The 72,089-nt window shown below is 37.4% G+C and overlaps 1 pseudogene; it reads left to right on the top strand.

Annotated features, from left to right (window-relative positions):
- The first annotated feature begins 17,958 nt into the window (after nt 1–17,958).
- Nucleotides 17,959–64,509, top strand: LOC136127883 (guanine nucleotide-binding protein G(t) subunit alpha-3-like; annotated as a pseudogene).
- The last annotated feature ends 7,580 nt before the right edge of the window (nt 64,510–72,089 follow it).

Genomic DNA, 72,089 nt, shown 5'->3' with positions numbered 1-72,089 from the left:
AAATACAGATCAATGGAACAGGATAGAAAGTCCAGAGATGAACCCACACACATATGGTCACCTTATCTTTGATAAAGAAGTCAAGAACATACAATGGAGAAAAGACAACCTCTTCATAAGTGGTGCTGGGAAAACTGGACAGCTACATGTAGAAGAATGAAATTAGAACACTCCCTAACACCATACACAAAACTAAACTCAAAATGGATTAAAAACATAAATGTAAGGCCAGACACTACACTATCATCTTAGAGGATAACATAGACAGAACACTCTATGACATAAATCACAGCAAGATCCTTTTTGACCCACCTCCTAGAGAAATGGAAATAAAAACAAGAATAAACAAATGGGACCTAATGAAACTTCAAAGCTTTTGCACAGCAAAGGAAACCATAAACAAGATGAAAAGACAACCCTCAGAATGGGAGAAAATATTTGCAGACAAAGCAAATTACAAAGGATTAATCTCCAAAATTTACAAGCAGCTCATGCAGCTCAATATTAGAAGAACAAACAACTCAATCCAAAAATGGGCAGAAGACCTCAATAGACATTTCTCCAAAGAAGATATACAGATTGCCAACAAACACATGAAAGGATGCTCAACATCACTAATCATTAGAGAAATGATTCTTATTATTTATTATATAATAATAATAATAATAATATTTTTGTGGTATGCGGGCCTCTCACTGTTGCAGCCTCTCCTGTTGCGGAGCACTGGCTCTCGACACGCAGGCTCAGCAGCCATGGCTCACAGGGCCAGACACTCTGCGGAAGGCAGGTTTTTGAGCCCAACTCTCTGACTCCAAGAAAACGTATTCCTTTCACTGCATCGAGTTTTCATTTTATGCTCCTCTTTTCATCAAGCATCTATTAGCTTTTTCTAGATAGTAGTTCTTATGTCTGCATATTATTTTAAAATTACTTTTCCACATTTAATACCCTAATTCTCATCCTTATTTTCTAATGTTTTAATTACTGTAATAGACTCCTGACTTGATAATCTATTTCTATTCTCTTTCTTCCAAGCCAGCTGACATGGTACTGGTGGGTTTACATTCTTAAGACATCACTTCTACTTGGCTACTCCCTTACTCAAAAATATTTATTGGCTCCTTCCAAGCTTTATAGTAAACTTTCTACCTTGGAATACAATTCCCTTCACCATCTTGTTTCAATCTATTTTTCTAAGTATATCTCCCATTTTCCCCAAATACACACAGTCCTTGAGCCAAACTGATCTGTTCATGGCAACTCAGCATGCTGTCTCTTAAACTTACATGTGTCTGTAGGGATTCCTGCCTCTGGTTCTCAGGACATGCAATTTGCTTCATCTGGAAAAGCCATAAATGCTACTCTGTACTGAATTCCTATGATCCTCCAGGAACCGTGCTTGGAGTTTTACAGACATTATTTCTAATCTTCAAAAGAACATTGTAAACAAAAAACAACCCAAATGAAAAATGGGCAGAAGATCTAAACAGACATTTCTCCAAAGAAGAAATACAGATGGCCAATAGGCACATGAAAAAGATGTTCAACATCACTAATTATTAGAGAAATGCAAATCAAAACTACAACGAGGTACCACCTCACACTGGTCAGAATGGCCATCATGAAAAATTCTACAAATAACAAATGCTGGAGAGGGTGTGGAGAAAAGGCAACTCTCCTACACTGTTGGTGGGAATGCAGCCACTGTGGAAAACAGTGTGGAGGTTCCTCAGAAAAGTAAAAATAGAATTATCACATTATCCAGCAATCCTACTCTTGGACATACATCCAGACAAAAGTATAATTTAAAAAGATGCACGCACTCCTACGTTCATAGCAGCACTATTCACAATAGCCCAAACATGGAAACAACCTAAATGTCCACTGACAGAAGATGTGGTATATATGTATACAATGGAATACTACTCAGCCATAAAAAGAATGAAAGAATGCCATTTGCAGCAACAAGGATGCAAACAGAGATGATCATACTAAGTGAAGTAAGTCAGAAGGAGAAAGACAAATACCATATGATATATCACTTACTTGTGGAATCTAAAATATGACACAAATGAACCTACCCATGAAACAGAAACAGACTCACAGACCTAGAGAACAGACTGGTGGTTGCCAAGGGGGAGGGGGCTGGGAGAGGAATGGAGTGGGAATTTGGGGTTAGCACATGTAAGCTTTTACATATAGAATGGATAAACAACAAGGTCCTACTGTATAGCACAGAGAACTATATTCAGTATCCTATGATAAACCATAATGGAAAAGAATATTTTTTAAAAGAATGTATATATATGTATAACTGAATCACTTCACCTCACAGCAGAAATTAACACGACATTGTAAATCAACTATACTTCAATAAAAAAATTAAAACTGAAAAAAAAACAACACTAAGCCTCTCAGTCCTTAAATACTAAGGAATTTATACAAGATGACACAATTACTAAGAAAATGGCATGTCTGCCTACAAATTACATGTCCTTTCAGTATTCTACACTGTGTTCTGAATGCCTTTTCTTTTATTTTAAATTTTATCTATAATTAAAAGTATAGCTAAAATCATAACTTCTTTATATCACATTTTTTATATATAAAAGCATGTAAAAACCATAGGTCTGTCCTCTGAACTCCTTACATCGTGTGTGTGTGTGTGTGTGTGTGTGTGTGTGTACAATTCTTTTGACATTAACTATAAACCTCATGTACCATAGTTCTCTTTTCATGTATAGCTGTAGTGTTGCCCTAGCTATATTTTATATTCTTAAAGAGTATCATTTTTCATTGTGACTACAGTTCAGAACTTCGGTAGAAATGTAAGTAGGGTTGAATAGGCAGAGAAATCACTTGACGATTTGCCAGGGAAAGGATAATTCAATGAAGACGTGAAATTATTCTTTAGCTTGCACAATGAAGGGCCAGATAAATGCACAGTCATTGGAACAGGTTCATTTCTCTTCCTGCTCGCATCAAGCAGCCAGTAATGTCTCTCTAACCCATATGTGGGTAGAATATAGAAATGACAACAAGAGTGAAAATACAGCAACGGGGTTAGCGTTTTTGTGACTGCTTTCAGGCTTTCACGTGCTTCACGTGGTACGGGAAAAGGAGGAAATAACCAGATTAGGATTCACGTAGCGTGAGTCATAGAAAGGGGGCCAAAGTTGGTACATACAGTGAAGTTCTGCAATGGCTGGGTGACGTCTGAATCTTAAAGCAGCGTTCACAGCAAGAGTTTGCATGGGGTGAGATGAATGGATTTTGCAGAGGGAGGTACCCCAGGAAATCTTAGAGTCCATATGCAGGCCAAACATGTAATATCGAAAACCACTTGCAGTTATTTAAATAAAAATGATTAAAATTAAATAAAATATAAAACTTAGAACAGACTTGAGGATATGGGGAGGGGGAAGGGTGAGCTTTGACAGGGCGAGAGTGAGAGTCATGGACATACACACACTAACAAACGTAGTAAGGTAGATAGCTAGTGGGAAGCAGCCGCACGGCACAGGGCTATTAGCTCGGTGCTTTGTGACAGCCTGGAGGGGTGGGATAGGGAGAGTGGGAGGGAGGGAGACGCAAGAGGGAGGACACATGGGAACATATGTATATATATAAAACTGATTCACTTTGTTATAGAGCAGAAACTAACACACCATTGTAAAGCAATTGTACCCCAATAAAGATGTTAAAAAAAAAAAAAAACTTAGTTCCTTAGTTGTACTAGCCACACTTCAAGTGTTCACTAGCCACACGCAGCTAGCGGACACTGAACTGGGCTGTGCAGATACGGAACATTTCCTTTCACTGCAGAGTTCTGACTAAAGTACCAATAACATATAGCATTTCAGATTTCTGTTTCCAAAGCCTACAGCGTGTCAATTAGTATGAGTAAGAAATTGGTTAATTTAAATAAATTGCAATAAGTTCAATTAGTACTATAAAAGTGGTGCCAGTAAAATTTTGTATTTTTCACAAAATATTACTTTCAAGTTAGGATGGAGTTGAAAGTACTCGACGCAGTTGTGTTTGAATTCGGCATTAACGTATTTTTTAAGTTGAGAAAGGGCTATGTGGCAACAAGAATAGCCCAAGGTTAATGATGAAAGGCATGAAGTTTCACAAAATGTGTGGGAAATAGTACACGATTCCTTTTGATTAGGATTTAGAATAAACATAGGAAAGAAATGTAAAATTTAGGAGAAAGGTGGATTGAGATCAACTAGTGTAGGCTTAAAAGTTTGTCTTAAATTTAAACAATGGATGTGTCATAAGAGACGTTGCCATTTGCTCCTTGGGAATATAAATCTTCCAGCCCCATGATGCCAGGTCGAATAAGCGTGTCATTAAAATAAAAGAGGAAGTAAAATTCTTTAAGGGACTGCTCCAATAATCAGGGAGAGAGAGGGAACTATGTGTCTAGATAAGGGAGTTGGCAAAGGAAGTGGATAGGGAGAAAAGGATTTGAAAGCGCTTTTGAGTGCTATCGAACTATATTAAACATAGGAAGAAAGGAAGAATCAGAAATGGCTCAGATTTCAAGAGTGAGGGATGAAGAGAATTATGCTGTTGCTCAAGGGAATGGGGAGGGCTCATCAGGAACTACGGTGAGTTCACTTTCAAACACTTTCACCTTGAAGTGCTGTAGGACTAGCCACAAGCTGAAGTGGGGGTGGTCTATGTGGAGGTAAATATTTGGGGTAAACAACTTCATCTCGTTATCGTGGAACCCTAAAGAGGAAATGAGATTGCCTGGAGAAGGAACAGGGGATTTAAAAGACAGAAACATGAAATAAAACTGGCTTTAGAAATGAGTACGAGAGGAAGAATTTAGCGAAGACAAGGTGAGAAGGCAGAAAAGGAGAATAGCCCTAGCATGAAAGCCCTAGTGAGAGAGGCTTCAGAGGAATGAGTGGTTAGCAATCTCCAAATCTGCAAAGAATTCAAGGACAACTCCTAAGAGAAAAAGGATTGGATGATTTGGCGAACGTGAATGGCTGTTGAGACATCGTTGGTAGAGGCGGATGGGTGGGTTGCATGACTGATACAAGGAGTTATTTAAATAAGAGCTGATAAGGAAGTAGGTCACTATTTTATTCTTTTTCTTTTTTTCTTGTATCTCCAACACATGTTCCCACTCTTGCTATTTCACTGAGAAAATAGAAGCAACCAGAGGAGACATTTAAACCCTTCCACCATCACACCTAACCTCTATCTGCTTCTGTATTTATTTACTTTTCCTTCTCTCTTGTTACTGTGAATGAACTGTCTGGTGTTCTAATAGAAAACAACCATCCACAGTGCACTACGTCCCATCCCTCATCACCTACTCAAGGATATCACTTTAACAATACCATCCCTTCTCTATTATGTACTATCAAATTTTAACATTTTTCCTCTCCACTGTGTCTTTCTCATCAGCATATACAAAACCATCCTTTTTCATTTTAACTGGGGTATAGTTGCTTTATAATGCTGTGTTATTTTCTACTGTACAACAAAGTGCATCAGCTATATGTATACCTATATCCCCTCCCTCTTGGACCTCCCTCCCACCCCGTCTGCCCCAATCCTCCCACCTAGGTCACCAAAGAGCACCGAGCTGAGCTCCCTGCACTGTACAGCAGGTTCCCACTAGCTAAGCTATCCGTTTTACACATGGTAGTGTATATACGTCAATCCCAACGTCCCAATTCATCCCTCCCTTCCCCCTGCCCTGTGTCCGCACATCATTTCTCTATATCTGCATCTCTATTCCTGCCCTGTGAATAGGTTCACCTGTACCATTTTTCTAAATTCAACATATACGCGTTAATATACCATATTTGTTTTTCTCTTTCTGACTTACTTCACTCTGTACGACACAGATGGACCAAAAGCAGCCTCTTTTTTTTTTTTTTGGCAGTACGCGGGCCTCTCACTTCTGTGGCCTCTCCCGTTGTGGAGCACAGGCTCCAGACGCGCAGGCTCAGCGGCCATGGCTCACGGGCCCAACCGCTCCACAGCACGTGGGATCTTCCCGGACCGGGGCACGAACCTGTGTCCCCTGCGTCAGCAGGGGTACTCTCAACCACTGCGCCACCAGGGAAGCCCCAGCCTCTTCTTTTAAAACATCTTTATTGGCGTATGATTGCTTTACAATGGTGTATTAGTTTCTGCTGTATGACAAAGTGAATCAGCTATACATATACATATATCCCCATATCCCCTTCCTCTTGTGTCTCCCTCCCACCTATCCTACCCCTCTAGGTGGTCACAAAGCACTGAGCCGATCTCCATGTGCTATGCGGCTGCTTCCCACTAGCTATCTAGTTTACATTTGGTAGTGTATATATGTCAATGCTACTCTCTCACTTCATCCCAGCTTATCCTTCCCCCTCCCCATGTCCTGAAGTCCATTCTCTACATCTACGTCTTTATCCCTGTCCTGCCCCTAGGTTCTTCAGAACCTTTTTTTTTTTTTTTTTAGATTCCATATATATGTATTAGCATACAGTATATTTTTCTCTTTCCGACTTACTTCACTCTGCATGACAGACTCTAGGTTCATCCACCTCATTACAAATAACTCAATTTCGTTTCTTTTTATGGCTAATATTCCAATTGTATATATGTGCCACATTTTCTTTAACCATTCATCTCTTGATGGACACTTAGGTTGCTTCCATGTTCTGGCTATTGTAAACAGAGCTGCAGTGAACATTGTGGTACATGACTCTTTTTGAATTATGGTTTTCTCAGGGTATATGTCCAGTAGTGGGATTGCTGGGTCATATGGTAATTCTATTTTTAGTTTTTAATGAACCTCCATACTGTTCTCCATAGTGGCTGTAACACTTTACATTCCCACCAACAGTACAGGAGGCTTCCCTTTTCTCCACACCCTCTCCAGCATTTATTGTTTGTAGATTTTTTGATGATGGCCATTCTGACTGGTGTGAGGTGATACCTCATTGTAGTTTCGATTTGCATTTCTCTAATGATTAGTGATTAGTGATGTTGAGCATCCTTTCAAGTGTTTGTTGGCAATCTGTATATGTTCTTTGGAGAAATGTCTATTTAGGTCTTCTGCCCATTTTTTGATTGGGTTTTTTTTTGTTTTTTTGATATTGAGCTGCATGAGTCCCTTGTATATCTGAGGAATTAATCCTTTGTCAGTTGCTTCATTGGCAAATATTTTCTCCCATTCTGAGAGTTGTCTTTTCATCGTGTTTATGGTTTCCTTTGCTGTGCAAAAGCTTTTAAGTTTCATCAGGTCCCACTGTAGCTTTGTTTTTATTCCCATTTCTCTAGGAGGTGGGTCAAAAAGGATCTTGCTGTGATTTATGTCAAAGAGTGTTCTTCCTATGTTTTCCTCTAAGAGTTTGATAGTGTCTGGCCTTACATTTAGGCCTTTAATCCATTTCGAGTTTATTTTTGTGTATGGTGTTAGGAAGTGTTCTAATTTCATTCTTTTACATGTGGCTGTCCCATTTTCCCAGTACCACTTATTGAAGAGGCTGTCTTTTCTCCATTGTATATTCTTGCCTCCTTTATCAAAGATAAGGTGACCATATGTGCGTGGGTTTATCTCTGGGCTTTCTATCCCGTTCCATTGATCTATATTTCTTTTTTTGTGTCAGTACCATACTGTCTTGATTACTGTAGCTTTGTAGTATAGTCTAAAAGTCAGGGTGCCTGATTCCACCAGCTCCATTTTTCTCTCTCAAGATTAAAGCAGCCTTTTTTGATCAACTTCCCCTACCAGTTACCATGCTAGTCCTCTCATTTCCTGTACAGGAAAGCACCTTGAAAGCAATGTCCATTGTAGTCTCTAGTCTTTCTCCCCTCCCCCCCCTTTTGTTCTTTTGGGTTATTTTTCCACTCTTGACAATGCCTTGAAACCACTATTATCCAGGACAATGTTTCTAAATTCTGTATCACCTCTAGAATCAGTCAACAGGGGACACTTCCCTGGGCCCTGCAACTTGGAAATTCCTGCTCTGGCCCTTCACAGGCTGAGCTTCTCCCCAGTGGAGCAAGGAGTTCAGGGGCCAAGGGGAAATGCCCACCTGGAGCCTACAATCCTCTTGTAGCCCACACTCCAGGCAACCAGAACCCCATAATTTCTTGCTAAGATCACTTAAACCCACTTCAGGTTCTGCATGGGCCTCTTCTGTGAGTCTGACCACTCGGGAGTAGATCACACCACTGACATACTTATCCCTAGACCAGAGGGCTTGCCAAAAGGGATTGCCAAAAGGCAGCCTGTCTGTCGGCTGTTAACAGAGCTTGGCCAGGGCTTGCCTGTGCAAGAATTCTCGTGGCAGAGCACTGAGTGGATAGTGAGTAGAGAAGGGGGGTAGGATCCTTACACTTTCATATTTCACTAATGAAAAGGAGGCAAACTGTGTTAAATTTGAACGTGCCTTTTCACAGCATTATCAAGTTACTTTTTTAAGTAAGAGGAAAGAATTCTTAAGTTTGTAAGCTGTATTTAGATGTCTAGTACACATGCTTTGAATGATACTCTGGCCCTGGAAATGTTAGATGTAGGCCTTATCAGACTCAATGATTAATTCTCAGTATAGTTTTTACTTGACCAGTCAGTAGCTTTTGACAGACTTAGTCACTCCATTTTCTTAAGACCCTTTCTTCCCTTGGCTTCTAGGAGGACAATCTATTCTCCAGACTATTCTCCTTCCACATTAGCAGCAACTTCTCAGACTTCTTTAAATGACCTTGGACACTGTCCCTGAACCTCTTTTCTCTCTTTACATGTTCCCTTGATTATTTCATCTACTTTTGTAGCTTTAAATGTCATTATCTGCTGATGACTTTCAAATTACATTCTAGCCCTCGTATGATATTACTTATATGTGGAATCTGAAAAAAATGATACAAACGAACTTATTTTCAAAACAGAAACAGATTCCCAGACAAAGAAAACAAACTTATGGTTATCAATGGGGAAAGCTATAGGGGGATAGGGGGAGGGATAAATTAGGAGTATGGGATTAACATATACACACTACTATATATAAAATAAGTAAACAGCAAAGACCGACTGTATAGCACAGGGAACTACACCCAATATCTTGTAATAACTTATCATGGAAAATTATCTGGAAAATAATACATACATATATGTATGTATGTATAACTGAATCACTGCTGGACACTTGAAACAAACATAACATTGTAAATTAACTATACCTCAATTTAAAAAGTTACATTCTAGCCAAAAGTCTGACATTGAAATGCATGTATGGGTGGCCTGCTTGAACACTTAATGTGGCTAATAATTTTTCAAATATGATATTCAAAATTGAGCTCCTGATCTTTCTCCTCCAAATCTGCTTGTTCCATAGTATTCCTCATCTCAATATGCAGAAACTCCATTCTTAAAATTACTCAAGCCCCTTTCTTTCTCTTAAACACTGCATCTCAAACCCTGACAGTTCTACCTGTAACATGTGTCTGAAATCTGTCCATTTGTTACCAGGGCAACAATCCAGCCTAAATCACATTGCCTTTTACCCAGACTACTGCGAAATTTTCCTAATTTTCAACATGTCATCCATAATTCTCCCGTGAACATGTTGGTTCTATCAATTTATTCCCCTGCTCAAATCCCTGCAGTGTTTTCCAAACTCTCACAGGGTTAAGTCCTGAGCTAATTTAGGAGTCCCTCAATAATCTGAAGAACCCACCCTATGCTCACTCACTCTTTTCTTCTTCTACTACTGTCCCTGCACTCACTCTACTCCAGCCACCCTGGTTCCCTGTGATTCTTCAGTCGCACTAGGCCAATGCCTGCCTCAAAGCCTTCACAATTACTATTCCCTTCGCTCAGATTTGTCTTTCTCTAGGTGTCTGTGTTTTTCATTCCTCATCTCTTTGATGTCTTTGCCCAAATGTTACTGAAGTGAACATTCTGCTGCATCACTAAGAGCTCCTTTCACGACTGAGACACTTGTTCTTCCAGCTACCGACAGTGTTGGCAGCTGAGTACCTCTCCAGGGAGGGGTCCTTGACCAAAAGGAGCTGCCTTGCCCAAGGTTATAACTCTCACCTGAAAGCAACCCTCATCCAATGACTGGCAACTTGGGAGTATAAACGTTAATCTCCCTTCTCAAGTACAACTTTGAAGAATCATTCCAGTTACAGACTCCCCAAAGGATCAGTTGAAGCCCTCGTTACAACTGCATATAGTTCACCCTTCCCTACTGCCAAGCTCTGCCTCCCTCCTTCCATACAGGTGTATCTGCCAAAGGTGTTCTCCACCCCTCTTCTTCATGCAAATCTGCCTCAGATTCTGTTTCCAGGAAACGTAATCTGAGAGAGTTGGTACCAGGAGTGGTCCCTTAGAAGCAGACTGTAAATGGATATTGGAACTAGATTACCCACCACCCACTCTCAACCTTCAGCCAGCTGGGCAATTAGGGCCCCATTACTAGTGGTAGGTTTATGACTGATAGCCCCAGGCTTGCAATAGCAGTTAAGTTTTTAAAATATTTCACTGGTAGTAATCTGAGATTGGAGATCAGTGAGAGACAAAATATAAGTAAGAAAAATCTCAGTGCTTGAAAGAGTTAGGGCAAGTAGAAATTATAAGGATGGTAGCATCATCATGGCTGTTGCTGGGAGCTATTAATCCACTGAAAAATGACAATGGAAGGCCAAGGGTGATTAATCAGAAACTTAATGCAAAGTCCAAAAGTCAGAGGATCTCCTGTAGAGATGAAGGTGGAAAAAGTAATGATCAGGCATAGGACTTAATTATAAAGATAGGAGAGTCCAACAGAAGATTGAATTTTCAACCTTGGCAAGACTGTAACACCAAAGTCAAGGTCTTCATGGAAAGGAATGGGACCTACATAATTAGAATAGCGATGCCTGAGTTGATGCATCAAAAAATCTTGAATCCTTAGATTCTACTTGGACCTTCTGAGCCGGCAAAAGTGTTACACAATTCCCTTTTAAAAATAACACCCCCTCTTGCATGAAGACAATGCAGAGTCCTTTGTCTTATGAGGTAATATTCAGTCTAATGAGGATCTATCCCCACTGCTTCAGGAGACCAGGTTAATAACTGTAATCTACTTATGACATAATCTGACCAGGGAAGTTCTGGACCTGCTACCAGAAGAAAGAGCCCACAAGCCAAAAGAGCTCCAGAAACTATCCAACATGTACTTGCAGGAGCTAGATGAGTATATATGTATATTTATATACATACCTATATATATTTGGATGTTAAGGGTGCTAGATCAAAGGAAGGTGGAACATAAAGTTGGATAAAGGAGAAGTATCATACAGAAGCACTTTCCTATGATACAGGATGCCGACCCCCTAGGAAACAGTACCAACATATTTTCTAAGATGGCTCTTAGAAGCCTAGATACAGTGTTGTCCCAGGGAAAATGGTAGAGGAAGGCAACAAAAGGCTCAGAGAAGTTGGCTTCCTAGATTGGAAAAATAATCAGACTTTAGGAAATGATCAAACAGATTTCCATGTATTAAAATAGTAAGGAATGCACTAGTAGGGGGAGGAATTTCAGCATTATTGAGATGGTTCTCTATAGGCAGGGGTTGATGAAAGAAAATGCAATTACAGACCTAGGTTTCCTCAAAGCAATGGGCATTATAAGACCCCAAAATAATAGAAGCCAGGTACCAGCATTTAATTATGAGCACCAAAGCAGGTGTAATATTATAAAGAGAGTAAAGGTCAGAGTGGCAGCCAGCAGAGCCTGATATGCAGAGACCTATGGAAATAGTTAATAGAACAAAGTGTTCTTAAGACCAAAATAAGTGAACAGGCCATATGAGTACTGCTGAATTTAAACAACCCCAAGAGTCATGGATAATTATTAGAGGGATAATGTCAAAAAATGTCTTGATCCCTTATTCTGTTTCCAGAACTGAGCTATTTCTCAGAGCTAGATCCCAGATACTGAAAGATCCTCATGAAGGAGAAATCTTCAACACCATGACAAATGTATAGAATGAAGATTCACTAAACAAATCCTAGGAGGTCTGATTGGACTTTGATACGTGGGGACCAGCAGTAGCATTGCGGCCCTCATGTTAGAGTGGAGACATATGGGAACCAGGTAATAAGTGTATCCTGGACCACATAAATGTCATAGTGGGCCCAGTGGATTCACAGATCCAGCCAGTAATTATTTCTCAATTCCCTGAATGTATAATTGGAATGAGTATATATCACAGTTGGAATGAATATACATGGCAGACTCCCCATTTTGCTTTTTCTGGCTTGTACAGTAAGAGTTAGCACAGTGAGGAACGTCAGATGGGAGCCTCTTTTACTGCCCCACCCAGTCCCCAGCTGTCATGGTCCTTAAATGGAGTGGAGTGCCCCAGTCTTTGTGCTCCATTTCAGTATAAATCTGAAGGACCATCTCAGCTTTGAAGTTCCCCAGACGGTTGGCTAAGTTCCATGTTGCAACTCCACTGCACTCCAATTTCTCCTTTTGCCAACATTGCTTCCTTCACTCACTTACATGGAGTATTCCAAGGAACACTTTCCAGTCAACTTTCTGCATGCCTTTTTCATATAAAAGTCAGTTTTTATGGAACTTGACCTAAAACAATTACCTTTTCAGTTTGGTCTTTCTTGGATGTATTACATAGAATTCGAATCGCTCATCCTTACCACCACCCCCATACTCCTTATGTCCATTCTCTGTTTTCTTTTTTAAACAGTTGTCACCATCTATAATTCTATATCCTTGAAATATTTAGTGTGTTTATTGTCTGTGTGAACCCCCCTATGCACTCACACACTAGAATTTGAGCTCTGTGAGAGGAGGCAACTAATTTGTTTACTGCTGAATCTCCCATGCCTGGTACTTAACAATGTTAAATATATCAATTGTTGAATAAATGAATCCCTGCCATTCTAGAGGTAATATTTCACATTTGCAATCATTTGGGAAGGAGAATCGTGCATTTCCAAGATGGAGCAAAGAGCTGTCAAACAGCATATATCTACTGATCACTCCCTATTTACTATTTATTTCAATAAACAAGATTTTCTCCTATGTACTCTCAGTTTGGAGCTTACAAACAGAAGAGAGGTACCAGAGGGCATGGTCACTGCAAAATACTCTGCCTAGTTAACGAGGATGGACAAACTGATCGGCAACAGATTCCTCTTAGGGATTTGAAAAGTAAAGAATCACCTAATGGGGGACAGTAGATGTGAAGCATATTGGAGAATATACAGATTAGGTTCTCTCTTAAAGGATGATTATATGAGAAAAAGTCAGCCATGGAAGATCAAGATATTCCTAGTGAGAAAAAAAAAGCATGAGTGAAAGCTAAGTTGGGACACCTAATTAGGAAGCAGGTAAAAGCCCAGCTCTAATAGAGAATGTGTTATGAGAAGTCATGGGAAGTACATTTGGAGAGTTGGGTGGTGCTGACTATATCATTGAGTGCATGGTGGTAGGATTAATATAGGAGACAGGGATAAACAAGAAGTTCTTTTTCAACACGAAAAGTAGTATGATGAAACTTGAGTTTGAGGTAATTTAACATGGCACAAGCAGACAGGTTAGACTGGGATAGGGTAGAGACTGGAATCAGGAAAGCTAAATAAGGTGGCTGCAAATCATCAGGACTGAAGTTCCTGAGGAGTAAGATTAAGCGAGTATGTAGTGGAAATGTTGCATTAAAGAAATATAAAAGGTTTTTTTTTTAAGAGACAGAATTTGGGACAGGAAGAGGTCCCACAGGGAATAATTATCTACTTTGTCAGCTAGGCTTGTAACATTTTTTATTTCCAATAATCACTGCATATAATTACATCCTAATCCATAAAGAGGAGTATGTAGCAAAATAAAGGTAGAAATCAACTGCAATGAATAAAAATATGTATTTGCACCACTTCTTGAGATATAAGAGCTGCTTAAGGCTGGCACTGTAAACTTACTGCACCTTCTAATGTGCTAACTTGAAACACCAAGTTTTGCCCTATTCCCTCAAGATGGAAAGACTGCTCTCAGGAAGTCCCCAAAGACATGAGCTCTCTGGAGGAAATACCACGCACAGAGCTCCCGGAAGTGCACATCTGAGTACAATTAGCAAAGAATGGATAGTTTGCCTCAAATGTCATGGGAATACACAAGGATAAAGGTCACTGCTAAGGGAGCCAGGACTCAAACCACCCAGGGACCCAATGCCTGAAGTCAACACCTCCTATTAGATATGGGAAAAAAATAAACAATACAGATGGCAACCTGATTTGACAATTTTCAGAAGGAGCTGAGCCACTGAAGCCACTTAGTGGTGTCTGCCACATGTCACAATCTCAGGGGAAATCCAGCTTGATGACTATTTTAGATCCGGTAATACCGGCAAGAGAGACATCTCTAAAAACGTAGGTTGACATCTCAATACTAAAAGCAAATGGTAAATAATCACACGTTATCTCAAGCTAGATGTTGAAATATAAATGTAAAATGGTGATTATTCAAACTGTTTAAAGGCTAATGTCCCAGTCTGAAGATTCAGAGAACCTGATCCAAAACAGACAGAGGAAAAATTATGACACCATATAAGCTTGCAGTATTTCAGTGACCTTTAGCATTGAGGACTCACTCTTTGTATTTTACCTCCTCAATTTTCTTTCTTGCACAGCCTGTTGCCCAAAGAAGATGTTGACAATCAGGTTTGTGATTTCTTTTTTAAAGGCAACAATGTTCTTAGAAGCCATTTTTGAATGACTATTTTAAAAGACCATGATGCTCCAACAGTGTGTTTTGCTTTGTGTGTGTGTTTGGGTTGGGCATGCACATACGTGTGTATCTGTGTGTGTGTGTGTGTGTGTGTGTACACAAAGTAATCTGCCTTTTTAGCTGGTCAATATATAAAACTCTAACATGATATGGTCTTGAATAGCTTTATGTTTCTGTTTTAAAGAACAAAATTTATGGCCACATTTTTCCTTGAACAAAAACATCGAATTTAGTTACCTTTTCCTATTGACATTGTCTATCAATTTTCCCTCACTATGGAGCAAGGTTGAACAATAGAAAGGGAGTGTGCTGGTGTTATTTTTAAGGCTGAGGGAAAAAAAGGGGGTAAATATTGGGCTAACAGTTGTCATTGTATCAATAGATATTGACATAACTTCTGACTAAAATTGGGCTTTTTTGTTGATTTTTTGAGTCACTCTAAAATTTCTAGGGTGTTGAGATAGACCCACTATGACGTTGAACCTCGGAAAGAAATGCTAACCATACTGTCACCTCAGCAGAGCACACACCAAAAAGGCCCCAGGTCTCTGTCAATTTTTTAAAAAGAAATAACTTTTGAACATTTCCTCTGGTTAGCACTGTGCCAAATACTGTGGAGGACATCCAAGCTAATAAGATGTTGTGCTCACTCTAGCAGAATTTACTGTTTTATTGTCTTCATTTTCTTGGGTCCAGAAAGCCATAATCCCAAGTGAAGCATCATGGATTAATAGCTGTATTAACCTCAGGTCATTATTGAAGTTGTGTCCCAGGCACCCAGGGGAGAGGGATGGGAAAGAACCCTTTCTCTTTTCTCTGGCTTTCTCCAGCCTCCCTCCCTTAAATGTAGACACATCTTCAATTTTATGTCAAGATTATTTTAGTCACAGATGAAAAAAATCACATAATAATCTCATAAAGTTGATGACTAAACATTCTGGGTTACACAGAAAAGTGGAAATTCATAATTTTATACAGTGCAGAAAATGCACAATTCTACTCCTGAAAGAGCTGGTCCGTCTTCGTCAGTAACCCACTTCGGAAGTCCTACTAAAACACATACCCTTTCAAAGCCAGGGTATGTCCCCACCAAAAAGCTCTGGGGTATATTTACCTGAATGCAATTATACGAAGTACCTTATCCGTTCATAACTGCTATGGAACATACAAGAGTCTTTTATATTCGAGGTACCTTACATTCAATTTTTAAGTAAAAACAAAAGGCAAAAAGATTTTAACGGGGGCTTCCCTGGTGGCGCAGTGGTTGAGAACCCGCCTGCCAATGCAGGGGACACGGGTTCAAGCCCTGGTCCGAGAAGACCCCACATGCCGCAGAGCAACTAAGCCTGTGCGCCACAACTACTGAGCCTGCGCTCTAGAGCCCGCGAGCCACAACTACTGAGCCCGTGTGCTCCAACTACTGAAGCCCGTGTAGCTAGAACCCGTGCTCCGCAACAAGAGAAGACACTGCGGTGAGAAGCCTGCGCACTGCAACTAGGAGTAGCCCCCGCCTGCCGCAACTAGAGAAAGCCTGCGCGCAGCAAGGAAGACCCAATGCAGCCAAAAATAAATAAATAAAATAAATTTATAAGAAAAATAAATAAAAGATTTTAACGTTTGTGATCTTGTGTTGCAGTTAGCATAGACTCTGTGTTAGTGGATGAGTATAAATAAAGCAGTCATTGCAAATCTTGTTCCCTTGGGGCAGGCCCTTTGCATTCTAAAAGCAACACCACACAATTTGCATGGATCCTCACATACCTACCTTTCCACATCCTTACGCTATCATAAAATGGCTCTGGATGGATGAAATCCAGAAAGTTTTGACTACACTTATGTATTGACAGCCTAACATTTTATGTGAAAAAGTAAACAAAGCAGGACTATGTATTGAATTTGACAGCCTATTTCCTTGTTCTATGAATATGCAAAAATCCACCTGTTCAGACTTGGCCCATGGTACCACAAGAACAGCACCAACATGCTGATGAACTGGCTATATTCTAACATTTCCCAGTTAGGCATGTTCACAAGTCCCAAAATGTGCACTGAGAAATTTGCCTGCTGCCACAGGTAGCCAACTCTGTTTATAAGGAAAACATCACTTGACTACCTAAGCACTTTATGCTTCATATGAACAAAAAATTATACAATAGAATCTCTGTCCCCAAGCTTGCAGCTCGTCAAGAAGGACATGGCATCTACTGGGGTAGTCAAAAGGCATGGAACATGTTTAGGTGTATTTACTGTTCTTACTTTTCAGGAGAAACCAAATGACCTACTGTTACAAAGAATATTGCTTTTTATTCCCTCAGTACCAAATCAATCAAAGTCCTTCCAGCACAGCAGCTGTTGCTTAATGGCCCCAAAGAGTTAACGTATTGCTTGAATCAAACACATTTCAGTGTCTACACCAAGCGGATCCTCAATTAATGTTGGTGGATTGACTTTCTCACAAGCAGTAAAAGCTCAATTTATAGAAATCGATCCTAAGAAACGAAAATAAGTAATTTAAGGGCACTGTGTGTTGAATTCTATGTTTGGCTACACGGCAATGTGTGTAGATGTAAGAACTGCATGTATTTATTTCCGTTTTTTAAATAAAAAGCTGTTTTCTAGTTGGCTGACAGACACTAAGTCTCAGTCATTTTGAGTCATAATCTAAGCATAGCAAGGCTATAAATTTGGGTGATTCAATATAAATATTCTGATAGTGATATTAGAGTGATTATGAAGAATTTCAAGACTCATATATCTAAAAACAAGACACAAGCTTGTTCATTAGTAATTATAACTTTAAATCATGTAATAAAGACTGCTTATTAGTGAGAAACATTCTATTTGAACTGTTCATTTCAGATTATCTTTAGTGTACAGATTTTGACAACTTTCTACATTATTGTATGCTATTCTGTAAGGAAGAAGAGTAGGTTTGAAGATGTGTCAGAAGTAACCATTTAATCTGAAAGCATAAAGAATTTTCTCTTTAGCTGCCAGAGCGCTGTATGGTTTTTACCCTTTGATCAGGTGACAGCTCGAAAGCATCTCCTTAGTCAAAGCAGAGTCTTAGAAAATGAGGGAATGGGCTACTGGGTATTTCAGCAGAGCATTGCTTCTACATCCTATGTCCAAACCAGAGCTGTGCTCTACATTTCAGAAAGTTTGAGCAAATAAACTGACAAGTATCAAACACTACAAGATGGGAAGCGGAATTAGTTCAGAGAGCAAGGAGTCAGGCAAAAGATCAAAAGAACTGGAGAAAAAGCTTCAGGAAGATGCTGAGCGAGATGCAAGAACTGTAAAGTTGCTCTTATTAGGTAATAGCTTTTTTTTTCTTTTGCCTTTAAAACCCTGATTTTTTTCAATTGTGATTTATTTACTTTTCTCAAACTTTAATTTCAAGGGTATTACCATACGGGAGATTTATTATCAAAATGTGTTTGGAACTTGACTTTGTGTGCTCTATAAATATTTACTTGTTTGTTTAGCATTTTATTACATGTCTTTTGTTAAGCACAGAGACAAATATTTACTAGATGGTTCAATTTCTCTATGTCAATAATCTTTTATTATGTTTTTAAAAATATCATGCACATTTATTATTTTATTGTACCCTAGTCATTTCGTGAATACCAACTTTTTATATGGAAAACAACCCTTTAATTACAAGTTATAAAGATTTATGTCATTTTGTTTGAAAATATGTTGAGCTGTTTGATATCAACACTAATATGTTATTTAATTACTTGTACTGTTAAAACCAATTAGTCTCAAGTTATTTGGAGAGTAATGATAAAGTACTTTAAATTATACTAATAATATTATTTAGGCTTCTGAATACTGCCTGTAATATTGTCTGTACGATTGAAAAATACTCCATTTAAATCCTTTTAGGATATTTAAATACTCATTCAGGTCAGGAGTTACATCTCTTCTATCTTTTATTCCCTCAAAATTCAGCACAATATTTTACCACAACTATAAACTTAATAAATGTTTAATGAATTGAAAGAATGAAAATAATCTAGATGCCACACATTTTTCTAAAAATTTTTAACATGTTATAGTCACTAGAAGATAAATGTATTTTTGAAATAACATAAAGACCTATGAAAAGAATACAAAACAGCTTTAATTTAATCATAGCTGTATGTTTCTCCTACTCTTAGTTATACACAAAAGGACTTCATTTTATTTCAGAATTGTGAATCTTTCACACAACAAAATGCTCTCATTTGTGTGTATGTGTGTGTGTCCCTTTACTGTATCTAATTTGCTCCCAGTAGCAAGAGTATCTCAGAAACGAACTATAGCATTCCCAGCACTTGCTCCTCCAAGGAAAGGAAACGTTTTCTCCCTTTATGCCCAAGTCCTGAGGCCTCACACTTGCCCACAGCACTTGCAAGTAACCACCAAGAGAGGGTGATAATTTGGAAAGATGTAGGGGTCAGCCCTTACGAAACCAGAAAACAGACCTTCCCTAACACTCCAGAGTATTCTCCGAGGCTTTGGTCAAGAGTCAAAGTAATAAGTGGACATAGAGAAAACAAAAGATGAGAGGGAAAACCAAGCATTCCTGCAAATGCATTCTGTGTCCTTCTTGTACTAAGAACAATGGCACAGGAATAATGATACAATACATTAAGAATCCCTATGTTTGAAGAAAATTTCAAAAGAATAGACATTTTCAATATACCAATTATTTTTAGATTAAAGTGGTGGGCTAGATAAAGAGGAAAGGGTAACATTTTATAAGAAATGTAAGAGTAGCCCCCGGCTCGCCGCAGCTAGAGAGAGCCCGCAAGCAGCAATGAAGACCCGACACAGCCAAAAATAAATTAAATAAATAAAATTAAAAAAAAGAGATATCAAAGAATCTTAGTGGTATTATTACATCTTTAACTTTCCTAAAACAATGACAATTGCACAAATTCGTTTCCAATGTTACCATACAATAAGCTTGGATTCGTCTGGTTCCAACAATATGTCACCGAACTTTTCTGTCACATCTTATTTTCAGAAAATGAATCAAATTCTCTTTAGCTTTTCACATTTCAATGTCCAAACACTTGACTAAATTTTTCCTTCTGGGCTCTATATGAGTTCGATATCTAATGATTAAGTTGTCAAAGTTCAAAACAATAAAGGTTTGTAACAACTCTGCTTCAATTCTCATGTTTTGAATTGAAAGCAAATTCTCTAACCTATAATCTTTATATTCAATTTGGTGTCATTAAGATATCATAAAAGCATTCAGTGGAACTAAACAAAACCTTCCCACCCTCAAATCCCCTCACTAATGAAATCTATCTAATTTCTCCCATCATTGAGACAATGATTCTCACTCATCAGTCTGGTCTGAACAACTGTTTTTAAGTTTATCAGTGAGCGGACGTCATGTGGGACTAACCAGGTAAGCGTTGGTAGTAATCAGTCCCTGAGTCTAGCTCTATTTTTATAAAAATTAAAAATCGGAAAAACATTTTCAACAGAATTCATTCTTTACGTTGATCCTCTTGTTATCCAACAAATTTCTAGGTGCTTTAACACAACTTTCCAAATTTAACATGTGCTGTAAAGTAGATGTACCATTTGGTATTACTGAATACAAGGTTTCACTTAATCTGAAGAGCTATTTATATCAAAGTGCACTTTACAACTAAAGGATCACTTTGCAGACAGATTCCCTTTTATTGTACCTTTCAGACATTCAGTAAAATTATAGAAGAGTTGCAAAATCTGTTCCTAGAAGCAGGCTTCTAGGAAACACTGGAGATGACATACATTCCTGGCTCATTTGATAACTGCTATCAAGACAATAATGTCACATACTTTAAAAAAAAAAAAATTAGCCTGTAAAGGTGCCCCAGGAAGAGTGCATTTTAATAAGAAAAACAAATGTTAATGAATAAGCTGTTCTCTTTTGTAAACTTCCTACGTTACTTTTTTTTAAATCTTAATTTACAAATGTTTGATTAAACTTGTATTCTATTCAAAAGAAATATATGTCATTTGATTGTGAAATCAACGTGGATCATGTTTGTGTTTTTCCTGTCCCCGTTCCTTATATTTATTATTTCAAATTTCAGTTCAAATTTATTTACATTACTTTTTTTTTTTTTACTTTTACAAATTTCTATCACATGAGCTAGTTAGATTCAAAGCTGTGAAGTATAGAGAAAAAAATAGTTTCGTTCTTTCTTCATATCTGAAACCTTGCCTCATTCACTCTACAATTTTTAGTTATGATATTGTAATGAGCTTTTAGTCAGTGATTCCCAACATTGTCATGGACTGTTCATCACTGCTGTTCTATTCCTTTAGTTCTAAAACCATTTATTTTTTATTTTTTTATGTGCTATCTTGTAAGCATCACACTATCATTTTTTTAATGGTGCCAGCTGAGTTTTATCATTTTAAAATATTATTCTACTCATCTGGCTCTTAGAAACATGAATCTGGATGGAGCCTAAAATTTCTCAATCTACTTTAAATATGTTTCTATTTACTTACTAATCAACATCAAAATTTCCAAATTGGCCCACTTATTCAACAAGTGGATGTTTTAGAAGATGTTCCATTGTTTTAGTATGACAGTAGGAGAATTATAATTCTGACACTATGTAAAAGCCTGTTAGAAAATAATTGATAAAATAAAACTTGCAAAGCAGAATTAGCTAAATAGGTTTATCCACCTAGCAGAGTGGAGAGAATACAATTTACAATTCTCGTAGAGTAGAATGTGTTTTTAAGCCATTTGAGGTAAAATTGATTTGTTAATATTTTCACCAAGTGTTACGCTTTTTTCACTTCTCTGAATGACCTCAGCTAGACACATAACCTCAGAGAAATGATGGTGTCAAAGCATTTGGTGAATTGTAAAAATCCAGACAAACGTGGTTTACTCTTACTGTATAACAGATTCCTAGATCTGAAATAAATTGAATGTCTGTAAATGTATACAGGTTTTCTTCCTCTTGTGTACATCAGGAGGAAAGAGGACATAAGATTCATATCAAAGTTGTTATTTATGTTGTATTTGTTTAAATAGGTCTTTATTTTTAAGAAGTATTTCTATATATGAGTGGGAGTGGATGCAGAAAACTGGAGGTGTTCCTGAGTCACTGGCTAGAGTATAAATTCAACAAGTGTAAGAAGTTCTGTTTTGAATTTCTATTACACCAATAGAGTCAATGCCTGTCTGTGGATGTGATCACATACACAGATCCCCTGGAATAATTGTGTTACACTTGCAAAGAAGAATTAGCAGAATTAGAAAGAAAAAAAATCCTTTCTCATCACTAGTGATAAGAACCTTGTGAACAACATGTAGAACTTATTTCTGAATAAGGTTTCCATTTTTTAAAATTAAAGTCATTCTTTCCTTTCTGTAATATCAATACATTTTTGTTTCAAAATATTTTACAATATTTTATTTTGTTTCTAAAGATATCAATCTTGTGGGTGCACAAATATTTTTAATACAAATGTTTAAAATTGCTTTAGAGTAAATGGAGAGAAAACAGGAAGAAAAGGTCTACTTGGAGAATTTCAAATCATCTCAAAGCAATGAACTATTTGCACCATAACAATTTGAAAGTTCCAGAGGAAAAGCCAAATATTTGCAGTTGTATTTATTTACAAAGAATGGCAGCTGGCAGCATCAAATAGCTTTCTACAGGGTCTCTTTTTTCTAATAGGAAAAAAGCACTTAGACAAATGTTTTGCATATATTTGGTTGTTTGTTTTAGATTAATTTATCTCAAATAATCAGGACACATTAACCATAGGCTCATAAGTCTCTCACATAAAAGATGCAAACCATTCATTAAGGCACTTCATATTTAGCCAAATGATGGTATTTGTTAATGAGATTAAACATCCTGTCTTGCTAAGAATAGCTCTCGTTAACTATAATTTAACAGAACCTCTCTAGTTATATCACAGAGCATTTTCATATTCATTTGTTTTATTCAAACCTGAATTATTGACTCAAGAGCAATATTGTACCTTTAAAAACATTCATATAAGCAACATGAGCAGTTAACAAAAATCGTTTACCCCTCCATTGTGTTAGAAAGGAAAGAGGGTAGTGAAACATTTGATGGTGTAAAGGCTCCATGATATATTTTACATAAAATAAAATATACTTCCAGTTAAGATTTAGATTCAACTTCAGAATCCATCTCCTTATTTACGTTTCCTCCAAATAAATCAATGTAGAATTTGCACCTAAGGAAGCAGAATTCAAGGAGAAACTGAGGGTGAAATTAATCAAGATATGAAAATCTCCATTCTCTTTACTAGATTCTGATGCTAATAAAGTAGAACTCGAGGGTTTAATTCCTGCCTCAATATTTTATATTCAAATAGAACAAATTTGCTATTTAGAATTGTTCCTCTTTTAAGGTATCTGGAAATTCCACTCTCTGACCAGGATGTGATTCTTTACTATCTCATACTTGTTCACAGTTACTGAATTTGTTCTTTAATTTCATATATTTTCCTTCAAAGTCAGCCATTATACCTGTGCGCCTCCTAAAACTCTGAAATATTCTGTCCCCTTAATCTTCTACCTTAACTGGCATTCACAATCCCAAACCTGGATAATTCCTCAATGTTCTCCATTTATTATTGTTTTAATACACTGTCCCCAACCGATTTCCTCCAAAGTGATGTTATTTAACATCTTTTCAGCCCTCAGTGCTCATCCTGGTTCCAATGTAAACTCCTAATTTCCTTCATTCGCAGATATTTTAGAATAAAACGATTTATCATTGTCAGTTTCCTGGCTGACAACCTCCAGTTTTTAACTTTAGCTGGCCTAATAATTGTTTTACTTATTCCTACTTTTCTACTAAAATATTCCAAAAGGCAGCTCTTTCTACATTTCCAACATCATTTTCTTCTAGAACTTCCTCTCTTCCCACCTCACCCTAGATGACCACCCCTGTGTAAGACAGTCATCACTCATCATCTCCAAACTCATTAACTTTCATTTATTCTCTTCTGCTTCAACTAGTTTTAAGGAATTGGTGGTATTCCATTTTTAATTTAAGGCTAACTTCAGCCTTTGTGCTATAAATTCTATCCCCTTCTGTATTAAGAATTTTGCTTTATGAATTATTTTATCTCTTTGCCATTTTCAAAATTCTTCTCTGCTAGCTCCTTCCCCTTGGCATATAATATTTCTCTCCATTTGCCTAAAAAGCTTTTACTCTTTTCTTTGACTCCCTTTGAATTCACCTTACAGAGTTATCTTTTAAAATGTTATTATATTGAAATGCTTATAGAAATAGTCTACGGTCACTGCTTCTATTTCTATACCCTCTACATTCCCTTCAGTTAACTGCAAAGTAACTTGTACATCCTTTTCTCTACTAAAAAATGATCTCTCACAGATTCCTGATAACCTGCAAATTCACAAAACTGAGACCTCAATAACTGAATCTCTCTTCTTTTTTAACTCCTGTAACACTGAAATACCTTCTCATTTTTTATATCCCTTTACTCCCCACTTCACTGAAGCTTGCTTCTTTTCTCTCCATTTGTGAGTGGTTTCACTCACCAAAATTTGTCCTTGGGCCTTTGTGTTTTTCAATCTGTACTCTCTCAGGGACCTCATATCAGGACTTAACTATCACTTCTACAAGAATGATTACAATTTTTCTAATTTCTTGATCCATATTTGCAAACTTCTGTTATTTATCAATAACCTGATTGTACTTTGGGAGACCTCAAAATTATTTTCCAAGTTTATCTTGTTTCCAATCATCTTCAAACTTAATTTTTTTAATGAGATCCCTCATTATATTCTTTCCCATTAGATCAACATGATATTTCAATCTTCTTTAGCTCCTTTCTTTGTAATCATTCTCTATCCATTGTCCAAAGCCTGTTACAAAGTTTAGTTTTAGCTCTTCTCTGATAGAATGGGTCTCACATTTCTCTTTTCTCCACTACTTCTGTTATTGTTTTCAATCTACGAGGAACCCCTATGAAATAGTATTTTCATTATATAGAGAAGAAAATGAGAACTAATTAAGGTAATACAATTTATAAGATGACAAATGAGTTTACAGGAGAACAGAGCCTTTCCTTTCTTTTTGTAAACATCTTTATTGGAGTATAATTGCTTTACAATGGTGTGTTAGTTTCTGCTTTATAACAAAGTGAATCAGCTATACATATACGTTTATCCCCATTTCTCCTCCCTCTTGCATCTTCCTCCCACCCTCCCTACCAGTCTCTAGGTGCATCCACGTCTCCACAAATGACTCAAGTTAGTTACTTTTTATGGCTGAGTAATATTCCATTGTATATATATACCACATCTTCTTTATCCATTCATCTGTCAATGGGCATTTAGGTTGCTTCCATGACCTGCTACTGTAAATAGTGCTGCAATGAACATGAGGGTGCATGTGTCTTTTTGAATTATGGTTTTCTCAGGGTATATGCCCAGTAGTGGGATTGCTGGATCATATGGTAATTCTATTTTTAGTTTTTTAAGGAACCTCCATACTGTTCTCCATAGTGGCTGTATCAGTTTACATTCCCACAAACAGGGCAAGAGGGTTCCCTTTTCTCCACACCCTCTTCAGCATTTGTTGTTTGTAGATTTTCTGATGATGCCCATTCTAACTGGTGTGAGGTGATACCTCACTGTAGTTTTGATTTGCATTTCTCTAATAATTAGTGATGTTGAGCAGCTTTTCGTGTGCTTCTTGGCCATTTGTATGTCTTCTTTGGAGAAATATCTATTTAGGTCCTCTGCCCATTATTGGATTGGGTGGTTTGTTTTTTTAATATTGAGCTGCCTGAGCTGTTTATATATTTTGGAGATTAATCCTTTGTCCGATGATTGATTTGCAAATATTTTCCCCCATTCTGAAGGTTGCCTTTTCATCTTGTTTATGGTTTCCTTTGCTGTGCAAAAGCTTTTAAGTTTCATTAGCTCCCATTTATTTTTATTTTTATTTCCATTACTCTAGGAGGTGGATCAAAAAATACCTTGCTATCAAAGAGTATTCTTCCCATGTTTTCCTCTAAGAGTTTTACAGTTCCTGGTCTTATATTTAGGTCTCTAATCCATTTTGAATTTATTTCTGTGTATGGTGTTAGGGGGTGTTTTAATTTAATTATTTTACATGTAGCTCTCCAGTTTTCCCAGCAACACTTATTGAACAGACTGTCTTTCTCCACTGTATATCCTTGCCTCCTTTGTCATAGGTTAGTTGACCATAGGTGTGTGGGTTTATCTCTGGGATTTCTATCCTGTTCCATTGCTCTGTATTTCTGTTTTTGTGCCAGTACCATATTATCTTGATTACTGTAGCTTTATAGTATAATCTGTAGTCAGGGAGTCTGATTCCAACAGCTCCATTTTTTCCCTGCAAGACTGCTTTGGTTATTCGGGGTTTTTTGTGTCTTCATACAAATTTTAAGATTTTTTTGTTCTAGTTCTGTAAAAAATGTCATTGGTAATTTGATAGGGATTGCATTGAATCTGTAGATTGCTTTGGGTAGTATAGTCATTTTCACAATATTGATTCTTCCAATCCAAGAACATGGTATATCTCTCCATCTGTTGGTATCTTCTTTGATTTCTTTCATCAGTATCTTATAGTTTTCTGCATACAGGTCTTTTGTCTCCCTAGGTAGGTTTATTCCTAGGCATTTTATTCTTTTTGTTGCAGTGGTAAATGGGAGTGTTTCCTTAATTTCTCTTTCGGATTTTTCATCATTAGTGTATAGGAATGCAAGAGATTTCTGTGCATTAATTTTGTATCCTGCAACTTTACCAAATTCATTGATTAGTTCTAGTAGTTTTCTGGTGGCCACTTTAGGATTCCGTATGTATAGTATCATGTCATCTGCAAACAGTGACAGTTTTACTTCTTCTTTTCCAATTTGGATTCCTTTTATTTCTTTTTCTTCTCTGATTGCCATAGCTAGGACTTCCAAAACTATGTTGAATAATAGTGGTGAGAGTTGTCATTCTTGTCTTGTTCCTCATCTTAGAGCAAATGCTTTCAGTTTTCACCATGGAGAATGATGTTTGCTGTGGGTTTGTCATATATGGCCTTTATTATGTTGAGGTAGGTTCCCTCTATGCCCACTTTCTAGAGAGTTTTTATCATAAATGGGTGTTGAATTTTGTCAAAAGCTTTTCCTGCATCTATTGAGATGATCATATGGTTTTTATTCTTCAATTTGTTAATATGGTGTACCACATTGATTGATTTGTGTATATTGAAGAATCCTTGCATCCCTGGGATAAATCCCACTTGATCATGGTGTATGATCCTTTTAATGTGTTGTTGCATTCTGTTTGCTAGTATCTTGTTGAGGATTTTTGCATCTATATTCATCAGTGATACTAGTCCGTAATTTTCTTTTTTTGTAGTATCTTTGTCTGGTTTTGGCATCAGGGTAATGATGGCCTCATACAATGAGTTTGGGAGTGTTCCTTTCCCTGCAATTTATTGGAAGAGTTTGAGAAGGATGGGTGTTAGCTCTTCTCTAAATGTTTGATAGCATTCACCTGTGAAGCCATCTGGTCCTGGGCTTTTGTTTGTTGGAAGATTTTTAATCACAGTATCAATTTCATTACTTGTGATTGGTCTGTTCATATTTTCTATTTCTTCCTGGTTCAGTCTTAGAAGGTTATACCTTTCTAAGAATTTGTCCATTTCTTCCAGGTTATCCATTTTATTGGCATAGATTTGCTTTTAGTAGTCTCTTAGGATACTTTGTATTTCTATGGTGTCTGTTATAACTTCTCCTTTTTCATTCTAATTTTATTTATTTGAGTCCTCTCCCTCTTTTTCTTGATGAGTCTGGCTAATGCTTAATCAATTTTGTTTATCTTCTCAAAGAACTAGCTTTTAGCTTTATTGATCTTTGCTACTGTTTGCTTTGTTTCTATTTCATTTATTTCTGCTCTGATCTTTATGATTTCTTGCCTTCTGCTAACTTTGGGTTTTGTTTGTTCTTCTTTCTCTAGTTCCTTTATGTGTAATGTTACATTGTTTATTTGAAATTTTTCTTGCTCCTGAGGTAGGCTTTTATAGCTATAAACTTCCCTCTTAGAACTGCTTTTGCTGCATCCCATAGCTTTTGGATCATCCTGTTTTCATTGTCATTTGTCTCTAGCTATATTTTGATTTCCTCTTTGATTTCTTCAGTGATCTCTTGGTTATTTAGTAATGTATTGTTTAGCCTCCATGTGTTTGTGTTTTTTACGTTTTTTCCCCTGTAATTCATTTCTAATCTCATAGTGTTGTGGTCAGAAAAGATGCTTGATATGATTTCAATTTTCTTAAATTTACTAAGGCTTGATTTGTGACACAAGATGTGATCTTCCTGGAGAATGTTCTGTGCGCACTGGAGAAGAAAGTGTAATCTGCTGGTTTTGATATAATGTCCTATAAATATCAGTTAAATTATCTGATCTACTGTATCTTTTAAAGCTTGTGTTTCCTTGTTTGGATGATCTGTCTATTGGTGTTAGTGAGGTGTTAAAGTCTCCCACTATCATTGTGTTACTGTTGATTTCCTCTTTTATAGCTGTTAGCAGTTGCCTTATGTATTGAGGTGCTCCTATGTTGAGTGCATATATATCTATAATTGTTATATCATCTTCTTGGATTGATCCCTTGATCATTATGTGGTGTCCTTCCTTGTCTCTTGTAACATTTTTTATTTTAAAGTCTCTTTTATCTGAGTATTGCTACTCCAGCTTTCTTTTGAATTCCATTTGCATGGAATATCTTTTTCTATCCCCTCACTTTCAGTCTGTATGTGTCCCTAGGTCTGAAGTGGGTCTCTTGTGGACAGCATATATATGGATCTTGTTTTTGTATACATTTAGCAAGTCTCTGTCTTTTCATTGGAGCATTTAATCCATTCACATTTAAGGTAATTATTGATATGTATGTTCCTATTACCATTTTCTTAATTGTTTTCAGTTTGTTTTTGTAGGTCCTTTTCTTCTCTTGTGTTTCCCACTTAGAGAAGTTCCTTTAGTTTTTGTTGTAAAGCTGGTTTGGTGGTAGTGCTGAACTCTCTTAGCTTTTGCTTGTCTGTAAAGCTTTTGATTTCTCCATCAAATCTGAATTAGATCCTTGCTGGGTAGAGTAATCTTGGCTGTAGGTTCTTCCCTTTCATCATTTTAAGTATATCATGCCACTCCTGGTTTGTAGAGTTACTGCTGAGAAATCTGCTGTTAACCTTATGGGAGTTCCCTTGTGTGTTATTTGTCGTTTTTCCCTTGCTGCTTTCAATAATTTTTCTTTGTCTTTAATTTTTGCCAATTTGATTACTATGTGTCTTGGCGTGTTTCTCCTTGGGTTTATCCTGTATGGGACTCTCTGTGCTTCCTGGACTTGGGTGGCTATTTCCTTTCCCATGTTAGGGAAGTTTTCGACTACAGTCTCTTCAAATATTTTCTCAGGTCCTTTCTCTCTCTCTTCTCATTCTGGGACCCCTGTATTGTGAATGTTGTTGCATTTAATGTTGTCCCAGAGGTCTCTTAGGCTGTTTTCATTTCTTTTCATTCTTTTTTCTTTATTCTGTTCCACAGCAGTGAATTCCATTGTTTCTTCCAGGTCACTTATCTGTTCTTCTGCTTCAGTTATACCACTATTGATTCCTTCTAGTGTATTTTTCATTTCAGTTATTGTATTGTTCATCTATTTTTGTTCTTTAATTCTTCTAGATCTTTTTTAAACATTTCTTGCATCTTCTCAATCTTTGCCTCCATTCTTTTTCCAAGGTCCTGGATCATCTTCACTATCATTATTCTGAATTCTTTTTCTGGAACATTGCCTATCTCCATTTAGTTGTTTTTCTGGCCAACCTTTACACACTGTATAATTAACCAAGGCCTTTTTTTGAAGCATTAATTTTTTTGAAGCAATAATTAATTTATACAAAATGTGTGTGCATAACCGCTACCACAATTAAGGAACACTTAGATAAATTCTATCAATCCATCTTTCTATCTATCTATCATCTATGTTTCTATTTAAAGCAGGCCTGTGTGGGAAAAAAAATCACAGAATTCTATATTTCAGGGTTTTCTCCCCCTTTTTTAGCCTCAGAAGTATATTAAAAAGATAAGAAAGATCACATATCTGTTACAATACTTCAAAATCTAAGGCTTATGTAAATAATGTTTTAAATACAATATTATCAGATATTTTTAGAACAAGTATAAAATTGAAAGTATTTAAATAAAATTTCATTAGAAAGAAAAGATTACATAGCCACAACATTCTTTCTCACAAATGAAATATGCTTGTTTGGGTGATGACATATTTTATAGTTTCATAATGCTTACCATTACTGTATCAGAGAAATAGGTACTTGGACATACTAATAGAAATATATCTGACACCATATGACTACTGATGTGATTCACTGAAAAAATACAATATTGCTTACATCATATTTATGCTAAAATATTTACACTAGATCTAACCATCAAATATAGAATATTGGACATTTTATAATAAATTGACCTAGGTTTTAGAAAAATGCCAATGTCATGAAAACAAAAACTAACAATATAACAAAGGAAATATTCTAAATTAAGAGTTTAAATATTATAGCATAATATCCAAAGGAAATGTGTAAGCCTTGATTGGATCTTGGGCCCAAGACATATGAAATGCATGAAAAACATATTTTGGAACAATCAGATAAATTTGAATATGGAGTATATATTAGGTAACATTTTGGATTTATACATCTCAATCGTGAAAATAGTATTCTGGTTTTCTGGGAAAATGGCCTATTCTTACGGATGCATTCTGAAGTATTATGGGTGAAGTGCCCGATTGCTTTCAAGAGGTTCAGCAAATCAAAGCATAAATATGTGTATATAAATATCTATATACAAACACACACACGTGTTGTGTAAATTTATATATATATATATAAATTTATATATATATATATGAAACAAGACAAATGACAAAGTGCTTGGTAAGGTGAAGGGTATAAAAGGTATAAAATATAGGTTTCTAATGTATTATTTTCTCAAACTTCCATAGGTTCGTAAGATTATTAAAATTAAAATTTGGGGAAAATAAGTGCATTTTTTGGCAAAAGAAAATATACAAATGTATCTGTAAATTCATGTACATTTCCTTACAAATGAATTCTATGAGATATCTCATGAGCATATCACTTTAAAATCACATAAATTTTCTTAGGAAATTCTTCTCAATGCATTATTTGATAACCTTGACAACAAAATTTGGCCAATCTCCTTGACAAACAGGGATCCAAAAACCAAACCAAAATATTAGCAAACTGATTCCAACAATGTATAAAAGGTACTTAAAAAAAAAAAAAAAATAGAGCCAGAGGTGGGAAGGGTGTTATCTCAAGAATGCCTTGTTGAACTACTATTAGAAGATTAATATATTCACATTATCAAAGCAGAAAGATCATGATTATGACAGGAGATACACACATGTGCGCACGTACACACGCATGCACACACACACACACACACACTAAATAAACTTTTTATCCATTCCAGATAAAAAATTTTATCACACTAGGAATAGAAGGCAATTCCTTAAACAGGATAAATAGTATGTACAGAAACCTGCAGTAATTGTCATATTTAATGGGGAACATTTAGCATCATTAACTACGGACAGTGAACAAGGACTTATGATGACAAATGGGCCTGACAGTTTCCTGCCCTTGACCTTCTCCTCTTCAATGTTCTTATCACAGATTTGGGTAAAGATAGATAAGGCAACGTTTCACACTTGAGTAAGATTCAGAATTTGGAAGGATATAGTGACAGGAAAGTCAATATTCCAAGTGATCTCAACTAGCAGAAATGCTTGGCCCAAATGAGCAAAATGGAATTTAACAGATATCTTCAACTGAGGCTCAAAATCAACTATACTCATGCAGTATACACATGTAGTATGTGGGAGAATCTGTTTGCTAAGATGTGATGTGAAAAACGTAGCAACAAATTAACTGCTACAAGCTCAATATAGGTAAAAAAAAAAAAAAAGTAATAAAGCTACAAAAAACCCCCAACAAACAAAAAAGAAAAGAAGAAAAGAGGCAAACACATCATGGTCTCTATTAAGAAAAATGTTCTATTTAGAAATAAGTACAAGGATTGAGGCAGTCCTATGTTGCACCCCTATCTTACTACATCAGAATATCAGTGCTCTCAATAAAATCACCTGATATCTATGGCACCATTTTCAGTAGGACAGTGTTTCAAAAGGACATTGGCTCTTGCATGGAGTGTGGTTCAGAGGGTAAGGAATCTAATACTCATGTTCCACCAGGAAGGGTTAAAGGAGTGGAAGATATACTTGAAAAGTCTCTTGGAAAAAAGGTGGGGCATGCTTCAAATAATAGAGAATGTTGAGAGCTCACAGTAAGTTAGAGTATGCACCAGGTACTTTATATGTTAATCTACCCAAACCCTAAGAGGTAGATATTAATAAGCCAATTTTATGAAAGAGGATACTCTCAGAAATTAATTTTAATCAAGATACCCAAAGTCAGCAATGAGTACACGCTCACTTTTATTTAATTCTGAAGCATGAGTTTGCTTATTACATTGTTCTACTCTCTGTCTAGCCTATTTGAAGGGTTGTAATGTGGAAGAGACAGGTAAGTTTGTTGTTGCTCAATGAGAAAGAGGAATAGTGAGTGTAATAAAATCAAGTTGCTTCAAAAAGGGTAACCCTAAAAATCATTTATGCCAACAGTCCACCAACAGATGACAAGCAGACACTACAAACCCGTATGTCTATGAAACTTCAGTTCTTCCATATTAATTTAAAATAAGTGATTTTAAAATAATTTATGTCTTGACATCATTTTGATATTGACATTACCAGTGCATACCTAAAAAGAAAGCGACAGGGCTTTCCGGGTGGCGCAGTGGTTAAGAATCCACCTGCCAGTGCAGGGGGCATGGATTCGAGCCCTGGTCCAGGAAGATCCCACATGCCGCGGAGCAACTAAGCCCGTGTGCCACAACTACTGAGCCTGCGTTCTAGAGCCCGCGAGCCACAACTCCTGAGCTCGCGTGTCACAACTACTGAAGCCCACATGCCTAGAGCCTGTGGTCCGCAACAAGAAAAGCCACTGCAATGAGAAGCCCGCACACCGCAACGAAGAGTAGCCCCTGCTCGCCGCAACTAGAGAAAGCCCGCGTGCAGCAGTGAAGACCCAACACAGCCAAAAATAAATAAATAAAATAATTTTTTAAAAAAAGAAAGCAACATTATAGCATTAATATGCAAGTCAGGAGACTTAATCTCTTTGTTTTAAAGTAGGTCTGGGGATCATCAGGGAAGATGGCGGAAGAGTAAGACGCGGAGATCACCTTCCTCCCCACAGATACACCAGAAATACATCTACACGTAGAACAACTCCTACAGAACACCTACTGAACGCTGGCAGAAGACCTCAGACCTCCCAAAAGGCAAGAAAGTCCCCACGTACCTGGGTAGGGCAAAAGAAAAGAAGAAAAAACGGAGACAAAAGAATAGGGATGGGACCTGCACCAGTGGGAAGGAACTGTGAAGTAGTAAATGTTTCCACACACTAGGAAGCCCCTTTGCGGGCGGAGACTGTGGGTGGCGGAGGGGGAAAGCTTCAGAGCCACGGTGGAGAGCACAGCAACATGGGTGCGGGTGGCAAAGCAGAGAGATTCCCGCACAGAGGATCGGTGCCGACCTGCACTCACCAGCCCGAGAGGCTTGTCTGCTCACCCGCCTGGGCGGGCGGGGCTGGGAGCTGAGGCTCGGGCTTCGGTTGGAGCGCAGGGAGAGGACTGGGGTGCGGCGTGAACACAGCCTGCAGGGGGTTAGTGCACCACGGCTAGCCCAGAGGGAGTACAGGGAAAAGTCTGCACCTGCCAAAGAGGCAAGAGACTTTTTCTTCCCTCTTTGTTTCCTGGTGCGCGAGTAGAGGAGATTAAGAGCACTGCTCAAAGGAGCTCCAGAGACGGGCGTGAGCCGTGGCTAAAAGGGTGGACCCCAGAGACAGACGGGAGACGCTATGGCTGCTGCTGCCGCCACCAAGAAGGCTGTGTGCGAGCACAGGTCACTATCCACACCGCCTTCCGGGGAGCCTGTGCAGCCCGCCACCGCCAGGTTCCCGGGATCCAGGGACAACTTCCCCGGGAAAATGCACGGCGCACCTCAGGCTGGTGCAATGTCACGTTGGCCTCTGCTGCCGCAGGCTCGCCCCGCACTCTGTACCCCGCCCTCCCCCCCGGCCTGAGTGAGCCAGAGTCCCTGAAGCAGCTGCTCCTTTAACCCCATTCTGTCTGAGCGAACAGACGCCCTCCGGCGACCTACACGCAAAGGCAGGGCCAAATCGAAAGCTGAGCCCCTGGAGCTGTAACAAAGAAGAGAAAGGGAAATTTCTCCCAGCAGCCTCAGGAGCAGCGGATTAAATCTCCGCAATCAACTTGATGTACCCTGCATCTGTGGAATACATGAATAGACAACGAATCACCCCAAATTCAGGAGGTGTACTTTGAGAGCAAGATTTATGATTTTTTTCCCCTTTTCCTCTTTTTGTGTGTATGCTCCTGTGTGGGATTTTGTCTGTATAGCTTTGCTTCCACCATTTGTCCTAGGGTTCTATCCATCCACTTCTTTTTTTCTGTAAAAATTTTTTTTTTTCTTAATAATTATTTTAATAACTTTATTTTATTTTATCGTCTTCCTTCCTTTCTTTCTTCCTTCCTTCCTTCTTTTCTTTTTCTTTCTTTCTAATTTTTCTCCCCTTTATTCTGAGCCGTGTGGATGAAAGGCTCTTGGTGCTGCAGCAAGGAGTCAGTGCTGTGCCTCTGAGATGGGAGAGCCAACCTCAGGACACTGGGCCACAAGAGACCTCCCAGCTCCACATAATATCAAACGGCGAAAATCTCCCAGAGATCTCCATCTCAACACCAGCAACCAACTTCACTCAATGACCAGCAAGCTACAGTGCTGGACACCCTATGCCAAACAACTAGCAAGACAGGAACACAACCCCACCCATTAGCAGAGAGGCTGCCTAAAATCGCAATAAGTCCACAGACACCCCAAAACACACCACCAGATGTGGACCTGCCCACCAGAAAGACAAGATCCAACCTCATCCACCAGAACACAGGCACTACTCTCCTCCACCAGGAAGCCTACACAACCCACTGAACCAACTTTAGACACTGGGGACAGACACCAAAAACAATGGGAACTACGAACCTGCAGCCTGCAAAAAGGAGACCCCAAACACAGTAAGATAAGCAAAATGAGAAGACAGAAAAACACACAGCAGATGAAGGAGCAAGGTAAAAAGCCACCAGACCTAACAAATGAACAGGAAATAGGCAGTCTACCTGAAAAAGAATTCAGAATAATGATAGTAAAGATGATCCAAAATCTTGGAAACAGAATAAAGAAAATGCAAGAAACATTAACAAGGATCTAGAAGAATGAAAGATGAAACAAGCAACGATGAACAACACAAAAAATGAAACTAAAAATACTCTAGATGGGATCAATAGCAGAATAACTGAGGCAGAAGAACGGATAAGTGACCTGGAAGATAAAATAGTGGAAATAACTACTGCAGAGCAGAAAAAAGAATGAAAAGAACTGAGGACAGTCTCAGAGACCTCTGGGACAACATGAAAACACCAACATTCGAATCATAGGGGTTCCAGAAGAAGAAGAGAAAAAGAAAGGGACTGAGAAAATACTTGAAGAGATTATAGTTGAAAACTTCCCTAATATGGGAAAGGAAATAGTTAATCAAGTCCAGGAAGCACAGACAGTCCCATACAGGATAAATCCAAGGAGAAATATGCCAAGACACATATTAATCAAACTGTCAAAAATTAAATACAAAGAAACATATTAAAAGCAGCAAGGGAAAAACAACAAATAACACACAAGGGAATCCCCATAAGGTTAACAGCTGATCTTTCAGCAGAAACTCTGCAAGCCAGAAGGGACTGGCAGGACATATTTAAAGTGATGAAAGAGAAAAACCTGCAACCAAGATTACTCTACCCAGCAAGGATCTCATTCAGATTTGATGGAGAAATTAAAACCTTTAGAGACAAGCAAAAGATAAGAGAATTCAGCACCACCAAACCAGCTTTACAACAAATGCTAAAGGGAATTCTCTAAGCAAGAAACACAAGAGAAGGAAAACACCTAGAATAACAAAACCAAAACAATTAAGAAAATGGGAATAGGAACATACGTATCGATAATTACCTTAAATGTAAACAGACTAAATGCTTCCACCAAAAGACACAGATTGACTGAATGGATACAAAAACAAGACCCATATATATGCTGTCTACGAGAGACCCACTTCAGACCTAGAGAGACATACAGACTGAAAGTAAGGGGATGGAAAAAGATATTCCATGCAAGTGGAAACCAAAAGAAAGCTGGAGTAGCAATTATCATATCATACAAAACGGACTTTAAAATAAAGACTATTAAAAGAGAAAGAAGGACACTACATAATGATCAAGGGATAGATCCCAGAAGAAGATATAACAATTGTAAATATTTATGCAACCAACATAGGAGCACCTCAATACATAAGGCAAATACTAACAGCCATAAAAGGGGAAATTGACAGTAACGCATTCATAGTAGGGGACTTTAACACCCCACTTTCATCAATGGACAGATCATCCAAAATGGAAATAAATAAGGAAACACAAGCTTTAAATGATACATTAAACAAGATGGACTTAATTGGTATTTATAGGACATTCCATCCAAAAACAACAGAATACACATTTTTCTCAAGTGCTCGTGGAACAGTCTCCAGGATAGATCATATCTTGGGTCACAAATCAAGCCTTGGTAAATTTAAGAAAATTGAAATTTTATCAAGAATCTTTTCCGACCACAATGCTATGAGACTAGATATCAATTACAGGAAAAGATCTGTAAAAAATACAAATACATGGAGGCTAAACAATACACTACTTAATAAGGAAGTGATCACCGACGAAATCTAAGAGGAAATCAAAACATACCTAGAAACAAATGACAATGGAGACACGACGACCCAAAACCTATGGGATGCAGAAAAAGCAGTTCTAAGAGGGAAGTTTATAGCAATACAATCCTACCTTAAGAAACAGAAAACATCTCAAATAAACAACCTAACCTTGCACCTAAAGCAATTAGAGAAAGAAGAACAAAAAAACCCCAAAGTTAGCAGAAGGAAAGAAATCATAAAAATCAGATCAGAAAGAAATGAAAAAGAAATGAAGGAAACAACAACAAAGATCAATAAAACTAAAAGCTGGTTCTTTGAGGAGATAAACAAAATTGATAAACCATTAGCCAGACTCATCAAGAAAAAAAGGGAGGACTCAAATCAATAGAATTAGAAATAAAAAAGGAGAAGCCAGAACTGACACTGCAGAAATACAAAAGATTATGAGAGATTAATACAAGCAAATCTATGGCAATAAAATGGACAACCTGGAAGAAATGGACAAATTCTTAGAAATGCACAACCTGCCAAGACTAAATCAGGAAGAAATAGAAAATATGAACAGACCAATCAGAAGCACTGAAATTGAAACTCTGATTAAAAATCTTCCAACAAACAAAAGGCCAGGACCAGATGGCTTCACAGGCGATTTCTATCAAACATTTAGAGAAGAGCTAAGATCTATCCTTCTCAAATCTTCGAAAATATAGTAGAGGGAGGAATACTCCCAAACTCATTCTATGAGGCCACCATCACCCTGATACCAAAACCAGACAAAGATGTCACAAGAAAGTGAACTACAGGCCAATATCACTGATGAACATAGATGCAAAAATCCTCAACAAAATACTAGCAAACAGAATCCAACAGCACGTTAAAAAGATCATGCACCATGATCAAGTGGGGTTTAACTCGGCAATGCAAGGATTCTTCAATATACGCAAATCAATCAACGTGATACACCATATTAACAAACTGAAGGAGAAAAACAATATGATCATCTCAACTGATGCAGAGAAAGCTTTCGACAAAATTTAACACCCATTTATGATAAAAACACTGCAGAAAGTAGGCATAGAGGGAACTTTCCTCAACATAATAAAGGCCATATATGACAAACCCACAGCCAACATCGTCCTCAGTGGTGAAAAACTGAAAGCATTTCCACTAAGATCAGGAACAAGACAAGGTTGCCCACTCTCACCACTCTTATTCAGCATAGTTTTGGAAGTTTTAGCCACAGCGATCAGAGAAGAAAAGGAAATTAAAGGAATCCAAATCAGAAAAGAAGAAGTAAAGCTGTCACTGTATGCAGATGACATGATACTATACATAGAGAACCCTAAAGATGCTACCAGGAGACTACTAGAGCTAATCAATGAATTTGGTAAAGTAGCAGGATACAAAATTAATGCACAGGAATCTCTGGCATTCCTATACACTAATGATGAAAAATCTGAAAGTGAAATCAAGAAAACACTCCCGTTTACCACTGCAACAAAAAGAATAAAATATCTAGGAATAAACCTACCTAAGGAGACGAAATACCTGTATGCCGAAAATTATAAGACACTGATGAAAGAAATTAAAGATGATACAAATAGATGGAGAGATATACCATGTTCTTAGATGGGAAGAATCAACATTATGAAAATGACTCTACTACCCAAAGCAATCTACAGATTCTATGCAATCCCTATCAAACTACCACTGGCATTTTTCACAGAACTAGAACAAAAAATTTCACAATTTGTATGGAAACACAAAAGACCCCGAATAGCCAAAGCAATCTTGAGAACGAAAAACGGAGCTGGAGCAATCAGCCTCCCTGACTGTATTACAAAGTTACAGTAATCAAGACAGTATGGTACTGGCACAAAAACAGAAAGATAGATCAAGGGAACAGGACAGAAAGCCCAGAGATAAACCCACGCACATATGCACACCTTATCTTTGACAAAGGAGGCAGGAATGTGCAGTGGAGAAAGGAGAGCCTCTTCAATAAGTGGTTCTGGGAAAACTGCACAGGTACATGTAAAAGTATGAGATTAGATCCCTCCCTAACACCATACACAAAAATAAGCTCAAAATGGATTAAAGGCCTAAATGTAAGGCCAGAAACTATCAAACTCTTAGAGGAAAACATAGGCAGAACACTCTGTGACATAAATCACAGCCAGATCCTTTTTGACCCCCCTCCTAGAGAAATGGAAATAAAAACAAAAATAAACAAATGGGACCTAATGAAACTCTGAAGCTTTTGCGCAACAAAGGAAACCATAAACAAGACCAAAAGACAACCCTTAGAATGGGAGAAAATATTTGCAAATGAAGCAACTGACAAAGGAGTAATCTCCAAAATTTACAAGCAGCTCATGCGGCTCAATAACAAAAAAACAAACAACCCAATCCAAAAATGGGCAGAAGACCTAAATAGACATTTCTCCAAAGAAGATATATAGACTGCCAACAAACACATGAAAAAATGCTCAACATCATTAATCATTAGAGAAATGCAAATCAAAACTACAATGAGATATCATCTCACACCAGTCAGAATGGCCATCATCAAAAAATCTACAAACAATAAATGCTGGAGAGGGTGTGGAGAAAAGGGAACACTCTTGCACTGCTGGGGGGAATGTGAATTGGTTCAGCCACTATGGAGAACAGTATGGAGGTTCCTTAAAAAACTATAAATACAACTACCGTATGACCCAGCAATCCCACTACTGGGCATATACCCTGAGAAAACCATAATTCAAAAAGAATCATGTACCAAAATGTTCATTGCAGCTCTGTTTACAATAGCCCGGAGATGGAAACAACCTAAGTGTCCATCATCGGATGAATGGATAAAGAAGATGTGGCACATATATACAATGGAATATTACTCAGCCATAAAAAGAAACGAAATTGAACTATTTGTAATGAGGTGGATGGACGTAGAGTCTGTCATACAGAGTGAAGTGAGTCAGAAAGAGAAAGACAAATACCGTATGCTAACACATATATATGGAATTTAAGAAAAAAAAATGTCATGAAGAACCTAGGGGTAAGACAGGAATAAAGACACAGACCTACTAGAGAATGGACTTGAGGATATGGGGAGGGGGAAGGGTAAACTGTGACAAAGCGAGAGAGTGGCATGGACATATATACACTACCCAACGTAAAATAGATAACTAGTGGGAAGCAGCCGCATAGCACAGGGAGATCAGCTCGGTGCTTTGTGACCACCTAGAGGGGTGGGATAGGGAGGGTCGGAAGGAGGGAGATGCAAGAGGGAAGAGATATGGGAACATATGTGTATGTATAACTGATTCACTTTGTTATAAAGCAGAAACTAACACACCATTGTAAAGCAATTATACTCCAATAAAGATGTTTAAAAAAAAAACAACAGTGAATACTAGCTCTCTTCTTCCACTTTCCATCTGTCCTTCAACCATTTCCATTGCTCTTGCCTCTGGCACGTCACAGAAATTGCCCTTATAAATGTCAGTTATGATTTCCTAATTGCCATTTTTTAGAAAGTGATGAGTCCTTATTTTAATTCCACTTGACTTCATTGAGTTTTTCCCTCCTAAAACTTTACCCTGGCTTCTAGGATCACTCCCTTTCCCAGTTCACCTCCAAACTCTACTATCCTCCCCGATTCTTTGACTACATCATTGTTGGTGTCTCTACTGTATCAGGTCCTCTTCTCTGCTTACTCTACGCTTTCATCACATGAAAATCGCTGAAGTCCACTGATTTTCACAATCATCTTCAAGGGGACTGTGCCAGAATATTTCTTCCAAACTCAGACACTTTGTCTGAACTAGGGAAGCGGATAATATCTACCTCTGTATTCTGTGGATAGGTCTAAATCAGAATAAACGACATTAAACTTATCTGCCCATCTGGCCTGTAGCCCCCTACAATGAATCACAGCAACAGCAGCCTCTCAAGAAATAAATCTAGGTGTAGTTATACTGACCCCTCACTCTCTTACCAAGTTATGCTACACCTACATAAGGTATGTTTCCCAACATGTCATTTAACTCTACTGTCACTGCCTTAGTTCGAAACCTCAGCATTTCTGACCTGGATTAATAACGGCATCTTGCTGTGTTGTTTCTACTTCCCCCTCTCCTCCTTCCACTGCATTATCCACAGTGCCACCAACTGATCCCTGAAAAAATGATTGTGTCTCCTTCATAAATTGAATGCTTCACCTATACTATCAAGATGAAGCTCCTAGACGTGGTAAATCAACAGTTCAGAATCCAGCTCTTGCCCATCTCTTCGTCCTAACATCCCACAATTTCCCCCTTCCTACTTCCTGCTTCAGAAATGCTGGACCACAACAGTTCTGTGCACTAGCATGCTATGGGTGGCAATACAGCTTAGTGGCTAAGATCACAGGCTCCAAAAGTAGACTGTGTTTGTTGAACAGCTGTACTAGACACTAACATTTTAAGTCAGGGATAGTGACTTAAGTCATAGGATATCTATGCCTATGTTTCTTACCTGTAAAATGTAGGTGACAATTTTACCTACTTTAAATGAAGGCTTACTGTAAGAAACAAGACATAGAAAGCACTTAAAACAATGTTTGGCACATACTGAAAGCTTGATGATTGTCAGCATCTATTTGGTCACACAGATCCTTCTGCCTAAAATGTTCGTTTTTCCTTTTGACTCTCTGGAAATAACTATTTATCCTTGAAAAATCAGCTGATCATCACTGCTGCCAGGCAGTCTCCCTGATCGCTTACAACCACTCCCAATAGAGTTGAGCACTTTTTCTAGTTCATCATACCACCTGCCAGTATTTTTGCTACACATTATCACACTGTACAAAAATAGAATTTCATGCCCTACCTTCCTGTAATCTACTACTCTCCAATAGAACTTTCTGTGGTGACAGGAATGTTACACCTGTGCTCTCCCTATGTGGCTAGTGTGATTGAGGAACTAAACTTTTAATTTTACTTAATTTTAATTAACGTGTCTGGTGGCTACTGTATGGGGCAATGGTGCACTACTCTGTTTTTAGGGAGGAGGAACTTTTATAATTCATTCATTCTCTTCAGTGCATGAAATATGTTACTGAAAATGCCCAGTAAATGCTTATTAATTTGAACAGATCTAGGAATGAACTTCCAGGTAGAGAGCTCTGTCTCACGTCAATTGCAGCCCTTAAAAAGCAATATTGCTTAAGTCCCACTACAACTGGATTTTGTTAACTGTGCTTTTGTCAGTTTGCTTGGTGAAAGGTATTTCCTCATCCTATGAGAAAAGTATAACGATCAGAATCTGTTCCAGGAAGAAAACCTAAATGCCCCCAAGTTTATTTATAATTGCCACTTAAATTTACTAATTAAAGTAATATTCTAATTTCAATTTCTGACAGAGAACTGGGATTTCTTTAATGAACTTATTCCTGATCTATCCATAAAGACATTTTACTGTTTTTTTTCTACAGCCTTTAATTGACTATTTTATTCACTTATTTAAGTTATTTAATTGCTTGCTACAGCAGGACAAACATGGCCATTTTTGAAGTAGAAATACAGCCATTATTGGCAATCAAATATTAAAAACAATAGATAATAGGTATAGGTACTGCCTTTACTCCTTTCACTAAGAGTCTTTGTATTTGAAGGTTCTAATATCTTGGGAGGCATTTGTGTTGTTTTTTCCCCCTATGCTAAAGCCTCTATGTGTATGGATGCAACGCAAATCCTTAGTAATATGTCATTCAAATGATGCCTACTGAACACACAAGCACTTTTAAAAGCAATAAGAAAAAAAAACAGAAAGCAACAAGAACATATTATGCAAAAAAGTGATTAGCATACACAAAGACCTTAACTTTCAATAGTTGTGTATTCCAAAACTAGTGGTAAAACTTTGAGCTCTGTTTGAATGAGTGGAAGGGAAAGAAGAGTTCAGCCAAATTAAATGTCTAGGCATTTCAACTTTGAGAACTCAGCAGCAGGTACACACCATGGAACAGTGACAATGGATTTAACAGAGGGTAATTACCGCCACTAAAGAGGATGCCTTGGTTACTGTTATAAATAGAAAGTAGGCACTCCTATTTTCCAGTGTGTCTTAAGTGATAGGACAAGATGTGAATGTTATGTTAAATTACTTCATTTCCTCTAGACGTCATGTTATAAACACCACAAAAAGTTTCAGAACTCTGTGTATATCTTTGTCCTCGGAATATTGAAATCTTTCTCTTGAAAAGAAATAACTTTGCTAAGTAAAAAGCTAATGACTGACCCTTAAGAGACAACGAAGTAGAATCCCCTTATTTCCAGATGTAAACAAAAAAGAAGGACCAGAGAGGATTAGCAAGTTGACCTGCATTAAACAGCCAGAGTTTAGGGCAAAACCCGCTTCTCCTGGCTTCCACTATAGTGCTTTTCCCTATACAAGGATTTTTAACAATTAGGATTATTTCGTTTATTTTCTCCCTTTTAAGCAGTAAAGTTCCTCAAACAGGTTTTCCTTCTGCAATCCTTCTGCAATCCTTTTGCAATCCTTTGAGGATGATTTAGCAATGTTTGAATTTGCATGTGTAATATTGCATTTATTTGCATCACTACCTTGCCCACTGCTACTTAAATATATTTTTTGTTTCATGCAGCCCAATGTTTGCAAATCAGTGATGCCAGTCATCACTAAATGCCTGAAATGTGTTGGTTAAGAGTCTTAATGATCTGGCATGCAGGTGGAGTGAAAACAGACTCTGTACATGGCTGCCATTATGCTAACTACAAAATAGAAATAAATGTCATTTATTCAAACCCTACATTAAATGGTGCAAACAGAGTAACTTAAGCAGCACTAAGCAACTGACATAACTCCTTAGGAGTACTTATGTCCTCAAGCATCAAGCATCACAGTTGTCAGGTACTATATAGCTCATATTTTGATTTCGATTAATGTAGATGATAGCAGTTTCAATCACATTCTTCAGTATTTGATTTTAAGATTAATACACTCTCTACCTGGCTTAAACTGCTTATTCAACAGACAATTTCTAAGCACTTTGCTTATGTGTGGCTTTCAGAGATCTGGTGTCCTATGGCTTTCAATTTACTTATACAGTTTATGTATTTGAATTTATTTTATACAGTTTGTACATCATCACACAGATTGCCATTCAAAGACGGAAAGTATCCTAACCGAAAATATACATGAGCTTTATTAGTCACTGGTTCTGTAAGTCTGGACAAGTTACTTAGGTTTCAGATTTCTCATACACACAGTGTTAGTGCTTTCATCATTCAATTACAATGAGCATTACAGGAGGAAGCAAAACCATAAGAAACCCACATAAACACAAAGTATTGAAGAACGTTAAGCTCCCAGTAAATATTAGGTATTTTTACTTTCCGATAATCACATTGAATGGAGGCTCGTTAACACTTATGTATTGAAGTCTACACATTCAATACCATTTGAAAAAGTTTTTTTTCATTAAACTATTATTGATATGGCAGACATCTGACTGGACACTAGGAATATACTGAGGAATCAGCAGTAAATGAGATGGAAATAGTATTTGCCCTCTAGAGAAGAAAATTTGGTGTTGAACAAGTAATTACAAAGCATGAGCTATTTCAAAAGAGCAGCATAGCTGGATATGGAGCTAAATCCTCGTCATGTGCAGAGAGAATTACTGAGAAAGGGAAGACTGTACTAATGAGGATGGGGCGGAACTAATAAATTTCCCTTTGGAAATGTTGAGTTTGTAATTCTGCGAGCTATCCACATGTATGAACAGTTGAAAATGTGCATTTGAAGTTTAAAGGGGATATTTGGTTAGAGACTTAAGTCTCAGTGTTACTGCCATACCCTTACACTAAGGCATATAATTTACATTAAGGAAGGGGATGGGATGGAAGAGATCAAGTGCTTAGATTGAGAAGAGAAAGGCACTAAGGAGAATGGAGACTTAGGTAACAATGTTGAAAAACTCCAACAGTTTCCGGTCATTTGAGAGGAATAGGAAACTTTGGAGAAAATGATGGAACAGTAAGAAGAAAACCAGGAGAATATGGAATCACGGAATTTGAGTGAAATGCTCCAAAGGAAGGTGATCTAAATGGAAAGGTCTGAAGAGGTCAAGAAGGTAGTATATTTAAAAGAATCTAATGGATTTGATAATGTAGAGATTATGGGAGAGGTTTCAGAAAAGTTGTGAATGCAGAATCCAATGAAGTGTGTTCAGAAATGAGTAGATATGAGAACAGAGTTTAAAGAACTATCGCTGAAGAGTATGAGAGAGAGAGAATCTGTAGTTGAAGGGGAATACAGCTAAACGGGGGTCATTCTTGTTTCTTTTGGTTTAATGTTTGATAAACTAATTTCATGAGTATATAACTTTTAAAGAGGGCAAAGTTGAAGAAACAAGAGGGGGAAATAATAAAGGCATTTACTCTCTCTGAATAGTCCTATATTCTATTTTAGAGCATCTAAAGCAATCACTAGACCAACATAAAAGGATGCTGAAAATTAACAACACTTTAATTACACATTTTGGGTGTTGTGACCATCTTTGACATAGCACCCTATGAAGTGAATCCTATAATTTCAACTAAAGAACACTGATTCCTCAAGATGTTCTATGATAAAAGTTCTGTAATCAAATAATTTTGGGATACATATGTACTATAACAACTTACTGGAAATTTACCAACAGTATTTGTAAGCAAAGGCTCTGAAGATCCTATAGTTAAAACTTGGTATTCGGAACCTGACAGTTCTGCAAATTATTAGGCTATGATATCCTTTCCTTCCATTGATATATCAATATTTTTTTCCGCAACACTTTGAAATATGATTCTAGGGTTCAGAATGAGTTCCACAAGGTTCTAGGATCATCTGAGGTCCCTAATGTTGATGAAGAAAGTCTGAGTAACTTGTTGAGGAAACATATATTTCACTTTCTATGCAACATAATTCTAGAACGATCCAACATTAAGAGAATGAGCTATTCTAGAACCACCATAATTCCCAAGCTTTTCCAAATACATGATAGGGGAAAAAAATTTCTTTAGGACGCCACTCATACCCACTGTGAATTATTTGAAACTTTTGGAAAATTATTAGACATCCCTTAAAATTTCTCTAGAACATGAGGTCTGAGCTAATTAGTATATTCATTTTACTGATTCATCCATTCAACAATATTTCAGGGACATGTACTATGTGTTAGGTTCTGTTCTTGGTTTTAAGGATATAGAAATGAACAAAACAATAAAATCTCTGCCTTCATTTGCTTATAGCCTAATATAAAAGATATAAAGAACTGTGTACTATATAGGTAGCAATAAGTGTTATGAAGAAAAATCAAGGAGGTTAAGGGGTTAGAAAGTGATGAAAGAATGAAAGAAAGGGTGGTAGGGAAGGCATTCTTGAGGAGGTGGTATTTGGGAAGAGATGAAGATTTGGGAAGATTTCAGTGAAGTAGGAAGTGAGCCACAGGAAACACACGAAGAGATCAGCCATTCTCAAAAGCTCTGAAATGGGGGCTTGGAGAGTTCAAGGAATAGTAAGGAGTCCAGTGTGTCTTGAGGAAAGAGGGACAAAAGTGCAGGGGTGGGGGGAGTCAGGAAATAAAATTAGAAAGGAAGACGTGGCTAAAAATGTAGAGCCTTGTGAGCCACAGTAAAGAATCTGGAATTTTATTCTGAGTTTGACGGGAAATTACTGGAGTTTTGGGTTTTTTTTGTTTTTCATCTGGAAGATAATTGGTAGGAGTTTGATGTTTAATCAACTTGGTTGTTATATAGAAGACTCTTCATAATAGCTGTTAATTTTGGTGTGATGCATTTCAAAAATTCAAATTTCATTGGTGGGCCCATTCCCTTAAAACAATATCAATTTGGACTCTTTAGTTATCATCAACCCTTTGATAACTGTAGAAGAACTTCAAGAATCGAATTGCAGTATGTCTAATACGATATTATTTATGGTTAAAAAAATACGTTGCCAGGTATTCTCAACTCAGGCTGCACATTTGAGACACCTGCGAGATTTTTAAAGCTACCTTTGCAGACCGTGACACCTGGAGATTCAGACTCATTTTGTTTGGGTTGGGGTCCTGGTATTGACATTTTTTTAAAAGTACCCCACATGTTTACAATGTGCAGCCTGGTTTGAAAATCACTACCATCAACTTTACCTGTGCATGCAGTACACTAAAATATAAAAGGTCTTGAAAGACAAAACCAAACTGACAGGATGGCTTGCCCTTGGGGAAGCTAATAATAAATGATGATCAAAGAGGACTTCAGGACATTTAAATGCTCATGGTGAGACTATATTCTTGATACCTCTACAAATAAAGTATATGTAAATTTAAAATGGTGACTATTTAAAAGAATGAAAGAGTATATAATAGCTTGTTTTGTAAAGCTTACAAGGCATGTGATTTTTTTTCCCCTTTAGGGACAGTACTGTTTGAGCAGCTGTCGCGCTGCCTCATTTGTCCTAAATGGCACTTTCGTGTGGAAGGAAGCAAATAGGATGATGCCAGCAAAGTGATCGGATCATATCTCACTAATTTGCACTTTCCTATCACATCAAACTAATCGGGAAGAAGGATTTTAAAGTTCACCTTTTGTTGATGCAATAAAATAGGATCAAAGCCCTTGATTTGGGCCAGTTAAAGTTTGTGGCCTAGTGGTCATCTGATCAGTTTGGTTTGGCAATAAAATCCAATTGAAGAAAGATGAAGTAAGGTTTTTAGTCTCAACAGAGCCTCTCTTTAACAATGAGAGCTATACCCTTAGTTCTTCATGCAAAGAGCAGATTTTTGGTAAAATGGTGACAGAAGCCTGTCATAGATTTCAAATAATAATAAATTGAATTATATCAGAAAGTCATCAGGTACTTATTGGACATACTTCACTGGTATCCACCTGATTTTGCAGAAAATACGTTTGGGTTTGACTCTTCAAAGCTTATTGTCTTCATTGATTTGGCCAATTTACCTCCAAGTTTTAGATTCGTCATTTGTAAGACGGAGAAAATATTGTGTCTATGTGACTACTGTTGTCAGGATTATGTAAAATATTACAAGTGCTAAATGTCATGTGAGTCGGTATAATAATATGCACTCAAAAGAGTTTGAGCAAGAAAGAGCATGAGATTTGGAGTCTGACAACCAAGATTTGAGCCCAGATTTCTTCATTTGCTTGGTCTAGCATCACGGTCAATAACTGAATTAGTCTGAAATCCAGATTCTTAATCAAAACTTTTTGTCATAAACCAGTGTTTGATTAGTTTAAGTAAACTGTGGAGTACATTATTTACTCAAACTTTTATTTCCTTCTGCCCTTGTCACTTCCAAATATCCCATCAGGAGTAACACAATGCTTGCTTTTTCTTTTCTCCTTTTCCTCTTTTTACTTTACTTCCATCCCATCTCTTTTCCTAATGAAGTCTCAACTCTGCCCTATCGATTTGCCCCAAAGGCACACAAGTGACAACACCTACAAGGATGTTCAAAAACTGGGTGGATCAAAATGTTTACCATTGCTGGGCTTCCCTGGTGGCACAGTGGTTGAGAATCCGCCTGCTAATGCAGGTGCAGGGGACACAGCTTTGAGCCCTGGTCCGGGAAGATCCCACATGTCACAGAGCAACTAAGCCCATGCACCACAACTTCTGAGCCCGTGCGCTGCAACTACTGAAGCCTGCTCGCCTAGAGGCTGCGCTCTGCAACAGAAGAAGCCACCTCAATGAGAAGCCCACGCATCGCAACGAAGAGTAGCCCCCACTCGCTGAAACTAGAGAAAGCCCGCTTGTAGCAACGAACACTCAACGCAGCCAAAAATAAAATTAATTAATTTTTTTAAAAAGTTTACCATTGCTAATTTTTATGATTACAAAGAGGTACATGATCGCAAATAATACCATATATCAATACATTTTTTAAACTATAATTTTAGAGTACTGAGTTTTAATTTCCTTTTTTATTCTAATTGTTACTTGGTATTTTTGTTTCCTGGAAAATATATGGCCATAATCAAAGGAAGACAATGTGTCTGACGAGATCAGGTTCATTACCCTTTGACACTAGCATTTTGGTTGTCTAGAAGCTCAGTGGACTCACACTAAAATATTGTTATCCCTTTTTTCATCACATTTAGAAGTCAGTGATATATACCAAAATATCCTAATTTCTCCATGTAATAGTTCAGTTTTTGCAATGAAAAACTCTTCTGGACATGAGCCAATCCTTATACGGAACTTGAGTTCTAATGTATTAACCTGAAAATATAGTGACTAGATGCTCAACAAAATTATTACTGAATGAAATAAGAATCAACAAACTGAAATGCTCTATTGGAAAAAAATGAATACGTGATCCCAAATAACAACGTATTTTTATCCTTCTCACAAAAACAATGCTATAGAAAGACCAAAGACAACTTTATGCGACAACAAATACCCTGGAAGACGGCAGCACGATGCCTGAATTGGCTGAGGTAATAAAACGACTGTGGAGAGATCCAGGAATTCAGGCCTGCTTTGAAAGGGCATCTGAATATCAGGTCAACGACTCAGCAGCTTAGCGAGTGAATGCGTTTCGACAGGAACTGGAGCTGAAACATCTACATTTAAGAATTGTAACTCTGTATGCTCTACATTTGTAATCACAAATGATGAAAGTAAATGGCTTTACATTTTATCATACTAAAAAGCAAGTGAAGAGAAAGAAAAAAAGATCAAGATGGTGCAATAAGATGTAAGAAACATAACCACAGGAGGATTTTAAATAACTAATTCTGAACCTATATGTCTGAGAAGATATATATGTTGTAAATATTTTCTCCCAATTAAAAAGATTTAATCCTTACACACTAAGTTCAACGTGAACACAGACTGGTAACATGCACACTGAGGTCTTGGGCTATTCACTTCATCTCTATTCAAGTTACTCAAATCATCTTCTAAAATAACCTTATTAATGATACATGCTTTGGCTCCATTGGTTTGATGGGCATGATATAGCATTTTAGAAGAAAGTTATGTATTGATTTGAAAAACATTTGTATGTTGTGGGATTCTTTTTGAGTCTCAAGCAAGATTATATAATTTTCACAACTTTTAGCCATAAGGAAATTAGGATGTTGTAACAATGTTTATAATTTCATTATCAAAATGATTTTAAATTTCCATTTTAGTAAGTGGTCCTTGACCTGTCCCATGGTTACATGCTTATAAGCATGTGTGCACATGCATGTAAATATAATGTCAATACTTATTCTATATTTCTGTCCATGCATATGAATGTGTAAAAGGGTAAAAATAGCAGTTCTTCTGAGGCTCCCAACAGAACATGCTAGCAGTACTTTAAAAAGCAGTTAAGTAAAAGTTAAACAAATGAAAGATTATTTGAGGACAGAACAGTAAGACGTGCATGATGCTTCAGCTTTTTAAGCATAACGAGTAGGAGGATTATGGAGAGAAAACAAACCATATAAATTCTAGGAAAACATAACAACAGTCTTCTGTGATTGCTCATCCGTTTTCACTTTCAATTCCAAAATCCAATGGACATATTGCCCTTGGAGGAAAGTCCTGCTCTTATCTCTCTGATGACCTCGAGAATGGATATCATCCTGTGATTACATCAACAACGTTTTAATACTAAGCTATAGTATAAAGCATCGCTTTTTGATATGAATCATTGATAAAGGCAGTCACAATCAGAAACTGAGTTATGGAATATTCTCATAAAATGTTGCTTAGCAATGTTCCGGGGAGAGAAGAAGAGAAGGATACTTCAACACTTGTAATTCATACATTTAGTTTCAGATACATATTACTGGTTAAACATTTTCCCTTAAAATAATGTAACTTGTATTTGCAATTATATTATCATCATGTTTACCAAATTCTTTGCTCTTTGATAACAAAAAATTTTACATATTGTATACCCAAAATGGGCAAATAGAACGACATTTTATTGCTTTTCCTAGACTTTCTAATCTTTAATTTTAGCTTTTTTCTTTGTTTCGACACATGAAATATATTTTACACTGGCACTATCACATTTCAGATTCATATCAAAAGCATCTGTCTGTTCTTCAAGTTTAGCAAATCTACACAATATCTATTTGCATCCATTTTTGTGAACCTCGCCAGTAATGATTTTTAACCACCCACATCGATTTGCAAAGAGCCGTAGAATAACGACAGGAAAAAGAAAGTTTTCATTTAAAATTTAAAAATTTAAATGTTAACTTTCTTTTCCCTTAGGGATTCTTAAAGGGAAGATTAAGTAAAAGCCTGCTAAGAAAAATAGTTAAATGGCCACTGCTTTCTTCCAAAAATTAACAGCCGATTTTTTTCTTTCAAATACTTAATTACATTCACGTTTTAAGACTAAATACACTATCAGATTGATAACACATCCATTTTATTTCATATGCATTATACAGGGCAGGGGTCTTTCTTTTCCTTCTCCTCTCTTCCTTTCTACCTCCCCTCCTTCTTTTCCTTTCTTTCCTTCTTTCTGTCTATTTATTCATCCACCCGTCCAACCATCCATCCATTTTTTTGTGTGAAAGTGAGATATTTGTTATTCTCTCAAACCTAGCAACCCTTTAAGTTGAGGCCAGCAAAGAGGTGAGTCCTAATCAGAGAATGTTGTTTGTTGGCTATATAACATCTCTCCCCTAACCAGTACTAGCAAACTGAAAGAAAAGGGTCATGAGAGTGGGAAAAATTTTAATTAATACTTCATGGTTTGCTGATTGGGCTGTCCAGTGTGTGACGTAAACTCCACGTTTTAAGATTCAACATGGACTTTACTAGGAGAATACTATTTTTATATGATTAGAAAAAGAATCAGATATTTTTTAAGTGATTTGAGCTGGATGTATTCAGGGTCTCTGGTTTAAGTTTTAGACCACAGGCTTGAGCACCCAAATTCTATATTTGTTTATTAAAATGAACATCTTAAATGCAAATTTGTCACTCTGCTACTGCTTCGCTTGAGATCATTTATGCATGCAAATAAAAGTACATTAAAATGTGTCTTTACCAAAGCATTCATTCAGCTATCATTAAAATGAATTTAATCTCTATCATGGCAGGTATGTTTTTGTTTGGTTCGGTTTGGTTTGGTTTTTGCTCCTGCATGAGCTGACCAGTAGTATACTACCACATATGCAGCCCTGAGTTAACAGGAAATTCACCAAGGATCTGGCTTCAAAAATTGAAAAGAGATAAACTAGAACATTTTTCCAATACTTTCTTCTGATATTTCTATCTTGATTTGTCTTTAATAAAATTAAACTTTATTAGAATAAAACATGGTGATAAATTTTCACATAATACATATATGTGTTTCTGAAGTGTGATTGTCTATTGGTCCTTGGCCAAAATCCCTTTGAGGCACTTGGCAATTCTTAGTTTATTTCAGCTTAAAATCAGAAAGTTCCTCCAAGAATAAATTATCTATATTGCTGTTGAATTTATTAAAAAAATAAAATAAAATAGCATTGGCTTTCAAGGCATTGTGCTAGGTGCTAACGCGTAACAGCCCTTCAGCTTATTCCCTGAAAACGTCAACTGTTGAGTAATAACTAATATTCAGTTAGATTATACCTCTCATTCTGTCTGGATGGATACATGCCCATTATGATCTTCCTAGTTAGGTTATATGTATAAACTTGGTTCAATATAATGGGCAATTTTGTCATAAAAACCTTACCAGGCTATTGCTATCTCTATTTAACAATTTTATAGAAATAGCCATATTGCTAAGCTCCTAAAGCCTTAGTATCAAAAGTGTATAATAAGTGATTTTCAACTGTTTTTAAAGCAGTGATACAGTTTGTTTTAGTCCAAAGACATGATCTGGTTTGAAGGATGAAGCTAAGAACAGTTTGTTTCCTCTAATCTAACAGACTCTTCTAGACCACACAGCTTAATCAGATTCACTCCTGCCTCTCACCACCTGTGAGAGATCCTGTGGGCAGGAGGAGGACAGTATTTCTCCTGGTAACGGTAGGGTTTTTAAATATGGCCTCCGGTGAAGAGTGAAGGACACACTGAGGCACTGATGGAAGCGAAGAGGAGGTTGGAAAGGATACAGTGTGGAATTTCAGCTTTCTATCCCCAGGAGTGTGATTTGGGAGTGGGTCAGCAATTTCATGAACTAGTTCCAGCATGAACCAGCAAGAAAGTCAAAAGTTTCTTCTGTTACTGAGCCAACCAGATATAGCCATGGTTCTTAATGAAAACGATTCCTATTCTTAAACTAAACGATCCAGGAGACACAACACAACCACCATCAAATTATGATATTAAAACCAGTCTCTCTCTTAAAATTTGAAGTGCCTACATACAAACAACAGCCTTTTCAGACCAGTCTAGTGACCATCATTACAAGGTAGCATTTTTGGGGATGATCTAAGTCCTATAAGGAGAGCTTTCTTCTCAAATGTCTATTCAGATGCCAGTGAATCCATCACATCATCCTTATAAAATATAAACTAAGGCAGCATTCATCCAGTTGCCGTTTAAAAAAAAGGTCCCAGAGGTCAGCTGTGTGTCACACTCAGTGCTCTGCAACATCCCAGACACCATGTTCTTGTAATTCTGAGGAGCAGAGTTGGAAAAGCACCAGTCTGGAGTTTCACAACTTTAATGGGCTCTAAACTAAAAATTCATTTGTACTCAATACTGATATCTTCTAGTACAAAGTTAAAATTATATATGCTATTTTATTTGTTTTTCTTATTAGCTACCTGAACGATTTGGACAGAAGAGCAGCTCCTGGCTACGTCCCAAATGATCAAGATGTTCCACATTCTCAAGTGAAAACAACTAGAATCACTGAAACTCAATTCTCCTGTTAAAGACTTGCATTTCAGGTATGATCCAATGTCTCTTTGAACTCTCAACAGAAATATGCATCAGACACAATATTTCTTCATGGAGAAGAGCTCTAACCCATGGTCAAGTGCAGTGAGTCCTTGGGCATGCTCACTAGGCCTCAGGTACTTTCAGTACCACTGTCTTTCATTGCCCTCCTGTAGCCCTACATGCCAACCCTCACCCTGAGCCTCACCCTTTCCCTCCAGCAAAAATGCCTCTGTTGGGCTGGGCTTCCCTGGTGGCGCAGTGGTTGGGAGTCCGCCTGCCGATGAAGGGGACACGGGTTTGCGCCCCGGTCCGGGAAGATCCCACGTGCCGCGCAGCGGCTGGGTCCGTGAGCCATGGCCGCTGAGCCTGCGCATCCGGAGCCTGTGCTCCGCAACGCGAGAGGCCACAGCAGTGAGAGGCCCGCGTATGGCAAAAAAAAAAAAAGCCTGTCTTGAGTAGGTGGGAGCTAGATTTCATTTTCCTCATAGTTGAAACTGATATCCTACTTTGGCAAAAAAAAAAAAAAAAAGGAAATATATTTAAATAACATTTAACCAAGAGGTGCCAGGGATCGTATTTCCTGGGCCTTTCTACTCTCCCATTTGCTTGAAATATTCTTAATTTGTCTTCTTAGTTAAAAACAAATGAAAACAATTGAGAATTATTTGAATGTGATGCTATTTACTGGAATAACAAAGCCTATTTTATAAGCATGGTTTGGGTATAAAGATGAGTCCATTATTTTCATTGCTGTTGCATTATCAAGACACTCCTAGAAATTCTATTGTAAAATTACTCATTTACTATACCAAGAAATCGAAATCCATACCATAGTGTTAGAAAATGTCCCTTGACACTTAAGTACTTCTCCCTATGATTGCGGATGAGATGGAGTATTCAACATTAAAACCATGTTCTAGGTGTACCCCCTGGTAATGAAAAAAGTCAGTAAAAACATAGTTCAGTCATTCATGTATGAGATAATGGGAATATTTTTTAAAAGTATAAAAAATGAAAAAAATGTGACATGAATTATTTGTATCCATTTATGAGGGAAATTTGTTTCACTGGGATCAAAGTTTAATATTTTTAAGTATTAAAACTACTGACACATAATATCTCATTAGAATAGTTATTACATGGATGGCCAGGATATTTTCAAGTTAATATGGAAGAAAGCCCTTCAAAATTTACCCCTCATTTTCAGGCCCACAAATAGTTAATTTTCTGAAAGATGAACCAAAGATCAAACCAGGATAAAGGAACTGCAAAGACTGGGATGGACATCTCTTTTGGCAAATGTAAGCTGTTTGTCTTCGGGCTTGTCATCACTGTGGCACAGTGCCTCTTTAGCAACTACTTTCTCCAGACTCGTGATCTTTGGTCCAGTTTTCAGAGTTTTCCTTTGAGAACCCAAGTCCAATTCCTCCTCTCCGCCCCTCCTAAGCCTGTCCGTACATTTGTGGCACACTCACTTTTCTCTCTTACTCTCCTTTCTCCTCTCCAAATTTCTCACTGAAACACAGACTAGAAGCTGAGTGTAGGCCTTGGGGCTAATCCTACCAAGGTCCCAATCCCAGGTTCTCCGTTAATTAGCAGCAGTTTTTGAGGAATAAAGCTACTTTTTCTTTACTTGCCTCATGAGGTTGTTGTGAAGATTATTGAAATGAAGTACCAGCACAGAGTTATAACTTGGTGTCCGCTTACCTTACGTAAGTTAATGGAATCTTCTGGATCCTAGACTGTCTGGATCATAATAAGCCAATTTTAACACTTAATGCCGTACACTGAACACCTAGAATGACCCAATCCTGGTCATTCTCTACAACCAATTTAGTATCTTGTCAGAAATAGTCACTAGCATGAATTATCTTTTTAGTACATCTGTTCCTTGAACATTCCAAGCCTTAGAGTCTTCACACCTACTGCTCTCCTTGCCTAAAATGCCCTGACCCTGGATCTCTGCAAAGACTGGCCTCTTCTTATCATTAAGCTTCCAAATCAAAGGCTGTCTCCCCATGGAGCCTTGACCATCCTACCTACTACCCATCCCTTAACATCCCTGTCACTACTACACCCTGCGGAGTGTGGGTAAGCACATAAGAACAAGCTCTCAGGAGTGGGGGGAGGGAGGGCAGCCTGATTTTTGGCCCTTGATGAGTCCCCAGGTGCAAACACCCTGACAATAGCCAATTTCAACCTACCAACATGATGCCACTAAATGTAGAGTTGGGAAGAAATACGAACAAGCAGTTCTTTCTAGCCGCGCCAATGTGAGCCAGTACCGTTACACAATTGATAATATTGCACTATTTTTCTCTTTTGAAACATACCAATATATGAAATTGCCTTGTTTATCAGTTTGTTCTTTTTCATTCTGTTTCTGCGTCACGTGCTCTGAGCTCCAGAAGGCCAGGGGCCATATTTGCTTACAACTCCTGTGATTATCACACTGACCAACCCGGAACAGGCACGCAGTCAATCCTGGCTGGAGGAATAAATGCACTATGCCAGGCACCTATGAACACTACCTTCACACCCTGACTGTAACACGGTGAATGGGCATTGCTATCCTTACGGAGGACAAACGGTCAAGAAATGGAGGCTAAAACAAAGTAAAAGCCTTCCCCAAGATCACACACAGAAGTGCTAGAAATGTGATTAAAATGCATATCTTCCTAACTTCAAATATCACACGTCTTACACTGCTCATCACTGATGGGCTATAAGGTAAATTGGGCTGGAAACCATTTCTTTTCTGTACAGTAAGTGCTTCCTCCAGTGTTGTTGGTCATTCACAATTCCCTTCAAAGAGAAGAGGGAAGGGGGAATAAAAGGACAGTCTATTGGGGAGGTATCTCTCAGTTGTCACCACTCTGTGGTACTTCACCACTCTGTGCTTCTAAAACGAGGCTAGATGCGACGATTGCCAATGAAGACACAAAACCTCAGAAAATCATGTTCATTTCCCGAAACGTCAAGTTCACTCAGTACCAATATCATATTCATACATTTTTTAAAACAATTTTTTGAATATTATACAGCATTTGCATTAGGATGCTAGACTTTCATTGGTGTATCATCATTTTCCTGTCCTTTTATAAGTCTTTGGTTAATTTTGTAAAGCATTTTAAGTTGTATAAGTGATCTATTCTACTTTCATGTATCACCGGCCCTTATGAAGGAATGAGAAAGGTCTTGCTAATTCTCTATTACAGTATTGATGCTAAAATATAAGATGCTTGTGAATTGGATTGTGAAGCTCAGTTAAGACTTATTTTGACATAACATTTTCTATACTATGCAACTATTACCTCTTTCGCACCCACTAAAACAGGTTTTCAGCTCTTTTGTTTTCTTAATAGGTTTTGCTTTCTCTCTGGCTTAAGAGGGTGTGTTATTAAAGGCACTGTCTATGAGGAAGAGAATGTGGAGAATTTCTTTACAAACAAATATTTAAACAATAAAATTCTGAAAATACTTAAATTTTACTATAAAACAAAAAACACAGCTATACGTACTTTTAAGGAACTATTTTAATCATTTAAATACATTTTTAAGTTTAGTCACAGCAATTGAGTTATATTAATCCCTTAATAAATTCTCACAGCTAAATCACTTTTTTTCAAGTGTTAAATAGGTTTATCCTAAAGCACATAGGCTTTTGCAGTGTAACATTTCATAGTATTTCAAAATAGGAATTGTAAAAAATAAGGTACCTTCCCACTTCGTTTCAGTAAGTGCCCAGGTACTCACATTAGCACTGATTTGTATTCACATAGCATAAATTATCCTAAGACTATTTAAAACTAAAGACTGAATTTACATATTAAATTCAAGAACTATAGAATTTTAAACAGGAACATCAAAATGAAAAAATTCTCTCTGTCCAAGTACTGTATCACCCTCATATATCACCTAATTTAATGCAAATTTCCTTAGAGCTCTTATCAAACCAGAACTCCAACTGTCAAACTGGTAAAATTAATTCTCCTTACAGAAGTTACTAAGTAAACAGAAAATGCAATGCAAACGTGAGCCCTTTTATTGCTATAAAATAATTCCGCAGGGCAAAGAACTTACATATTTACAAGGATTTATCAGTTATAGAGAAGTCCTTTCTTCCTAATTGCTTTATGATTAAAAAATAGAACTGAAAGGACATAGAACTATACGGAAGCTAGGGAAAAGAGGTCAGCAACCATTACAACATAGAGCTTTAGATTTTGTACCTGTTATATAACTATTTGCAACAGTGTTTAGTGGATCCATGATATGAAATAAATCGTAATTGTTTTGAGTTTAAAGTTGAATCATGTGCACTATGTTCATTTCTGTGGGAGTATGAGACAGCTCAGCAGTGAGTCTGGTTGTCTACCCAGCAGCTATATCCCAACTTAGCTTTGTTGTTCTCTATTAGATCTCACAGAGCAGTAACTCATGTATAACTGTACCTTTGTTTCAGGTATGTTCATGGTTAATGTTACCAAAATTATAAGCTATATAAGATGATGTCTAATTTATTCTGATAGAATTTACTTTGATGACTTTAAAAATTATATTATTCAATAATCAGAGAATTATCTAGTGGGCATTTTAAGTTACACACACACATTTAGTAGGAAATATATGATGGTATTAACAATTACGGGAGTCTAGAGACCCAGCTTCCCTTGTGGTTGTAAATCCTTTGGATTCTGTTTTTAATAAAAAGCAATTAAGGGATTTAGAATGACCTCTCTGCATATACTTTTTATCTGCAAGCATCTGCCCTAATCTATTTTCAGAACTGGGTACCAGGGAAAGACTTGGTTGAGCCATTTTGCTGTGGCTGCGTAGTGGTGACACAGATCTACCTGTTGGCCCTGACATACGTAGCCACCTTAGGATTTTATACCTAGACTTATTGTGCTGATTAATTTATAATGCATATAAATGTCGAATCACTGTGCTGTACACCTGAAATAATACAATTCTATATGTCAACTATACTTCAATAAAAAAATTAAAAAGTTATACCATTGCTGATACAGTCAAATATGTTGAATAAACCCCATTCAACAGAATAGTTTAAAATAAATTTCTACTCAGATTAGATCCTATTTTTCTGTGCTCAAATATATAAATGATGTCAGAAATTGTTATTTTTCCAAGAGAGTCACATGCTTATAGGATGAGCAAAGACATCTCACAAATAAATTAGCTGCAGTAACATTATTAATTTTTAGGTGTCCTAGACTATTCAATGAGTTTGCAAACACTATAAAGGGCATATTATTCCATAATAGTCTCTCCTGATATAAAATGTAAATAATCTTGTGTGGCCAAATATTTAGCCAACTGTTTAACATAAACTAGTAAAACTCAGTAACTTTCCCAACTGTTTAAAATGGACTGTAAAACTCAACTGTTTAGTCAACTGTTTAATATAAATCCATTAAACTCTGATGGCTTGCAATATATAAATAACATGGGCAGTTTAACAAATAATTGATGTTCACTAGTCGCTTAAAATCCTAGCCTGTGAATTTTTAGTTACATCATATATTTCAGGCATTTAAACCCGTTTTCTTTACTATTTAAGAATCCTTACTTAAATATCAGACTTAAGGAAACATGTATTACATACATACATACATAAGTAAATAAATAAATAAAACCTTTCCAAAATGAGAATTCCAAGTTCCATTTAAAGTCTCTAAAGCTCTAGTTATCTTAACTACTCAGGGAATTAAGGTTATTCAAGCTATATCACATATCCATTCACCTCATTAATTATCCCAGTAGATCCGACCAATCCAGATATTCAGTCAGCAAGGATACAGGTTTTCCTCTGATTTCTATTACTGTTTTTCTATTTCTGATTTCTGATTTTCTATTACTGATTTCTATTACTGTTTTTCTCAGAATAGTTATGATGGAGTGTATATTTGCATTTCTTCCATGCTCCACTTTGGGAATCTCTAAATTTTTTTCAGTGGTTATAGTGCCTTACACTCTAAAATAAGCCCCAATGAGCAACTGCTCTTTCAATCGACTGTTAAATGGAGTGATTTTGCATTGGTACACATATATATTTGAGGAATTTTAGTTCTATATATCTGTTCTCCATTTGGTTATGTGAAAGGTAAAGTACTAACACTACAATGTGTTGTACTTTTCATTATCTTCAGTACATCAGCTGGTTGACATTTAATACCCCAATATAGTTATTACCTTTGAAATCTCTGTACAGCTAGGATGTTCCCTGGTACTTAATATCTTAGGATTAAGCTATTATGAAAGCCCCATAATTTTTCCTTTGCCTCTGGTCTCTTCCTCATCAAATCTATCTTCTGATCTCAGATCAAAGTGACTTACCATAACAATAAGAAAACAAACAAATGTTAATTCCCTACCCCCAAATCTCCTACAGATCCCCATTGACTACAATATAAAAACTAATCTTCTCATGTAATGTAAAAGACATAGTAAATCTATTTCTGGCCTAACACCTCAGGCTTACTCCTGCCTGCTCAAAGCTTTTGCCCTCGCTGCCTCTCTTCTTTTTACACAGCTATCATCTTTTGCAGTTTCTGATCACTCCATTTCAAATTACAACCCACCCTCTACACTTCCTATCAGATACTGATATCCTAAGTGTATTCACACACCCACACGCAAACACACACACACATAAACGCCACCATCATCCACTTACAAGGTTCTCAAGACTGAATCATCTCTGGTACCTGAAATATAATAAATGCTCAATAAACAAATATTTGCTGAATAAATGAATAAGTATCAGGCCATATACCTCAATGTTTTTACCTTAATCTTCACATTTCCAAAAATATAATTATTTGCCCCAAGCATGCCATGTTCTCTCGTTCCTTGATGACTTGTGCATGCACTTTATGTAAAACTCCTCCCTCCATTCCATTAACATGGATTCTATTCATTTATTTGCAAGTATTTATTGCATGTCTATTATGTGTCAGGCACAGTGCCTGGTACTGGGAATATAGGCATCACTAATATAGATAAGGTCCCTGCCCTCATGAGGCTACTATTCTATTAGGGTGATGATAGCTATTAAACATGTGAAAAAATAAACCACTTATTTATTGATTGTGGCAGTTACTATAAAAGAAATAAAGAGAGTGATACAATAGAAAGGAAATGGGCAAAAAAAAGAGTTAAGAATTTACATGGACATTCAAGGTCGTTACTTGTGAAGGAGATATTGACATTAAGACCTGAAAGTTGAGAAAGCAGCAGCCTTATGGAAGGAAGAAAGGAACTGTGTCACGTGGAAAGGAGATGGATTATGCAAAAGTCCTGAGATAGCAAAAAGTTAGATTTATATTAAAGGAACTGTTACATGGTCCCTCAGGCTGATTTAAATCTTCCTCTGGGCTCACATTTTACCTTATATATTAGAATATTACATAATATTATAATAATGTATTTTTCTCTTTACAAGACAGCAAGCTCTTTGAAGATAGTGACCAGTCCTTTTTTTTTTAAGTGGGAAAGGCAATTTTAGTAACAACTGAAAATTCAGAAGCCATAAAGGAGAAGAGAACATTTATAAATAAAATTATAGAAAAATAAAAGCATATGGAAAAAACCACCACACACGATAGCAAGTGACAACACACAGGGAATACATAGATAAATTGTGAAAACATGGACAAAAAGTTAATTCCCTTATTCTATGTTAGGAAAAGTCCAAGAACCTTACAGAAAGGAGTTCAAACGATGTTGTTAGCTTTTAACACTTGAGACAAATGCTGTATTTACTCAGTCATTAAAGCAACCTCACAATATAGGTACTGTTATTATCATTTATTCATCAGGAACCTAAGGTGCAGAAAGGTTAAGTAACTTGCCCAAGGTTACCCAGCTTATAGGGGACAGAGTGACCATGTCCCTTTATGCTTATGTTGGTAGGCCTAGCACAGTGTCTAGTACGTAGAACACAAATGATAATTGAATGAATGAATGGAGGTAAGAGGAGCTAAGAGAAGAGGGAAGAATCATAGTATCAGAACTATGGTAGCTTCCAATCTTCTGTGGGCTCTGGATATTTAAGAATATGCATAGACTTTGATCAAAATCCCTAAGACCAATAGATGTCTTACTAAAACTCTAAACTGCTGTAAATTTTCCAGTTGCTCAAAGTCAGTGTGTGAATTATTTTGCTCCAGGCTGCATGAATACCGAAAAAAGTAAATAAATGTTCTCTTTTTCTCTAGTCCTTGAGCTGCAAACTGGCCAAACAAGTCTTACTTTATAATCGGTCAAAACTGAAAGACTACCTTTTAAACAGATGGGAGCATTCAGTTATAAGTCCAAATGTTCATCTTAATGTAAATTTTGGAAGATATTTGTATGATTCTTTATTCTGTTATTTTTGTTCTTTTAAAGAATGCTTGATGTAGGTGGACAGAGATCTGAGAGAAAGAAATGGATTCACTCCTTGAAGGAGTTACATGGATTATATTTTGTGCTGCATTCAGTGCCTATGACATGGTCTTGGTGGAAGATGAAGTGGTAAGTCTAAAAGGAAAACACGGTCAAGGTAAAAAATAAGCCGTTGTGCTTTCCAATATGAATACCCCATTTCCCAACTCAGTTAAGACCTTCCAAAGACAGATGTTACTTCTACATCCCTGTTCATAATGCCCACCATTAATATCTTGCAAATAACAATCCTACATATTTTCATCTTTTATACCTAACAGAACAGAATGCATGAAAGCCTTCACCTGTTCAACAGTATCTGTAATCACAAGTACTTTGCAACCACCTCCATTGTCCTGTTTCTCAATAAAAAAGATCTTTCAAGAAAAAGTAACCAAAGTGCATCTTGGTATCTGCTTTCCAGAGTACACTGGTAAGATACTTTCCTTTTAATTCCATAGTAGTAAAATTTTGTATAGAGATACATTTTTTCTATCTGGATTTTGATGTGTAATGTTTAGGAGGTTGGGGCTTATGACACTTTTCTGAGTCATGTATATGATCCAACCTGGGAAGAATCTTACAGATAAAGAGGAAATCCTCTCTACACTGCCTGCATTAAAGCAAAGCTCTAATGAATAAAGGGGAGGTGGTTAGATAGACCAGGGTTGTTACTCTGTGTAATGTATAATGACATTGCAAACTATATTATCTTAAACATTATAACAGGAGTGTAAATTATATTCCAAATTGGCGGTTTTTAATATATTTCCTAATGAAACCTTGTAATCTTGTACTAGACCTCAGTGGCTCTTCAAAGTCAGAATTAAGTTTCTGGAGGAATAGCTTGAATGAATGAGAAGAGTGACATCTATTTTTCCAATTTTCCTAGCTCCTAGGGTTTTAGTACTGACCCTCTTAGCCAATGAATATAAATGTCAGTTTCTCTAAAAGGGTTGTGTTTCTTTTGGAGACTTTTTTTTTTTTTTTTGGTAAATAGTTATATGCCCTGTTGTTAATGAAATTATGTAAGATGGAAATATTTATGATTTAAACACAAATATAAACCCAATTTCACCACTTAGATATGTGGGTAGCCCAGATGTGCCAGGGGTGTTGAATTGTGTCAAAGCAGCTGTTTGTGCTCATCTATAATGAGTACTTATATTTTTCTTATTTGTAAACATTATGTTTACATATTTATCGTATGACTGAATATAATCATGCTTCTGTACTGAAAGTTACCAATTAAATATAGAATCATAATTCAGGGCTATATGTTTTCTTTTAAGTAATCATCTATTTCTCAGAGCAATTTTTAGTTTATGAAAATAATAAACAGAAAAAAGTTTCTACATACTCCCTCTCTGGCCAGCTCCCACAATTTCCCCTATTATAAACATCTGGAAGGGGTGTGGTATATTTGCTACAACTGATGAACAGATATTGATACATTATTAACTGAAGTCTGTATTTCAGGTTAGGGTTAACTCTTTGTGTTCCACAATTCAATGGGTTATGCCAAAGTCATGTCAATGTACCCACCATTACAGCGTTATACAAAATAGTTTCACTGCCCTAAAAAATGCCTGTGGTCCATGTCTTCGCTGCCCTCAACCCTTGAAACCATTATCTTTTTACTGTTTCTGTAGTTTTGCCCTTCCGAGAATGTCAAAGAGCTGAAATCATACAGTAAGTGCCTCTCACTTTTTGGCTTTCATTCACACAGTTTTCCGTCTCTCCTAGCTATCCCTCAAGGTCCAGCTCAAATAACACCTCATTATGTAGTCCACTCATCTATAATTTCCATTCTTTTCTTCTTTTAGTTCATATTAATACACATGCACCCAACCCATGCACACATTTACATGCATAATCTTTGACATACATATGGGCTTTTTTACTCACTCACTTTGTTATATAAATATATTAGTGTTTCTACTCTACTGTGAGCTTTCTGACGCAGAGGTTACATTTTAGCCACCTGAAGCCTCCAGGGAGGTAAGCATAGTTCCCAGCACAAAATAGATGTTGTGTAAACCTCTGATAATTAACCATGGCCATTTTGATTTTTCAATCCTGAGAACATCAAATAGCAAAGTAAAATACTAAAACTTATTGATATTACTTATAATTTGATGCTTTTTAAATGCAGTTAAAGTTTACTTCTTTAATTTTTTTAACAAGGTCCAAATACCTTTCAAGATGCAAGGAACTACATCAAGAACCAGTTTCTAGACCTGAATTTAAAAAAAGATAAGGAAATGTATTCCCACACGACCTGTGCTACAGATACTCAAAATGTCAAGTTCGTGTTTGACGCTGTTACAGATATAATAAAGAGAATCTGAAAGACTGTGGGCTCTTCTAATCAATCCTTTTTTCTTCCACTCTTGCTGATGTATATTTTTCAGCATATAAAAGGTGCTGTGTGTTTAGTTTTAATAGATATTAACTTGTATAACTAGTGTTGTAAGGCAAAAGTTTTCACACAAAAATTTTAATGTATTGTCACCTGCATGTGGATGAGTTTTGATTTCTCTGAAATATTGAGGATTGGGGTGTCTTTGATGTCCTCAGTTCTGAAAACTGATACATTTTGGTAACACTATAACTGTACATATCAGTGACACTGAATTTCCTTGGAAGTAAATTCTGCACTGTGGCCTATTTTTAATGACAGAGCAATGGAAAAAAAGCAAGGTGTTCCATATTACTTCCACTGGCCAGACACTGAGAGGCCTTCATTTTTGCTGATAATGTAACCATGCCTGTAACTGTAGAAACTATTCAAAGATGATACATGTGGTGTTTTACTGGTGTTTATTTTATTGAATACTCCTATTCAGCCACCTGCAAATGCAATGTTCACTATACATGTATCTGCTGATGGAAATTTCATATGCATCCAATTTTTATTTGCTACTTTTCCTTAGAAAAATCTCATTAATGCTGAATTTACCTTTAGAATTGAGGATTCCAATGATATATTTTTGTACCAATCTGACTGAAAACAGGGGACCACGTGTGGTCAAGAACACAGTGTAAGGCTGCTCAGGCTGAACCAAGTCCTCAACGGAGTACTTGTTTCCTACATTTTATTCCAGAGCAGCATGGAACATTATTGTAATTGATGGTTTGGGGACAATAAATCGAGACCTCAAGAGAAAAAAATAATTCAGTGTCTTAGCACTAGTGTGTTTTAGCTCTGTGAATAAGAAGTAGGAAGTAAGAGTGAGTAATTCGGAGACTTTTTGTTTTTGTGGTACGCGGGCCTCTCACTGCTGTGGCCTCTCCCGTTGCGGAGCACAGGCTCCAGACGCACAGGCCCAGCGGCCATGGCTCACGGGCCCAGCCGCTCTGCGGCATGTGGGATCTTCGCGGACGGGGTCACGAACCCGTGTCCCCTGCATCGGCAGGCGGACTCTCAACCACTGCGTCACAAGGGAAGCCCTGGAGACTTTTTTAAAAGAGAAACATTGAACTTCTTGTTAGTAGTGTATTGTGCTGTCTAAACGTTACACCGGATGCTAGTGGTCAAAGCCTACTCTTTAAAAGCTAATTTGGTGCTTTACAAACAAAATCGTTATTTATAAACAGAAAAGATGACTTTTTCTTTTTTAAAGTGTGCACTATTTACAACATATACTTGTTAAGCATGTGTGATATCATTTACTCTCTCCACTTGCAGAAGGTGATACATAGATCAGAATAGGAGATCAGTGCTTAAGATCTATAACTTCTTTGAAAAGAGAGCTAATTAGGTTAGTGTAACTAGATGAGATGAAAGGTACAAAAATTAAGCAATTTGCGAATCTGTAGCTCAGGCGGATTTAGGTAGTCCTGTCTCAGTGTCACTACTTCACTGTTCTGTAACACATTTCCATTCTAATCATGCAAGAATGATCACTATTCGATCAGTAACCTTGACTAGAGTGTTTCTGGCTTTATTTTCAAAAACACAAGGAGTTATTAACAAATACAGTCAAATAAAAACGTTACTATAGTAAGGACAATTAATTTGAAATTTCTTTGCAAAATGTAAGTTATTAAGGAGCCTAAGATACCAAAGACAAAAAGTGTACGAGAAAATATTTAGTTCAGGTATTCAGTAAATTTTTCTGGCTAAGACCCATTATCTATATGACAACAACCCAACATTTTGCTAGGAGCTAGTCAATGCTTTGAGATCTTAAATTAAGACGAGAAATTCTGTCCTTTCATCCATTGCTCTGTTTTTGTTCTCCTGCTTTACTTTAATCTGTTTTTCTCTAACAGTGTGAAAAGAATGTTCCAGAAAAGAATATTTTTTGAAATACTACTATTATAACTTAGATTTTGACTCTGACTTACCTTTAGGGTTCCTCTTTTAGATAACATAGGTAGAAAGGGTGAGGTCAGAAATGGTCTCTTAAAAATACATAACTCATTTCAGTCTTTGCAAAAGTTAACAGGCATCAGTATGTATTTATGAATATTGTTCTCCGAGAACTTTAAACAATGTTAAATTACCAAACTAAAATTAGAGATCAGTTTGGAGTATTTATTTTTTAAAAAACCTGTTCAATTCCTTCCAATCCTAGAATTGAACTTTAAAAAACTTTTCTTCACAATCAAAAATAGTTGCTATGCTAAACGACAACTTTAAGAGAAATTTTTAGTTGGAAAATAGAAAATAAATGTTTCCATCATTTCTTTAATGATTGCACTCCTTAAAAATTGAGTCTATTTCTGATTTTACCTTTTAAATGTTTTAATAAAAAAGGGGCTGGAGTGGATACACAGCATTTTGGGTTAATTAAAGAAAGCAGCAAAATGGGAAATATGGGAAGATACACTTCAGCTGGAAGAAACTCACCCTGAGACCAGAAATGTTAAAGTTGGTTAGAATCAAAGCATGTTTCTGAGGGTGGAGTCAAGATGGCATACTAGGAGGATGCAGAATGTGCGTCTCCTCACAACTAGGGCACCTAAGGGGATGGGAGGAATCCCCAGTGACCCGATAGGACGTGGGGCGTGGGGAATGAGGGGGGAGGAGAAGTGGAGGTGGGACGGGACTGGCGCCCCTGAGGGGCAGCTGGGGGAGGGGGAGGGTAAGGGATTCCACCCCCAAAGGCGGATGGTGGGGGGACCATTGGGAGGGCAGAGGTTCAAACGGTAGCATGGCCAGGTTTCCCCTGCCCACTTGGACCCCCAGGAACTTGTTGAGATCCCAGGCCTGATCCTCTGCCCACCTAGGTCCCCTCCAGCTGGCAGGTCCTGAGGGAGTGGGAGGGAAGGGGGAGCAAAAGTAAAGGCCAGACCTCTGGGACCAGCACCCCTGAGGGGCAGCTGGGGGAGAGGAGGAGTTCCTACACCCAGCGGGACCCATCCACGGTTATGGGTCCAGCAGCAGCAGCGACGGGGGAGACCATGGGGGAGACGGTGGGGGAGGGGCATGAAGGAACGGAAGGGAACGGGGCCAGCGCTTTCCCTGTCCACATAGGCATCAGGGAGCCTGTTGGGCTCCCGGGCCTTACCCTCTGCCCTTGAGCCTACCTCCTGCTGCACAGAACCCAAGCCCCGCTCCTACACCCCCACCCAGGGCCCTACCTCTACACTCAGAGACCCCCTCTCAGACCCCCTCCAAAGAGCTGGGCCTAAACCCCACCCACACACCCTCACTCAGGGCCCTACCTCCAAACTCTGGAACCCCACACTCCAGAGGCCCTCCTTTCCCCTTCTGCTCAGGTCCTAAGCAGAAGCCCCGCCCCACACTTGCACATGGCCCCATCTAGGCTCCGCACTATGCTCAAATATCACCCCTGCAACCTGCCTAGGTCCTGCCCCACATTAAACCCCACTCCTGCCTAAGGTACACCACCCCCATCCCCGCCTAAACTCCACCCCCATAGCCAAGGCTTTTTTTTTTCTTTTTTCCTCTTTTAGATTGGGGGTCTGTTTTACTTTGTTGATTCATTGTTGCTGATTCTTTTATATTTTTATTTTTCCTAACAAATATTTTTATAATTTTATTTTATTCTTTATACTTTGTTAGTGATCTCTCCTTTTGGCTTGCTCTCTCCCCACCCTTTTTTTCTCTTCTTTTTTCTGTCGTGGTTTTATTTGACCTTGTTGCAGTTGTTTCAATTATAGTTTTATTTTTCCTAATATATTCTTTATCTTTCTAATTTTATTTTGTTTTTTATTCTTTGATACTGTACGGCTGCTGCTGCTTCTTTTTTTTACTGTACCACAAAGTTTGCAGGATCTTGGTTCCCAGGCCGGAGTTCACGCCCAAGCTCCTGTGGCGGGAACTCTGAGTCGAAACAACTGGACTAACAAAGCCTCAGACCCCAGGGACTATCAATCAGAGTGAGGCCTCCCAGAGGTCCTCATCTCAGCACCAAGGACCCAGCTCTATCCAACTGCCTGCAAACTCCAGTGCCACATATCTCAGGCCAAACAACCAGTAAGAAGGAAATACAGCACCACCCATCAAAAAAAAAAAACAAAAAAAAAAATTTGTTACAGATCAAGGAGCAAGGTAAAAACCTACAAGACCAAATAAATGAAGATGAAATAGGCAATCTACCTGAAAAAGAATCCACAGTAATGACAGTAAAGATGATCCAAAATTTTAGAAAGAGAAGGCAGAAAATACAAGAAACATTTAACAAGGATCTACAAGAACTAAAGAGCAAACAAACAGCGATGAACAACACAATTACTGAAATTTAAAATACTCTGCAAGGAATCAATAAGAGAATAACTGAGGCAGAAGAACAGATAAGTGACCTGGAAGATAAAATGTTGGAAATAACTGCCAGGGAGCAGAAAAAAGAATAAAAAGAACTGAGGACAGTCTCAGACCCTCTGGGACAACACTAAACACACCAATATTCGAATTGTAGGGTTCCCAGAAGAAGAAGAGAAAAAGAAAGGGTCTGAGAAAATATTTGAAGAGATTATAGTTGAAAACTTCCCTAACATGGGAAAGGTAATAGTCACCCAAGTCCAGGAAGCACAGAGACTCCCATACAGGATAAACCCAAAGAGAAACACACCGAGACACATATTAATCAAACTGTCAAAAATTAAATACAAAGAAAACATATTAAAAGCAGCAAGGAAAAAGCAACAAATAACATACAAGGGAATCCCCATAAGGTTAACAGCTGATCTTTCAGCAGAAACTCTGCAAGCCAGAAGGGAGTGGCAGGACATATTTAAAGTGATGAAAGGGAAAAACTTAAAACCAAGCTTATGCTACCCAGCAAGGATCTTATTCAGATTTGAAAGAGAAATTAAAACCTTTATAGACAAGCAAAAGCTAAGAGAATTCAGCACCACCAAACCAGCTTTGCAACAAATGTTAAAGGAACTACTCTAGGCAGGAAACACAAGAGAAGGAAAAGACCTACAATAACAAAACCAAAACAATTAAGAAAATGGGAATAGGAACATACATATCAATAACTACCTTAAATGTAAATGGATTAAATGCTCCAAGCAAAAGACACAGACTGGCTGAATGGCTACAAAAACAAGACCCATACATATGCTACATACAAGAGAAAAACTTCAGACCTAGGGACACATACAGACTGAAAGTGAGGGGATGGAAAAAGATATTCCATGCAAATGGAAATCAAAAGAAAGCTGGAGTAGCAATACTCATATCAGACAAAATAGACTTTAAAATAGAGACTATTACAAGAGACAAAGAAGGACACTATATAGTGACGAAGGGATCAATCCAAGAAGAAGATATGACAATTGTAAATATGCAGCCAACATAGGAGCACCTCAATACATAAGGCAAATGCTAACCGCGACAAAAGGGGGAATCGACAGTAACACAATCATAGTAGGGAACTTTAACACCCCACTTTCACCAATGGACAGATCACCCAAAATGAAAACAAATAAGAAAACACAAGCTTTAAATGACACATTAAACAAGATGGACTTAACTGATATTTAAAGGACAGAATACACTTTCTTCTCAAGTGCTCATGGAACATTCTACAGGATAGACCATATCTTGAGTCACAAATCAAGCCTCGGTAAATTTAACAAAATTGAAATCATATCAAGTATCTTTTCCAACCACAATGCTGTGAGACAAGGTATCAATTACAGGAAAAAAAACCTGTACAAAATACAAACACATGGAGGCTAAACAATACGCTACTAAATAACCAAGTGATCACTGAATAAATCAAAGAGGAAATCATAAATAACCTAGAAACAAATGACAATGAAAACATGATGACCCAAAACGTATGGGATGCAGCAAGAGCAGTTCTAACAGGGAAGTTGATAGCAATACAATCCTACCTCAAGAAACAAGAATCATCTCAAATAGACAAGCTAACCTTACACCTAAAGAAATTAGAGAAAGAAGAACAAAAAAACCCCAAAGTTAGCTGAAGGAAAGAAATCATAAAGATCAGATAAGAAATAAATGAAAAACAAATGAAAGAAACAGTAGCAAAGATCAATATAAAACTAAAAACTGGGGCTTCCCTGGTGGTGCAGTGGTTGAGAGTCTGCCTGCCGATGCAGGGGACATGGGATCATGCTCCGGTCTGGGAGGATCCCGCATGCCGTGGAGTGGCTGGGCCCCTGAGCCATGGCCACTGAGCCTGTGTGTCCAGAGCCCATGCTCCACAACAGGAGTGGCCACAACAGTGAGAGGCCCGTGTACCGCAAAAAAAAAAACAAAAAAAAAAACAAAAAAAAACTGGTTCTTTGAGAAGATAAACCAAATTGATAAACCATTCGTCAGACTCATCAAGAAAAAAAGGGAGAAGACTCAAAACAACAGAATTAGAAATGAAAAAGGAGAAGTAACTGACAATGCAGAAATACAAAGCAGCATGAGAGATTACTACAAGCAACTATATGCCAATAAAATGGACAACCTGGGGCTTCCCTGGTGGCGCAGTGGTTGCGAGTCCGCCTGCCGATGCAGGGGACGCGGGTTCGTGCCCCGGTCCGGGAGGATCCCACATGCCGCGGAGTGGCTGAGCCCGTGAGCCATGGCCGCTGAGCCTGCGCGTCCGGAGCCTGTGCTCCGCAATGGGAGAGGCCACAGCAGTGAGAGGCCCACGTACCACAAAAAAAAAAAAAAAAAAAAAAAAAAAAAAAAAAATGGACAACCTGGAAAAAATGGACAAATTCTTAGAAAGATATAACCTTCCAAGACTGAACCAGGAAGAAACAGAAAATATGAACAGACCAATCACAAATAATGAAATTGAAAGTGTGATTAAAAATTTTTCCAACAAACAAAAGTCCAGGACCAGATGGCTTCACAGGTGAATTCCATCAAACATCTAGAGAAGAGCTAACACCCATCCTTCTCAAACTCTTCCAAGAAATTTCAGAGGAAGGAACACTTCCAAACTCATTCTACAAGGCCACCTTCACCCTGATACCAAAACCAAATTATACTACTAAAAAAGAAAATTAGAGACCAGCATCACTGATGAATATAGATGCAAAAATCCTCAACAAAATACTAGCAAACAGAATCCAACAGCACAGTAAAAGGATCATACACCATAATCAAGTGGGGTTTACCCCAGAAATGCAAGGATTCTTCAATATATGCAAATCAGTAAATGTGATAAACCATATCAACAAACTGAAGGAGAAAAACCATATGATAATCTCAATAGTTGCAAAAAAGCTTTTGACAAAATTCAACACCCATTTATGATAAAAACTCTCCACAAAATAGGCATAGAGGGAACCTACCTCAACATAATAAAGTCTATATATGACAAAACCACAGCCAACATCGTTCTCAATGGTGAAAAACTGAAACCACTTCCTCCAAGATCAGGAAAAAGACAAGGTTGCCCACTCTCACCCCTATTATTCAACATAGTTTTGGAAGTTTTAGCCACAGCAATCAGAGAAGAAAAAGAAATTAAAGAAATCCAAATCAGAAACGAATTA

Source organism: Phocoena phocoena, chromosome 9 (genome assembly GCF_963924675.1).
Source record: "Phocoena phocoena chromosome 9, mPhoPho1.1, whole genome shotgun sequence".
NCBI lineage: Eukaryota > Metazoa > Chordata > Mammalia > Artiodactyla > Phocoenidae > Phocoena > Phocoena phocoena.
Note: the sequence above shows the minus strand (reverse complement) of the source record. Positions and strands in the feature narration are given on the sequence as shown.